At 38.5% G+C, this 72,089-nt stretch overlaps 2 protein-coding genes across 3 annotated transcripts; both read left to right on the top strand.

Annotated features, from left to right (window-relative positions):
• Positions 1-36,155: 36,155 nt before the first annotated feature.
• Positions 36,156-54,402, top strand: LOC141500185 (calmegin-like). The gene is given in 4 exon segments (XM_074203176.1): positions 36,156-36,357; positions 45,200-45,313; positions 46,965-48,733; positions 48,735-54,402. Coding segments are annotated over 2 exon segments (1,812 nt in total). The 5' UTR covers positions 36,156-36,357; positions 45,200-45,313; positions 46,965-47,932; the 3' UTR covers positions 49,746-54,402.
• A 6,146-nt stretch (positions 54,403-60,548) lies between these two features.
• CCDC166 (coiled-coil domain containing 166) lies at positions 60,549-62,596 on the top strand. 2 transcript variants are annotated; one of them, XM_074199530.1, is made up of 3 exons: positions 60,549-60,679; positions 61,005-61,428; positions 61,697-62,596. In XM_074199530.1, exons 2-3 carry the CDS (start codon positions 61,015-61,017, stop codon positions 62,507-62,509), a joined length of 1,227 nt encoding a protein of 408 aa, XP_074055631.1. In that variant the 5' UTR covers positions 60,549-60,679; positions 61,005-61,014; the 3' UTR covers positions 62,510-62,596. The 2 variants fall into 2 exon arrangements, with proteins under 2 accessions (XP_074055631.1, XP_074055630.1); XM_074199529.1 differs by having other exon boundaries at positions 61,005-61,452.
• Positions 62,597-72,089: the final 9,493 nt, after the last annotated feature.

Below are 72,089 nucleotides of genomic sequence, written 5' to 3'. Positions count from 1 at the left end.
CTTTGGTACTTGCCCATCAAAGAGTTTCCTGATGTGCTCCAAGTCATTTCCACTAAGGCAGAAGGAAAGATCATTATCAATAATTTCATTAATTCAGGAAAGCAACCCTCCTCACTGGAGACCTCACTCCAGAATTTATCAGTTATGCTAAAAGACTTTCATAAAGCATAAGGCTCCCCTTTTAAGTCAGAGGTTCTATCTTGATGAAAGCTAGGAAGATAAGAAAGCCGACCTTTCTTAAATTGACATTTTTACATTTAAATTTATAACTTTTTAATAAGTTTTACCTTTTACAATTGCTAATTTGATATGATTAGAAGACTTTTTGATGTCTGCATGTATATATATATATATAGAAAGAGAGAGAGATAATATATGTGCAAATAAATATATACATGCATGCATATATACATGTATGTGTGTATGTATATAAGTGCCAAAAGCTGGAGTCAGGAGGACCTGAGTTCAAATGTGGCCTCTAGATACTGGACACTTACTAGTTGTGTGACTGTGGGCAAGTCATTTAACTCTGATTGCCTCTTATCCAGTGCCATCTCCAGTTGTCCTGATCCATATCTGGTCATTGGATCAGATAGCTCTGGAGGAGAAAGTGAGACTAGTGTTTTTGTTCAGTCCCCTCCCCCTCAAATCTAAATCATGTGCATGTCATGGCATCATCTTTCTGATGTCTTCATTTTCTTTGAGAATGAAAGACAAACAACAATGCCAACAATATATGCATATATATAAATATATACCTATAGATATATATTAAAGATATAGATATCTTAAAGGGCAAGACTCATTGTTCATAATACCTTTTCTGATTCCTGTTTTGCTATCAACTTGAATAAATGAGATTCGGCTATTTGCTATGTGTATTCATTGTACAACTGACATTTGGTGGGAAGAGGAATCAGATCTTGCCCCCTTAAGAAACAGTGGCCAGGGGCAGCTAGGTAGTGCAATAGATAGAGTACCAGCCCTGGAGTCAGGATGACCTGAGTTCAATTCTGACCTCAGACAATTAATAATTACCTAGTTGTGTGACCCTGGGCAAGTCACTGCCTTGTCACTTAACTGCCTTGCAAAAAAAACCCTAAAAAACAAACTAAAACAAAAAGAGAAATCATGACCAAGAGTTGTAACTGGGACTTAAAAATTACATCCCCTAGAATAATGATAATTAAAGAGGCAGACAGATATTTTTCTAGCCCAGGTACCCTCCTTCTCTTTCTGAGAAGACAGAGTACCCATTATTTAGCCCTAATCTCTTGCTTCATCTCCAGGCAGGAATCAGTCTCCCTAGGAGAAGGGGGTCGGGGCGGGAAGGGGAAGAGACACAATAAATGTCATTATTGCCTCAATACAAATCACATGCACACATTCACACAGATGACAAACCCAAGTGAACATAAACATAATACACATGGGCCAGACATTACAGACCCACACGTTATATAAAGAAAAAGTTTTGAATGGTTTTAGAACTCTGATCATTGCAACGACAAGGCACAAATCCAGTTGATAGACACTGAAGAACATTATCTCCTGACAATGAGGTCTAGACTGAAAATTCAGTGTGAAACATATTGTTAGATTCAGACCTAAATTTCAACTCTTGTTCAGTTGAGCCTGATTGAGTATTGTCTCTTGAGAAAACAAATCCTAGCCTCCTTAGAAACTTCAAACAACTCTCACTCTCCAGGGAGACCTTCAGATAAATCACATCCTCCATGGAAATCCCAATCGACTCTCAATCCCCATGGAAATCATCACACCCTGCTTCCTATAGCCCATACCCTCTAAAAATGTAGTCCCCAACTACCCATTGCTGATGTCTGTTCTGACCCAGCTTGTTCCTTCCTTCAATAAACAACTTTACATTGCTTTTGCCTCCATTGTTATCCTCCTAAAACTGACTCCACCTTTTGATCCTTCATTTGGTGCCAAAACCTGGGAGATGAGGAGCAAAGGAATCCTGAAGGTTCCCAACCAGGGAAGCAGCAAGTTGTAGCAGCACACTCAGACTAACTCCCTGATGTTGCCAGAAGTTAAATTGGTGCAAACCTCTCCTGGACCTACCAAGCCCTTAGTATTTAAGGACAAATAATTCCTCCTGGCCATTTCAGAAGACAGGACTAATTTGAGAGGTTAGACTCCTTCCCAGGCACTCTCCCTTCCTCCTTGCTAGGTCACCCAGGGTGTTCCTTTCCAAAATCCTAGCTAGATGGAGAACTGCCTCAAAACAGAAACGGAACTAGGACACCTCTTTCTTTCTCTATTTAAACAGAGACTAAACCATACATTGAGTGGGGATACCCCACCCCCTGGGGGAATCTTAGTCATAACCACTGGGCTACTCTGTGTAACCTCACTTCTCATAATACCCCTCTTCATGGGAACCTTTTTCCAAAAATTCCCTGACAACCCCATTGACCAGAACAATTTGTGTCAGAAGCAAGACAAGTGGAACAAAATCCCATATGTCCAGCTATTTTTTTAACTGAGGTGGTAACCTCCTTGTGACTCCTATCTGATTCTCAAATCCTCCTAATCCATCAACCTGACCCTCTCAAAACTAATCAAAATTCCTAAACTACATCAGCTCTCCCCCCACCATCTCTCTCCCACTGGTCTGACAACTCCTGACCTCCCAATATCTGAATTGTGCCCTTGCTCTAGCTCACTTTTTGCTCAACCTCACAGAATTGGGAATAATTTGCAGGACAGGATTTGAGGAAGAAATGTATGGTCCTCTTTTTATACTGCCTGGCCCCAATTCAATTTCAGGAGAAATTAATCTTGAATAGGTCAATAAATCAAAAATGCCATTCTTCAATTAAGCAAAACTTTCTCCCTCAGAAAAATCTCCCTCTGAGAATCCCCCTGCTCTTAGCTTTCTTCTTGCTGCCTCCTTTCTATTGCTCTACAATTAGGGGACAGGAGAATCACTCAGCCTTGACCAAAGTTACTTGGTGCCAGCGATAATATTTACCTGGAAATTGCCACCTTGAAAGGAAATAGTCTATCTTCCTATTCTATGCTCTAGTTTAGATCCATTCTGAGAATTTTTCTCTATTCAATCCTTTCTCTTTTCTTCTTAAGGTTTTTCTCAGAGAAAAAAAGCTATCAAGTATAGTTCAAATTGTATAATCTAAGACCCACTACATTCTGGGAATTATACCGACAGAAACCTCTCAAGTAGTAAAGTCATGTATTAATAAAATGGTCCCTGTCTAGTTAAACAATAAAATTAGATATGTAAGGTTTAAAATAAAGCTTTTAACAGTTATGAATACAAATAAAGGCAGTCTTTCATAGACTGGATCATTAGGAAATTAGAATTGCACCGTTAAACACAAGATGACTTTTGAAATTCATGAGATTGGGGGCAGCTAGGTGGCGCAGTGGATAAAGCACCCGCCCTGGAGTCAGGAGTACCTGGGTTCAAATCCGGTCTCAAAAGAAAGAAAAAAAGAAAGAAATTCATGAGATTGTAAACTGAGTTACAAAGAAAACCTTGGAAGGAGAAAGGGATTTTAGAAAGATTTAGTCATAGCTCTTCATCAAAAGTTATCAATCTGAATATCTAATTTGATGTTATTTCTAGTGATAAAGACAAATGAATTTGAAATTTGATAATTTAACTGTTATTATTTAAATACACTAAAGAAAAATCAATGAAGAAATGTTTTTAAATCAATAATGCTATTTATCAGCCTTTGTTTTGTAACTGTCTGGATTTTTTCTACCTTTGCATAAAGTTAAGAAGAAGTTATATCTACAACTGTTTGTTATCATTTAGGACAAATAAATTGTTTTATCTCATATAAAATGTTGAAACCTAAAGGTTAAAGGCTTTGACCCACAGCAAGATAGGAAGACAGGCAGGGACAACAAACCCAGCTCCTTTTGCTGAAGTCCCTGTTGATTCAGTATGGGCAAGGACCATGGGAAATAAGTCAACTTCAGTCATGCAATTTCTAAACAATGGACTTGTTTTGTTGCAGACCTACAAGTTCTTGTCTAATACAGAAATGGTTTTTAATGATTTTTGTCTTTACAGGACAAATTAAATCAGAACAAATAAAATCAGGACAAATTTAAACAGAAGAAAACAAAAGAAAGTGATGAATTTTAAGTGAAATTTCTTATGTATGTTTGAGCTGATGATTTTATAGCATATAGCAACCCATGAGAGAAAACAACAGTATTTAGCCTTAAGCTAAAACTGATGAAGTTTACTATTTAGGATAAAAGACTTTGTGACTATGATAAATTTATTCTAAAGTCTAAACTTCAGTGTCTAATGGATCATTAAGTCAGTAATCTACCATTTGGAAGAACAACTATAGACTAAGGTAACAAACTACTCAGGAAATGTGAATCTAAACTGTTCTTACAGTCTAAAAGAACAATCTTTGGTCTCAGGTCAAGACAATTTCCTTCTGACTCAGTTTCCTCATTATGCTCCTTAAAAAGGAGTATTTCCCATCTGGGTATTCCTGAGCCATGACTGCATGGTTGACTGTTAACTGTGTTACCTGCCTAAAGTCAAACAGAGCTAAGGATGTTTGATCCTGCTGTTATGTGCTGAGTTATTAAGGACTGCTTTGATTTTGTTTTTATTATGTCCCAGTTTTGTCTCTAGCAGATTTTTACAATCAGAGCAAGTAGCCAATGAAAGACATGGGTACCTGCACAATATGCACTTGTACCACACAGTGTTCTCCTACCTACTGAAAAGACAAATATTGCCTAAATTGGGTAATTACCACATAATATATATATATATATATATATATATATATATATATATATATATATATATATGCTAGATACTTTGTGTCAGCCACCAAAGTCAAGTAATACTATTTTGATATTCATACTTCTCTGTACTTTTATTGTCGTGGGGTTTTTTTTGCTATTGCTACATACATATAATCAACTCCCTGTAGGTTGGATTCTGGATTGAATTTATCATGGAAAAGACCACAAGTTGAAGACCTTCACTTTGTCTTCAAAAAGAAAATGCCTGTCTTTGATGACTTTCACTAAATGCCTCCTGGTACTTCTGTTTTTGCTTGTCTTCTTGTTTGTCATTTACTTCTCTGGTCATGGTCTTAGTTTTCTTTATTACCAAAAGGTTCTTTAGGTCCTTTCATGCAATATTATTGTGAAATGACTGTCTCAAATCAAAATTTAACTTCTATTCTACATCCTATTTCACTAGATCAAGCTGTTGCCTCCTTCCAATCCACAAGCCACTGACCTTCCTGCATGCTCTATATTGCCCCCTTTCAGGAGGAAGTAGCCTCCAAAGGCTGGGCCATAACCAATTCGCATGAAGCATCTTCCTATCCTTTAGGAGGCCCCCCTTCATTTGGATACTTTCAATCTTTGTTAAAGTAAATGAATTTTTCCCATAGACTTCAGGGCAGGCATAGAAACTATTTGATGTCTTCTTATCAGCCATAATTCCTGGATTTGTATTTTGTGTTGAAAGAAAGTCATTTGGTTACTGAGCTGGAAAAGTTGAAGACATAGGATGCTATAATGGGTATAAGAATAGATAATTTGCATCTATTTGGTCTCTTGGATGCAGAAAAGGAAAAGAAGAAATAGTATTTCTGCACACTGGCATAATGGAAGTGTCACAGGATCCTAAAAGTCCCCATCCCCACATGGAGCATGGTTTTCACTGGAGGTCTTTGACTGCCTTGCCTCTCATTTTGTGTTTCTTTTCCTCTAACATTGGCATTGAAAGTAAACAGGTCCATTTGCCTTGCAAAAAAAAACCTTAAAAAAAAAAAGAAAGTAAACAGGTCTAGTAGGCCTGTGAATGCTGATGGCAAGGATAAGGTCTATCAGTGAAGCTAAAAGTCTTCAGGGGTTTGAACAAACAGGAATGAATTCACTTATAAGATAGACTCTTGACCCAAAGGAATTTAGGGACAAAAAAAATTATTATGTATTATCATGGTTAGTAGATGCTAAGATATAATAAATAAAGGCAGTTGCTAAGCCAAGCTAAGAAATTCAGCTGATCCCTTGAGGGACAAGCAGAAGTTAAGGAAATTTAGTAAAGTAAAAAGAGAAAGTTAAGAAAGTTGTAAAAGTGTTGCAACTGGGCTGATCCTAGGGGATAAGGAGCCAATAAGGGTAAAGGGCAGCACTGCTGGGAAAATGACTGGGAAAGAATTAAGGAATGGGTAACACATAAGTTGCATAAGTCCTGAGGAGTCAACTTAGAGTTTAGGGTCTAGTTAGCCCCTTGTCTCAGTGAATTTTGGTGTAAATACAGGATGGAAATATGGGTAGGGTTCAAGTAGTTTCTGTAAGATAACTTTGAACCAATGGGATGGGAGTATGGGAGGGCTTCAAGTAGTTTCTGTAAGACAGCTTTGAAAAATGGGATGGGTCTGGGGCAACTAGGTGGTACAGTGGATAGAACACCAGCCCTGGAGTCAGGAGGACCTGAGTTCAAATCTGGACCCAGACACTTAATAATTACCTAGCTGTGTGGCCTTGGGCAAGTCACTTAACCCTATTTTCCTTGCAAAAACCTTAAAAAAAAAAGAAAAAGAACACTGTCTCCATTCTGATTCCTTTCACTTTTCTTCTCTCCCATTCCATTTTTCTTTTTGTTTTTTGCAAGGCAATGGCTTTAAATTTATTTAAGGCAATGGGTTAAGTGACTTATCCAAAGTCATACAGCTAGACAATTATTAAGTGTCTGAGGCTAGATTTGAACCCAGGTCCTCCTGACTCCAGGGCCGGTGCTGTGTCACCTAGCTGCCTCAGTCATTGTCAATGTAAGGTCAGCACAGAAAGAAATATGGTTGGTATAGAACATTTATGAAAGAAATAAGTTAACTATTTAACATGGTCAGCACAGAACACTTTTCTCCATCTCAGATTTCTTCTGCTTCATCAGCATGGTTGCAGATATGGCAATAATAGCTTTGTAGCCTTATAGCAAGGAAAACAGTGAGGGTTTTAGAAAGACTATGTCATTTAATAATTGGCCTGTGCTCAATGGAATTGAAATATGAACTAGATAATTAACAGACTCATTTTTGCATGTGAATAAATAATCATTTTTGTTTGTTTATTTTTAAACTTATTTAAGGGGCAATGGGGTTAAGTGATTTGCCCAAGGTCATACAGATATGCAATTATTAAGTGTCTGAGATCACATTGGAACTCAGGTTCTCCTGACTCCAGGGCCAGTGCTTTATCCACTGTGCCACCTAGCTGCCTCCTTAAATAATCTTTTTTATATGTGTTGACTTTTTTTACATGTTGAGGAAACCAAAGACTTTGAGACATAACCATTTTTATAATTAGCAATTCTATAATTAGAGAGTCTATTTCCCTTATTGAGAAACAAGCAGGCCCAGAGCAAAGAGCCCAGGGCACACTGTTAACACATAAAGAAAGGAGATTGACTTAGATCTCCAGAATCTATGTTCTCCTCCAACAGAACCTAGTCATTATACTAAATTTATTACTTTCCCTCAAGCTGGCAAATGTGATAAATGTGCCTAACCTTTGCATTGTTGATTGATGTGGATCATTGTTCAAATACAGAGGAGAAAATCAACCAGGTAATGTCCAGGGGGAGGAAGGGAGGAAAGAAAGGAAGGGATATACAGGAAGAAAGGGGGAGAGAGGTGTGTGATATGTAGAGAGAAAGAGGTAGATTTAAAACTATGTTTTTGGAGGGAGGCAGAGCCAAGATGACTACAGGAGAATAGCTTCTCCTAGTTGTTCTCTCCATAATATTTAAAAATCTTAAAATTATGACTCTAACTAAATTTTTGAGAGACAGGACCCACAGTAATATCCAGCAAGGCAATTCTACAGACCAAGGTAACCTGGTAAATAGTGGAAAGGCTCCGCTCCACAGGGTTAGAGAGGCAGCCTGTCAGAATGAAGAAACTTCAGACTCGAGGAGGAAGCCCCAGGGCACATGGGAGCCGCAGCTCATGGCAGCAGGGGAAGTTTCCTGACCTACACCCCAGGGAGCACCAAGCACAAACTGGAGGATCAGCAGAGGGGCCCTCTTCCAGAGCATGCACGTGAAGCCCAGGCCTTTAGGGCATTCAGCAAGTGGTTCCAGCCCAGATCCAGGACATGGAAACAGACGTGGAACTGGCAAGCAGGAACCCCCAGCCAACTGAGCCTTGAGTGCTCAGTCCACTGGAAGGTAGGGGAATGGAGAGAGACTTCAGAGGTCTGTCCTCTGTACCTGGAACAGGACTCTGGGGCTCTAACTATATTTAGGCCCCCCATAGAACAGGGCTCCCCCCACCTCAGCCCTGTGGCAGAGGGGTGCACTTGTGATCACTCACAGACCAGGAGGGAGGACAGAGCTTTCACACACTGAGATCCTTGTGGGTGGGGGGTATCCCAATAATACTCAAAAGCTCAGGAAGCACCCCAAAACCACACACAGGCTGGAGAAATGAGTAAACAGAGATAAAAGAGGAATATCATTGAGAAATACATTGTCTATGATCCCAAAAAGAATCAAAATACTCAATCTGAAGATGAGGAAATACAAGCTCCTGCATCTAAAGACTCCAAGAAAAATGGAAATTAGGCTCAGGCTATGACAGAGCTCAAAAAAGATTTTGAAAATCAAGTAAGGGAGATAGAAAAAAAAATTGGGAAAAGAAATGAGAACCTTCCTTGTTAGTATAGTGGTCAGTATCCCTGCCTGTCATGTGGGAGGCTGAGGTTCAATTCCCCAACGGGGAGGTTTCATTACTTTGGGGTCGGCTAGGTGGTGCAGTAGATAGAGCACCAGCCCTGGAGTCAGGAGTACCTGAGTTCAAATCCAGCCTCAGACACTTAATAATTACCTAGCTGTGTGGCCTTGGGCAAACCAGTTAACCCCATTGCCTTGCAAAAAAAAAAAACTATTAAAAAAAAAAAAGAAATGAGAGAGATTCAGGAAAAACATGAAATAGAAGTCAGCAACTTAGTTAAGGAGATCCAAAAAATACTGAAGAAAATAACATGTTAAAAACCAGCATAGGTCAAATGGATAAAACAGTTCAAAAAGTTATTGAGGAGAAGAATGTTCCAAACTGCTTCATCATCTGATAAACTTCAAATATTAGCCTCCTGGTCTATTGTACCAGTAATAGTAGATTCTGCTTTAATCATTCCATTAATACAAATTATGGTTTTTCTATACTTGCATTCCTTTTCGTGAGAAGGAATAAATTGCTTGTCCTGTTGCCAATTCTTATCATTCTTTTGTTACTTTTCCTTTTTAGGAAACACAAAACTTTAATAATCTCACTTTTTATCATCCTCGGGTGAGGGTTTATTAGAAGGCCAATTCATATGGAAAAAACAGGAAACCTCCACTCACTAGAGGCAAACCTGCACAAGACTGACCCCAGTTCCAAAATCTGATCAGGTACAGGGCCTGCACCTGTCCCTTGAGCCAATGCACCTTTCTGTGCTATCAGAGATAGAAAACCAACCATAGTCACCTGGGGAAGAACATTCTCACAAATGTCATGACCATTGGCTCCTTGGTGAGCTATCAGTTTTCAAATATGACTGCGGTAACTTGGGGTGATGAGGAAGAATTCAATAGAGTTTGGTGTGCCTCACTTAAGAATCATTGCTACCTCCTCTCCCACAGTCCTTCTTACTCCTTTGGTGACTCTAAGGTTAGTATTCCCAGCTACACTGTGGCAGCCCTTATATTCTTCTCTTGTTGCTTCCTCATGTTCCTTCCCATTTGTGCTTTATTTTAGACCTCATTCCTTTCTTTGAAAGACAAAATTGAAATATAATCAGTCTACTATGACATTTGTTCAACAATTTGAATTTGTTTCCATGCAATGAATATTTCAAAAGAACATTTTGAGCATAAAAAGAATTTTGAGTTTTCTTACAAGAGAATTCTTCCATGAGAAACAACTAGAATTCAGGAAACTATTTTTGTTGTTGTTCTTCAGTTGCTTCAGATATATCCAATTCTTTGTAATACTATTTGGGGTTTTCTTAGCAAAGATACTAGAGGAATTTGCCATTTCCTCCTCCAATTTATTTTACAGGTGGGGGGACTGAGGCAAACAGGGTGAAGTGAATTGCCCAGGGTTACCCAGCTAGTAAGTGTCTGACACAGGATTTGAACTCATAAGGATGAGTCTTCTTGATTCCAAATCTGTTTGAACTCAGGTCTTCCTGACTCCAGGCCCAGCACTTTATCCATTACACCAACTAGCTGCCCCCCAGAAAACAGTGACCCTTCATGATAACTCACAAGTTGAAACTCTTTTGACAAGCACTCTTAATAGAGACTTTTGGTCTTTGCCAAAATGCACTATTTATTGTACATCTTTTGGCAGAATAGGAGGATTCTGTGACAGAGCAAGATTGGTCCACTCTCTTTCCATTCCACTTTTAGCCATGACCTCTAGCTCCAGGCACTTTCTACCCATTTTGTTCAGGTTTTTAACAATCTGTCATTTGGGGTTTAGTAGAATAAGAGTACCCTAAAGTCTTAGATGCTGTCACTATTTATTGTAGTATTTATGTATTCCTTAACCACTTAACATATATAAAACTGTTCTATGATTTGAATTAGGTTCTTCTCTGATGAAATTTAGTCACTTTTCCTCTTAAATACTGATTTTTCTTCTAGGATTTTGCATAGTGAAGAGCTTTTGGAAATTCATATGTTGAATCATAGTAGAATTGACTATAACAGAAAATCTAAGAGATAAGGGGATAAAGTGGCTAGGAGACCTGCCTTGAAGTCAGGAAGACCTCTATAACAGTGCTGTCTCAGACACACACCCTCTATGACAATGGGCAAGGCATTCAACCTCTCAGGACACAAGATCACTCTCAAAGTTCATTAAATTAGAAGAGGGAATTTCTATGCCAAACATTTCCTAAGCCAATGAAATCACAGTTCTAAACAAAAATAAAGGAAAGCTTCCTCACTTTATATATTAATAATAATAATATATATATATATATATTACTTTTGGGGATGAAATCTGCTCTAAATTTGAGAGGCACTATGTTGTGGAAAGAGTTTAGTCATTTCTTTTTTTTATTTGGTTTTTTTTTTTAGGTTTTTGCAAGGCAAATTGGGTTAAGTGGCTTGCCCAAGGCCACACAGCTAGGTAATTATTAAGTGTCTGAGACCAGATTTGAATCCAGGTGCTCCTGACTCCAGGGCCAGTGCTTTATCCACTGCACCACCTAGCCTCCCCAAAAGTTAGAAAGCATTTTTTTTGTTTTGTTTTTCTTTTAGATTTTTCAAGGCAATGGGGTTAAGTGGCTTGCCCAAGGCCACATGGCTAGGTAACTATTAAATGTCTGAGGTTGCAGTTGAACCCAGGTACTCCAGACTCCAAGGCCTGTGCTCTATCCACTGCACCACCTAGCTGCCCTGAGTTTAGTCATTTCAATCTAATTCTTTATGACCACACTTTTGAGTTTCCTGTTAAAGATACTGCAGTGGTTTACTATTTCCTTCTCCAGCACATTTTACAAATAAAGAATTGAGGCAAACAGGATTAAATGATTTGCCCAGGGTCACACAGCTAGTAAGTATCAGAAGCTGGATTTGAACTCAAAGAAAAGTCTTCTTAATTCCAAGCCCATGTTTTATCACTATCTAGCTGTCATATACAAAAATAGCTGCCACCAATTTGGGCTTACATTCTTCTCATATCTATCAAGGGTTTAAAAAATAAAGTAATTTCTGTGTCATACTTCATCTATTTGATCCCAAATTGATTCATTTGCACCCCTATGCACCCAGAGTTTAAGCTCAAGGAAAATCTTCAAGGAGAATCTGTTCCATTTTGCATTATGACTTTTATTTCCTTCATAATTTATAATGACCAAAATGGAAAACATTCACTTTATAGGTTAAAATACATTTACTGTATAAAATTGAAATCACAAAGACAAGAGTATTCAACTTCAAATCACTCTATAACACTGGGAAAGATCCGAACAACCTTCCCTTTCTGCTAAATATATCTTTGGAACCTAAGCAACATCTCTGTCTTTTCCCAAGGACAGCCATTTCCCATTATCAGCCCTGCCCTCAGAATCTGTGATTAGCCCCCCACCCAGGTTGTATTCATCTTCTCCTACTGGGCTTCATCAGGCCTCACTGGTGTCTACAGAAAGACTAACTCTACAACCATCTTGCTGTCTCTCCATCATGCATCTCTAGCTTGGTGGTCCATTTAGGCCTTTTAATGTGTCCCCTTTCTGGGAAGTTGCCTCATAGAAAGTCAAGGATTCACATTTCAATACCTAAATTAACTCCTTTCTGGTCTGGCCCTACAAAGCAGTTGAATCATTCTACCCAGCTGGGTCCCAATTAGTACAAATAATGCCTCCTCTGAAGTTGTCCTGAATTTGTGCTATTTGATGTTACAGTTCTATAACAGTCATTGATTCCAACACAATTGAAATATGAAGTATAGATCTGAATCATTCTTCCATTTCAGAGGATTCATTATTGACACTAATTGGGAGTCAGCCAAACATGACTCTCATTTTCATTTTTGTGTTGACTAATCAGGAAGCAGAAAGAAACAACTGTGGTCTGGCACAAACCCCCTTGATTTCAAAATGACAATCAAAGACAAGAGAAATGCCAATGGGTGGTGATGACCTAAATTCAATGGTAACTGAGATTTTACAGCAACTGCCAGTGTTCAGTCCACCTTTGTCTCTCACTCTGGACTCTGATCCATATTATCATTCTAATTAATGTCTTTGTCCCATCTCCATCCCAGGGTCTCTGCCTCAAACCCTGCCACTCCCTAAAATCTATCCCAGCTATCTTAGTTATCCAGGAGTTCAGTGAAAGGGAATGAAATGGCATTCAGTCTTCTCAATGGAGCAAGTCATGAAAAATTTCATTCTGTCTTCCAAATTCTCAATCTCTGTCTGAAATTTATACTTAGACAATCTTGCTTCTAGTGTCCTACTGACATGGTTTCCCCTATGGCAGAGCCTAGCTTTCACAGAAATAAAATGCTGCAGAAGCAGAGAGAAAGTTAACCAAATTTTAGATCTGCCAGAATGGGGGGGGGGGGGGAAATGGGGAGAAACTAGTCCTATCTTTTACCCTGATCAGACCATAAATTCCTTTTCCTGACAGTTTAGCATTTCCCATAAAAATTCTAAAGATACTATCTCAACTTCTATTCTCACTGTTGGGTCTCAAGTCCTGAAATAAGACTACATCTCCCACTTAGGACTCTAGGGATACCACTAAGGAGTTGGTGGAGACTCTCTAATGCCATTGACTTGAACCCCTACTGATGTGCTCCCACCTCAAGATAATCAGGTCAAAATAAGTGAAGTCAATCAGACTTAAGTAGGTTTTAGAAATGAGTGTTTCCTTAGGTGGTATAACCAATTAGTATAAAACATCCCTCCCAAAAGTCAGTGATATAGTATACAGAGTCCAGGGGAAAGTGGGTTCAAGTTTTGAAAGTAAAGAGGACAAAGATATAATTCACAGGTGCAAGATTCTGTACATCCTTTTCTCCCATTTGTGGGATACTCAAGAAGAACCTGTCTAGCTTGCTGAATCTGTTTCTTATTTATTATTGACTCTTTAATATGGTCACTGATGCCCCAAGAAGAAGATTCTAAGGCACTGATAACAAAATGAGAAGCTCTAAATCCTCCAAATTTCATTTCCCCTCTCTGTCTTCCTTCACCAGTCCCCACCCATGCATCCTCTATCTTTCTCAGAGTCCCAATCCCTCATTGGACTGAGCAATCTAGATTCAAAATAGACTTCCCTCTCTCCCTGGTTTTTAATTTCAAGGAGGGGTGCAAAGGGTTAAAGACCATAATGCCCCTTTTCTTGGTCACTATTTCCTGCTGTGCTCTGCAGCCCATCCACCTCTTCTACCTGCCTGTGCCTAAATTTCAGTTAGAGATTAGCTAAAATAGTTTTTTTTTCCTCAACCAAGTTCATGGTGCCCTCTGAAAACCCTCCACGAACTCTCCACAGGCAGTTCATAAACCCCAGTTGAAGAAGCAATGATTCAGTAGCTAGTGGGATTAACCTGGCCTCAGGGTCCACCTAGTGGGGTTCCCCTTCCAGGTGGACAGACAGTGGTGCCAGGACAAACAAATTGTGATTGTATGGTTGTGATGAAATACTATTGTGCTTTAAGAAATGATGCACAAGATACTTTCAAAAAAATCAGAAAGATGTATATGAACTGATACAAAGTGAAGTAAAAAAAATCATGAGAATGTTGCACACAGTTACATCAATATTGCAATGAGGATCAATTGTGAAAAAACTTAATCCAACCAACAGAAAAATACAAAGGTTTGGGATTAAAAAATGCTGTTTGCACCTGCAGAGAAAACCTTGGCACTCTGGGTATAAATTAAACCATACTCTTTTCACCTTTTTTTGCCTTTTCAGGGGAACAAAGCTAGTATGGAAAATGTTTTGCATATGTTAACATATATAATTAAAATCATATTGGTTGGTTGGTTGTTGTCCATTCTCAAAAAAGGACTAAAATGATATCACTATGTTGGAGTTAATATACAGAGTGTCTGACTGTGGCTAATCAGACCTAAATGAGCATAGAACACTCTTCAGGAACAAATAGTCCATATGAACATTTGGAGAGAGATGACTAAATTTGTATCTCATGCTTCTTTTGAGTTACTGCAAGAAGGACAGCACGTTCTTTGATGTAGGCACTTCAAGCTAGTAGTTCCTTTGCTAGCATCTCTCATATCCCTTCAATTGATTCCAAAATTCTTCACAGAAACTTTGAAAGCGTCCTTATACCACTTCTTCTGGAGCTCTTGTGGAAATTCTCCTTGAAATAGTCTTTATAAATTTGCATTTGGACAATGTGGTCAGTCTATTGAAATTGCACCCTCTACAGTAGGGTATGTGTACTTAGTAGTTTAGCTCCACAAAAGACCTCAATGTTCAGTACCAAACGATCTTCAGAATTTTTAAAAGACAAATCAAATGGAAGTGATTCAGTTTCCTGGCATGGTCCTGATAGGTTTCACAGGCATACCACAGTGATGTTAAGACAATGACTCTCTAGATCTTCAGTTTGGTAGGCAATCTAATACCTCTCCTCTCCCTCACTTACCTTCAGTGCCTCCCAAACACTGCAATAGTTTGGTAATGTGTGCATCAAACTCATCAATGTGTATACCTGAAAGTATACTGCAAAATTAAGTGAACTTTCTCTATTTGTAGTAACCAATGATTCCAGGTATGGAAGCTGACTGGTAGAGAACCTATGTTTTCTTGGTATTAATGTTAAATCAAAATTAGCACAAGCAACAGATAATTGATCCATATTTTGCTGCATCTCAGCTTCAGAGCTTACACTGAGTATCTGCAAACAAAAGATTCATGTGTCAACTTCTCCCTTCACTTTAGTCTCATGGAGTCTTTTAAAATTAAAAAATTTACCATCAGTACAGATGCTGTGCTCATCCTCACTGAAGCATCTGATAACATGGCTGAAAACATTATGCTAAAAAGCCTAAGAGCAGGGACACAGTCTAGTTTCACTCCATTGGAGACTGGGAAAGTGCAAATGCATCACACATTAGCCAGAACTCATACTAGTATGCCATCATGAAACGGATACACAATACTTATGAACTACTCCAGGTAACCAAATTTTGACATAAATTTCCATAAGCCCTCACAATTGACAGTAGCAAAGCCTTTGATCAGATTGAGAAAACTTTGCTCTGTTCCTGAAATTTCTCCTGAAGTGTTAGGCAGTTAACACCTTATTGATGATTCTTTGACCCCTCCTAAAAAGTCAGACCAGCTCTCAGATAGATGACTATCTTCCAGACAAAAGATCAATCCATTAAGGAGAACTCTAGCAAGAATATTGCCGGCAATAATTAAAAGAGAGACCCCACCATGATAGTCACAAGACAATCTTTCCATATAGAGATGGACAATGGAGGCATCCTTGAACACCTGGGGGATAACTTCCTCTTGGCATATAAACTAGGAAATTTCAGTCAGCTTATGAATAAGCAATGGAACCCCCACTTTATAAATATCAACTGATAGAATTATCACCAGGTACTTTTCCACATGAGAGGAGCTGAACAGCATTCTAACCTCTTTCTGTGTTGGAAATTTGGATAGAGAGGGATTAACTTCAAATTGAAGTATACAGTCAATGACTTCAGGAATGACTGATGACTGTTGAAAAGACTATGTCATTACCTCTAGCCAATATGGCTCCATCTGCACTGAGTAGCTGAGATGCAGCGTAAGTCTTTGGCTCATAAATAGCCTTTGCAGCATCTTAAAAGCACTTTGGATTGTTACAATAAAAGGGAATTTCTTCTGGCTTTTAAATGAATCAAGAATCCTTCAGCTCTCTAAACTTTGCCTTTACTTTTGATGGAATTAAATGATGTCGTCTTACAGACAGGTAAGCTATCATACTGATAAACCCTGAGGAGTTCTATGGCTTCTCAATTTCCCTATTATTTTTATCAAACCAGTTTTGATGTTTAGAGTGTTCTGATCCAGCTAAGTAAATCCAGTGCTGTACACCAAATCTCTGAAAGCTCCCCACTCATTTTCTGCTACACTTTTGCCAATCATATGTTGGCTCATCTTTTCCAATTTCTCAATGAACTGCTTTCCCACTCATTGACAATAAGTCTTCTGGTAGTTAGATTGCCTTAGGGCTGCTATTTTTATTGAATTTGAATCCTTTGCTTAGTGGGGATAAATCTATGATCAGTGCACATGTCTTTTGATTCACACATAAATTGAACTTAAGTGAGGCAAGATTGCTAAAGTCATGACCTCAATCTCTCCTTCCAGAGTCAGCAAAGTCTAGTAGTAAAACTGATAATGGCTTATGATACAATGGATGACCTTGGCATCTTCAAAGTCTAACCAAGTTCTAAGGGCTCCTCAGTGCCTATTTCTACCACCTTAATGGCCAGTGTTCTCATTTACTTATTCCACTGAGGGAAGTCTTGCTTGTTTGCTCTCTGAAGGGTTTGATATCCCTTGGTAACCCTCAACCTGATTTAACCCATCTTTTGAAACGGTTTGTCCAGGGTGTGTTCACTGAGCTTGCTACAGTTTCTTGAAACCACAAGTGGGAGTTGGGTGGATCAGGTAAACACAAAAAGATGGAAAGCAACCTTGAAAATGGCTTGGCAACCCTCACACCAAGGGTACTAGTCTTCCTGAACACGTGGTACACCCCTATAATCATATAACTTGCCTTCTCAATAGATGGGGAAGGAACTGAAAGGAAGGAGAGAATTTACAACTGAAAATATTTTTGAATTGTTAAAATAAAGTATATTTTTTAAATTTTAAAAATGAATGCTAAAATAAAGTATCTTAAACATTCAAAATAATATCCTAGGGGCAGCTAGGTGGTACAGTGGATAGAGCACCAGCCCTGGAGTCAGGAGGACCTGAGTTCAAATCCAGCTTCAGACACTTAATAATTACCTAGCTGTGTGGCCTTGGGCAAGTCACTTAACCCATTGTCTTTCAAAAAAAACTAAACTAAAAAAAATAATATTGATCCTATTGTGGGAGAAGAGATAGAGGCCCCCACTTGGTAGCACCCCACCATTGTTTCCCAAGCTCATTAGCTTAGGAGTCAGGCCTAGAAGGATGACTCCAACTAGTAATATTGGAAGCAGTGACCTCCTAAGGGAATTTCAATTACAGGAGAATAGCTTATCATACATGACATAGAGATAGAGGCTCAGCCCTCAATTGATATATTTCCCCATCTTATACAAAGGATCCTGAAAACAATATAGAAGGAGACATGGGACTTGGAAGAAATTACCTTCTCCAACAGTCCCTGGGGATTTTCCTGCAATATTTCTCCCCAAGAGGAAGAAGTGAGGATCATAGATTTAATGGCCATAGAGACCATCTAGTCAAGTTCCCTCATTTTCCAGGTTAAAAAGCTGAGGTGTTAAGTGACTTGTTTAAGATCATATGGGTAGGCAAGATTCAATACCACTGTACAGCATTGGCTCTCTGCCCAATTATATCAGAATTATACCAGGCGAAAAAAAAAATCTCTTGGAGACTCTAGACTCTGTTCAAAGCTGAGAGTGGGAGGGACACATATAATGTAGTTGAAAATATTTATTTCCCTAGCCTTACCCAGAAAAGTGGGTACCACCCACTTGTCTGGGAAGTACCCTTTGTAAAGGGATTTCAATCATCTACCTTGAAGTAGCAGCAGCTGGTCTTCAAACACCAATTATGGAGCAAATATGTAGGCTCCTCTCAGAGGAAAGGAGTGGAGGTAAGAGAAAGTGGAAGGTGCAAACTAGTAAATAAAAGGGGTTAGGGCCTACCTACTCAAATGACTGAATAGGTGTGAAGAGCTTTGCAAGACTATGCAAATATCCAAACCTACTCTTGTTGGAGGTTTAGAACTTTTTTGTCTTTTGTAAACTTTTATGTATATAAGGTTAATTTTCTTAATTTTTTTTTTGCAAGGCAATTCGGTTAAGTGGCTTGCCCAAGGCCACACAGCTAGGTAATTATTAAGTGTCTGAGGCTGGATTTGAACCCAGGTACTCCTGACTCTAGGGCCAGTACTCTATCCACTGCACCACCTAGCCAGCCCAATTTTCTTAATTTTTAAGAAAAGCCACGGGTGTATTTTAAATTCTACGAGTTCTTTGATTATGAAATTAGCATTCATCAGCAAATAAAAATTTCAACAAAGAATGACAGAGAATTGTTTCTAAAAGATGCACATGTTTTGAGGACTGGGCCCTCATTGGCCAGTCTTGTTATCATATTTGATTAATAGATCTTTATCAGAATAATTTATTGTACCTATTTTCTCTGATTAGCTCATTCTTTTCCAATTGCTTATCAATCAACCAACAAATAATTTTAAACACCAAGTTGCATGCTGTATTTACATTTAAATTTTTCAGTTTTATGTAATCAAAATTATTCACTTTATCTTTTATGATCATTTCTATCCCTGTTTGGTTAAAGTCATTGAGATGAATATTACCTCCTCTTCTCCTCCTCCTCCTACATTTTAAATATATAATCTTTTTAGTTTTTCTTTTTGAAGTTTTCGTGCTATGTGTTGATAGCCTAAACTGAATTTTTCCTAGCATTCTGTTTTCTGTTTCATAATGAGACCTTACATGAGATCAGAATGGAAGGGAAATGTTTTGGTTTCTCACTAGTTGGAAAGATACCAGGGGAAATCCAAGGAGAACAAGCTTTGGAATGTTTTTCCTTGGTGTTCCCCAAACATTGGAGAAAAAGGGAATTGTGAGGGGTTGCCAAGGCACATAGGGCTGGTCCCATAATGAAGATGTAATACCTGAAGCTTTTTAACAGAATGCTGAGGCTTATGGACTTTCAGAAGGAAATTTTCCTTTCTATTAGCCCACCATCCCCATGACTTGTGGTCCTCAGACAGCTGACAAAGGAAAAAAGTTATTATTGAATAATTTGATTTATTTTTCATTTGAATATTGGATTAGGCTCCTTTCTTTAGGAAAAACTAGCCCTAATAGCTAAGCCAGACTAATATAGGTCATCTCTTATGTTCAGTTATCAATAGATAGATTGAGAAGACTTTATCATTTGGTGGCAAATAACTTATAAGAATAAAGTAATCATAAGATTATGAAGTTTTCCTTAAGGATATGATCTTTCTTTTATCACATTCAACTTAGATCAATGTATACCATGGAAGCAAGACTAACAGACTACCTTCCATAGGGGATGGGGGGAGGGAAGTGAGATTAGGGGGAAAAAATGTAAAATTCAAAATAAATAAATAATGTTTTTAGAAAAAGATTACAAAGTTTTTCTAAAAGCTAAATTTTCCTAAATTTCATCATTAATTTTCTGGAAGAAAGCATAGTTGATAAGAGTCTAAATTCCCCTTTCTGGCACTTGGAGGAAGATTAGTCAGAAGATAAATCACTTTTTTTTTCTTGAGCTAAACTCTTAGTTGAGTAATATTAAAGAAGATGGGAGGAGGGGAACTGGAGTTGTTGACTGAAAACCTACTAATAACTTTGAGTTTTCTTTCTTAATCTGCTTTCTGATCACAAACAATATTACCTGGAGGAAAGGATGATGGCATAGGATTAAGAAAATCTAAAAAGGTATGCCTAACCCAAGATTCTCAAAACTCATTCATGAGGCATTATTACATTTTATTATAATTATTATAGACATTGGTAAAATGGGTTACATCGTAATCATGAATAACATTAAATTCTATATGCAGCTTTTGACAAGTTTCTGTTGGGTGATATGGCCCAGAAGAATTTATAGGGTAGACATCCATGAGCTAGGAGAAGCAAATCATCCTTATCCAGCTGAATTATATTCAAATCAGGTTTCTATATTTTTTCCAATTCCTCTTTTTTGTTTTAAAAACCATCTCTGTAAAATTATTCTTTGTTACTAACTTCTGAGGAGTCAAGTGACCTGGTTTAATATGCAAATACTAGCTCTACAAAATAAATCCTAGATGGCTTAGTAACTGCCCTCAGTTTCCTTTTAATTTCAGATAATCAGTTTAATCACAGACATTTCTTTATAAGGCATGATCCCCCAGTCTCCCACTTCTAGCCCCAAGCTAGAACGTCATAGGACCACAAAGGTCTCATGAATCCTTGGATAGGTCCCACTGAACTTCCCTAGCTTCAGTTTGCTCAGCTGTAAAATGAGAGACTTGGACTAGTTTGCTTCTGAGATTTTCTTCCATCTCTTACCAATATTAGAGGAGAAGGAATGAGATAACTTTTACAATGATTCCTTCACAAGTTTTTCAACTATTCCTTACCTTTCATGATCACAGTCCTCTTACCTGGTCCTTCTCTTCTGTTCATGCTCCAGGTTGTCACTACTTGCCTAAAATGGGGAACCTTAAAGTGAGCTTAATTTTGTGCACATGTGCTCTGACCAAGGCATAATATGGCAGGATCAACACATCTCATGTTCAGGACACTTGCCTCTCTAAATTTACACTAGGAGTTTGCTAGCATTTTGGGATGCAGTTTCATATTGTTGACCCATATTAAACTTGCAGGCCACCAAAACCCTCAGATGTTAGTGTTGGGTTTTTTTAATTTGAACTATCACTCATGAATCCTTCAGCTTTGCTTCTGCACTTGTCTAAAAAAGTCTATGTGTGGGACAGCTAGGTGGTAAAGTGGATAGAGTACCAACCCTGGAATCAGGAGGACCTGAGTTCAAATAATTTCCTAGCTGTGTGACCTTGGGCAAGTCATTTAACCCCATTGCCTTGCCAAAAAAAAAGTCTATGTGTTCTCTAAAAAGCTCTCAGACCTTAGACAACAGTCACAAGCCTTTTCAAGGAAAATTACAATTCTATGATTGTAGACTTAGTCAAAAGGGATCTCAAAGTTCAGTTCAACACCCTCATTTAACATAAGGAAAGTAAACCCAGAGTAGAAAAAGTGATTTGCTCAAAGCTACACATGTTGAAGAAAGGGATTTAAAACAAAGTTCTCTGAATCCAGATTCACAAAGGAGGAAGCTTCTGTACTGTCTATAAGAATCTAGCATTTCCAGAAGACACTGTGGAAGCCCTATATCTGGGCAAGCAACTACTCTCCCTTTGCATATTTTCCATTAATAATTGGGGAAGAATGAGTACCTCCTGAAACTTCTAAAGGTATCATACCTGAGACATTCAACTGTTTGGCAGCTGAAGGAAGATTTTTGGGAGGGTTTCAAAGTTCTCTTCTATTTTGATGATATTCACCAAAGTGAATGGGACTCTGGCAATGGAGGCACATCAGGAGCTGTCAGACCACAACTTAGAAATGAAAGTGGGCAGAGAAGCAGTAATTTGGATGGATGTGGCTTGTGGTTCATGTCAACTGACAATACTGTCCTACTCAGGAAGAATAAAAGAGGACTTCAAGCCATGGCACCTGCTTAAATTAACTGGCACAACTGACAATCCTCCTATGATGAGTTGAATATGAGTGTAACCTCACCTTCAATAACCTCTTCCCAGAGATACTATGGACTATATAACTATTTCTTTAGAAGGAAATAGAATTTTATGCATATAAGTTTTGTTGGTTGTTTTTTTGTTTTTTGAAGTAAATTCTCTCTCTCTCTCTCTCTCTCTCTCTTTCTCTCTCTCCCCCTCCCTCCCTCCTTCTTTCTCCTTTCTCTCCTTCCTTTCCCCTTTCTCACTTCTCTTTTCACTCTTTCAGTCTCTCTCCCTCTCTGTCTCTCTTTCCCTATTTCCTCCCCTTCCTTTCTCTTAATTAATGCTTTTTGATTGATTATTTGTATGATCTTCAGCAATTCCTTGAAATTCAGGACATACTGGACCTCAGTTTCCTCATCTGTACAATAAGGGGTCTTAGACCCCTTGGGTAGTCTGAAACCCATTTTGAAATATATAAGGTCGGATTTGAACTCAGGTCCTCCTGACTCCAGGGTTGGTTGCAATACATAAAATACATAAGATTATACTAGAATACTCTTATTCTGAAATACAGTTATTAATTTTTTTAAATACACAGATCCCAACTTAAGAACTTCAACATTGGATGAGCTCTAAGATTCCTTCCAGTTTTAAGTCCTGAGATTCTTAGCCTCATTGATAACCTCTCCAGTGCTCTTGGTAATTATTCTTCTGGTCAGTAAACTGGAAGATACAATTACTGGTCAGTAATTATGGAGAGGAACTATTAATTAGAAGGAAAACAGAAAGCTAGGAAACAATTTTCACAGCTAAAGGTTCTGAGAGAGGTCTAATTTCTAAAATATATAGAGAATTGAATTAAATTTATAAGATTACAAGTCATGCCCCAATTGATAAATTGTCAAAGGATATGAACAGGCAGTTTTTAAATGGAATAATTAAAGCTATATATATATATATAATCATATGGAAAAATGCTACTAATCATTATTGATTAGTAAAATGCAAATTAAAACAACCATGAGGTACCTCCTCACACCTATCAGATTGGTTAAGATGACAAAAAGGAAAAACAATGTTGGAGAGGTTGTGGGAGGATGGGGACATTAATACAATGTTGGTGGAGTTGTGAACTAATCCAACCATTTTTGGAGAGTAATATGGAACTATGCCCAAAGAGCAATAAAAAAGATCTTACCCTTTGACACAGCACCTCCAATTCTAGACCTATATCCAGAAGAAATCATTAAAAAGCAAAAGTCCCACATGTTTAAAAATATTCATAGCAGCTCTTTTTGTAGTGGCAAAGAATTGAGGGGATGTCCATCAACTGAGGAATAATTGAGCGAGTTGTGGTATATGAATGCTGTGGAGTACTATTGTTCTATACAAAACCATGAATAATTGAACTCTAGAGAAGAATGGAAAAAATTACACAAGCTGATGCTGAACAAAGGGAGTAGAACCAAGAGAACATTGTGTACTTTAACAACATTGTGAATTGATGGTATTTATCCTTCATTCTTGAAAAAGACCATGTCATCAAGGAGGTGATGTCATGACAAGCACATGGACTGGATTTAAGTGAGGGGTGCTGTGCTAAGTCACCAGCCTTACTTTTTCTTCCAGAGCCACCTTGGGTCCAATGGCCAAATATGAATCAAGATGGCTGCAGATGGCCCTGGATGTGAAGCAGCAATCAGAGTTAAGTGGCTTGCCTAAGGTCACTAAGGTAAGTAAGGGTCAAGTGTCTGAGGCTGCATTTGAACTCCCATCCTCCTGACTCCAAGGTCAGTGCTCTATCCACTGTGCCATTTGCTGCCCTCATTGTTGATCAGCTATGATGTATGCAACTCCACTCAGCAGTTCAGAGAGCTAAGACAACCCTGGGAGATCTGTTATGGACAACATCCACATCCAGAGTGGAAAAAAAAAAAAGCACAGAATCTGAATGAACACTATATTCATTTTTTTTTAGGTTTTTGCAAGGCAAATGGGGTTAAGTGGCTTGCCCAAGGCCACACAGCTACGTAAATACTAAGTGTCTGAGATCAGATTTGAACCCAGGTACTCCTGACTCCAGGCCCGGTGCTTTATCCACTACGCCACCTAGCCGCCCCTGTATTCACTTTTTAAAATGTTTTTCCTTCCTATCTGATGGTTTTCTTTTTTTTCTCTTTGTCCTTATTCCACGTTTACAAAATGATTAATATGTAAAAACGTTGAATACAAATGTACATGTACAACATTCATTAGACTGTCTGCTGCTCAGGAAGTTGGAAAGGGAAGGTAGAAGAAAATTGTGTAACTTATAAATCTGCAAGTGGATAAATGTTGAAAATTTTTCATAAAATGAAATTGGAAAAATAAAATAAAATATCATTCAAAAAATTATTCTAGAGAGGAGTGGAAAAATGTATCCTGGCCTATATGGATAATGAACTTAGGTCTGAGTTTGAGTTTTTGGTTTCTTTGTTTGTTTTGGTTTCTGTTAAAGTCACAGAAGTATTCCAGAATATTCACACAGCAGAATTAAAGGTCAAGGCTGCTTAGTTTCCATTTGAATTAAAATGAGAAAATCCCTTCTGCTCTCCTCATTCTATAGGATAAAGGAGGGGTCTTAGTGTGGAAAGTACTGAACTCATAAAATTCATTTTCTGTCCACTACCAAAGCATGGCACCTCCACTCTTCTTCATTCCCCTCCCACCAGATCCTCCATAATTCCATATTTTTGTTCACCTTTGGAATGCATGCTTCTTGAGAGCAGGGACTGTCTTGATCACTTTTATTTGTATCTCAGTGATTAGCTAAGTGCCTGGAATATTATAAATGCCTAATAAATACATTATCATTCATCAATTTGTAACCCCAAGAAGCAACTACAGGTTTTCCTGGAACTGATCTGGCCTTAAAAGATAGGCTCTAAGACTTCCTGAGGCTGAGTCCCAAAGAGTCTCTGAGGCCAATAGAAATTGATGAAATTGGATGATAAAAGAACTAACTTTGGGGGGGGGGGCGGTGAGAACCAGTGCTACAGAAAGAATATGAGATTGGGATCAAAAGTTTGGAGCTGCAAAACCAAAAATCTTAATCGTGTCTCTCAACTTCTCTCAGCTTCAGTTTCCTCCTTTGTAAAATGAGGATGTGGGACTGGATGTCTCTAGGTTTCCTAAGAATCACCTCTAACTTTATGACCTAAATAATAAAGTGCATAGCTGACAATTAAATGTGATGAGAGTGACACCTAATGGCATTTTGTTGCCAACAACCTGAGATCATTCTTAGTTCTCATTTCTGAAGTTGCCCTCTATAATTCTAGGTGAGACATTAGGACTGAGTATGGCAGAATTCAGGTGACAACCCCTTCTCATGAGTTTTTATAATTGTTTTTATGCTTGGCAGCTAGGTGGTACAGTGAATAGAGCACCAGCCCTGGAGTCAGGAAGACCTGAGTTCAAATGTGACCTCAGACACTTAATAATTGCCTAGCTCTGTAACCTTGGGCAAGTCACTTAACCCCATTGCCTTAAATAAAAAATAATAGTATTTTTTTTTATAAACTCTGGGTTTTTAAAATGCAGACAGAAACTTTTGCATTGTAGTAAGGAGCTAGGGAGCCAAAGTATCAGCTATCTGATGGACATTCATGAAACATAATCAACAAACAATTGTTTTGCATCTGTAAAAGTATAAAAGACTGTGATTGAAGCTCAACCATGTCCTCTAGTCTGTAAAGGGATCCTTGGGCAGAGAAGTACCACTTACCACCCAAAGGACCCCACTAGTCTCCAGTCTGACAGGTAAGGGGACTAAGATTCCAGTTCCACAATAGCTGACATTAATATAAATAGTGATTTACCTTTTTTCTTTCTTTGGTGCTTTACCTTTTGCAGAACACTTTTTATACATCATCTTATGTGAACCTTAAGAAAACCCTGTGAAGATAGTACTACTGATATTATTTCCATTTTTCAGAAGAAGAAACTGAGGCTGATCAAGGTTACAGAATCTGCCAAGACTCACACGCCTAGGTATCAGAGGTAAAATCTGAATCATCAAAAAGCATTTATTAAGCATTTGATATTCACTACAGTGAGAAGCACTAGGGAAATAAAGAAAAAAAAAAACAGTCCCTGCCCTCAAGTTACCCCAGTAGTCTCCTAAGAGAGATAACATGCAAACAGTTACCTAGCTATAAACATATAAATATGTAAATACAAATGAGATATTTCCAGCAGACATTGAATTTGAACTTGGGTCTTCTTGATTCCAAATCTAATGTTGTATAAATATTCTATTCATCAGTCATTTCAGTCATGTACAACTCTTTGTGCTCCTATTTGAGCTTTTCTTGGCAAAGATAATGAGGTAGTTTGCCATTTCTTTCTCCAGCTCATTTTACAGATGAAAAAGCTGAGACATCAGGGTGAAGTGATTTGCCAAAAGTCACACCGCTAGTAAGTGTCTGAGACCAAATTTGAACTCAGGTCTTTCCAATTCCAGGCCTGGTGCTCTATCCATTGCACCGTATAGCTACCCATATTACTAATATTATCTCATTTAATCCTCACAACCTGGAGAGAGGTGCTATCATTATCTACCTTTTACACATAAGGAAACTGAGGCAAACAGACATTAAGGGACTTGCCTAGGGTCACCAACAAGTGTCTGAAGATTAGCTTGGTCCTCAGGAAGACCAAAATGCCTCAGGATTCTAATCCCCTACTCAACTTTTGACTTTTGAATGATTATCTTGCCCTCAATGGATCATAGTTCCCCTCCTGGTAAAATAATAGGATAAATAGGATTGAACCTAAATGACTCAAAGCTCACTGCTGGATTTGATATTTTATGATTTTAAAAAGTCAGAGAAGTAGGCTGGGGTTAGACTGAGGAAGAAGAGTTTGGACATAAGAAAATATTGGGTATTTATTGAAGTAACACTGACCTCAGAAGAGATTGGTTCCCTATCAAGAGCTACCTTATTTCTGGGCTCTGCATCAGATCCCTGCCTCCGCTCCCTGAATTTGAATTTATCAGGTGGGCCCAGTCCCTAGGCAGAAAGATGTAAGAAAACAGACACCCGATAACTGTGGCAGCAGTCCTCCTCCCCAGGTCCACACTGAACTGCCATCATTAGCACTCACAGGGACTGTCCCACAAAGTGAGAATGGCCAGTGCGCAGACTGCTGAGTCAACAAATAAACCAGGTTTCCATTCGATCCCCCTTCACATCCACCTCTGACTTTCTTTTTCCATGTGTCTCTCTGTTCTTTTCTTGAGACCCTAACCCTGACAGAGCAAGGTCTTTCCTAGCTGGTTTTCTAGGTATGATTCTGAACTTTGCTCAGAAACCACTATTTTGTATATGCCTTCATAGGTATATATACTTGAGGACAGGGATTATTTCAAAACTTGTGTCTTTGTATGCCCAGTTCTTATAGAAGGTGTTTATTCTTAAGTCATTGCTAGAGGGCTAGGGACTGGGAAATCTAACCACCCAAAACACTGATGGGATTAAAGAAGTTAAGGGTACTAAGGAGACTAAAAGGATGGGGGAGGCTAAGATTCTTGGACATGGGGGTGGTGGTGACAGACATCTTGCATGTCAACTATCAAGTTAATCTATTGATTTATCTAGGCTATTACTGCAAATTCATCTTCTCTTTGTAACTACAGGAAAGTATAGCCCTTGGACAATGTGGAGAAGGGAGTGAGGGGAGCACTCTCTAGGAAATATGAGAAACCAAGTGGGTCAAAAGAAGTGGACCAAGACCTGAGGTTGAAGGGAAAGAGCATTGTGTTTGGGGTCCCTAGGACCAAAAATTATCTCCTGGGTTTTAACAGTTAATCAAATTCAGTTTCAAAAGAGAAAAAATAATATTTCAAAATTATGTAGGTATTAGTATATGAGCAGTTGAATTCCTCTTTGAATATTCTGGGGCTTCTTCAAAACCAAGCAACCTTACTGCTTCCTCTCTTATCTCTGGGAACTCCTCCACCCACTCTCCTTCCCTTTAGAGGAAACACAAGTGCACAAAGGTGATAGCAATAAGTCCCTAATAAAACAAACTGTCATGCAGAGGGAGTCAAGTATGTTTCTTTCTGTTTCACATGAAAAAGAGTATTCTCTAACATAACCTTTATTCTTTCCACTGTCCTTGACACCACACTCACCACCCTGGCTTGTCCTTGTCACAATCATTGACACCCCCATCCATGTCCCAAACCCAGATCATCTGTGTCCCTGACACATCTGTGTCTCTGTCTCCCCATCACAATTATTGATATTCCCTTCTCCTGTTCATGTTACCCTCTCAGATTTGGAGATCATCAGTCCCATAGGTTCCTGTCTCTTCTTTTTCCTAAGTCCCTTCTTCTACCTCTTCCCAAAGCCTATATTGGCCTTGGGTATGAATATTTTATTTTTTCTTCTAGCTCTCAGGAAGTCATGGGTACATCCAAAAAGCTGAAGAATAAGCCTATGGATTTTTTTTTTTACTTCTACCTCCCAGTGACCCATCTCTTTCTAGATTTCTCTCTCCTAGATTCTTTTTCTCTTTCTTTCATCTCTTTCCTAGATTTCTCCTCATTTCCCCTTCTCTCTTTTCTGGGTCCTTAATTTCTTCCTGGCTTCCAACAAGGCAATTAGTCATTTTTTATTAAGTTCCTACTATTTACCAAACCCTGTACTAAGTACTGGGGATAGAAAGAAAAACAAAAAGCAGTCCCTGTTCTCAAGGATCTCCTAGGCTAGTGGGGAAGACAGCATACAAACAACTATGGACAAACAGGATATATACAGGATAAATTTGGGGAGTCTCAAAGGAAAGGCATTAAGATTAAGGGGAGCAGAAGGTAGGACTTTAGCTAAGTCTTGAGGGAAGCCAGAAAAACAAATAGGGAGAGAGAACATTCCAGGCATGAGGCAGACAGTAAAATATCTAGAATTGGGAAGTGGTGTGTTAAGATTAAGAAACATCAAGGGAGCATCATTGGAAAATAGAGTAAATAGGGATGATAGGAGTATAAGGTGTAAGAGTACTGGAATGGATGAAGGTAGGCCGGGTTGTGGAGGACTTTAAAAATCAGAGCATTTTTTAATTTGATCCTGGAAGAAATAGGAAACTACTGGAGTTTATAATAATGTTTGTCCATTTTTGAAGAAGACCACAACATCAGGGAGGTGATGCCATGACAAGCATATGAGTTAGATTTCAATGAGGGGATGCTGTGCTAAGTCACCGAACTCACTTTCCCCTCCAGGGGCTAGCTATGAATCAGGACAACTGGTAATGGTCCTGTATGTGAGGCAATCAGGATTAAGTGACTTGCCCAAGGTCACACAGCTAGTAAGTGGCAAGTATCTGAGGTCAGATTCAAACTCCTGTCCTCCTGAATCCAAGGCCTCTATCCACTGGGCCAGCTAGCTGCCCCTATTGGAGTTTAATGAATTAGCTGATTCCTGCATTTACAAAGCTCAATTTGATAGATGAGTGGAAGATGGATTGGAGAGAGTTGAGATTTGGAGTAAGGAGACCATCCAGCAGAAGGTTGGAATAATCCAAGCATGAGGTCATGAGAACCAACAGGGAAAGTGTCAGAGGATAGAAGGGGGTATGGACAAGAGAAAGTAGAATCAATAGAAATTGTTTGATTATGGAGGATGTGAGGGTCAAGGATGACACCTAAATTGTGAACTTTGGTGACTGGAAAGATGGTGGTACAGTCCACAGATAGAGAAAATAGGAAGAGGAGAGGGTTTGGGAGCAAAGATCATGCATTCTGTTTTGGACCTGTTAAGTTTAAGATGTTATATTAAAATTGGTTCTTGTTCTGGTTCTGATATATGCTCTCCCCTTTCTATGTAAGTATAGTCTGAACAAATTTATAAGCACTCAGTATAAAGTAGCAAAGCAGGAAGTAAGATTGCAAAGGGGAACCTAAAAATCACTTACAAACATCCCAAGGATCAAAGGAGCATAATTAGCAAATTTTATCATTAAGGACTATTGACTGAGCATGTTGCCCTCTCCTGCAAAGCCTAGCTCACTCTGCCAATTATGAAGACTCCTAGGGCTGCCTTTTCTGAGAGAGTTTTGTATATGGGTGGACTCCTCACTCCTTGTCAACTTTAACTACAATGACTCAGCACTTCAATTCATTTGAACTTAGTTTTTTTTTACCATTGCTAGAAAATTAGCTTAGTGGGGAAGAAGAATAACACAGGCCTCAAAGAGTGCAACAAGGCTGGTACTCTTTACTGCAGGCTCTGAAAGGGGAAATTAGACCAGAATTATAGTTCTCTATCCACCTAAATATCTCAGTTCTAGGGTGCAACTTTGATTCAGGATGCAAGAAAGGAAAGAAGTCCTTAGTCAGTAGCCCTTAATGTATATTTTCCATTTATCTTCTCCCTATCAAAAGTTGATTACACAAAAGATCATGTATAGAAAATTACAAGGAAACTCAATTATCCAAACAAACAACAAAGAGAAATTGGAAACATTACACAGTTTAGAATATATCAGAACATACAAGGGAATGAACTCTTTTGTAAGTCAAATCATTAAGTCCGAATAAGAGCCAGGCACTGAGCTAAATTCTGGGAATAGAAATACAAACAAAAAGATAGCACTTTCCCTCAAGGAGCTTACATTATAATGGATGTAGTTAACACATAAAAGGGAAGTTTTAAAAGCTGAAGAAGGTGAGAAGATATTTATGTTGAGGGGTGGTAGAAAAATTACAGAGATTAAGAAGCAGATCCCAGAGAAAAATGAATAAGTGAATGGCCTGAGCACTTTTCCTTTTTAATGGAGATTTTGGAGAAAGTAATCAACCTATCAGAAAAAAGGGGTGGGAGCAAGATGAAATCTGAGCTCAACCAAAAGAGAGGCAAGATCTCCTCTAAGAGAAAGTCTCCAAAATCTCTGGGGAGGTCTGCAGCATCCTTTCGAAGGTTATATCACATTCGGCATTATCTCTACCAATCCAGAGATATCTCCTAGATGTATATTCCATATGATCCAGGTTTGGTTGAAAGTCAGGTTCCAGGGGCAGCTAGGTAGCACAGTACATAGAGCACTGGCCTTGGATTCAGGAGGACCTGAGTTCAAATTTGACCTCAGACACTTAATAATTACCTCGCTGTGTGACCATGGGTAAGTCACTTAACCCCACTGCCAAATTTAAAAAATAATTTTTTTTAAAGTCACATTCCACCTTTGATACTTAAGACCCTTCACTCTACCCTGGTTCCAATTTAGCCACAAAATTACTATGCCTGGTTCTACTTCCTTCCTTCTTTCCAGCAACTCTAGCCCTCCAATTTGGCTGCCAAGGTAATTTTTTTAAAAAGCATAAACCTGACTATATCACCACATTGCCTTTACTTCCAGGATCAACTACAAATTCATCTGCTTAGGACTGAAGGATCATAACCAGGCTCCTTTATTATTTTTTCAAAACTTCTTATACTTTACTCTTATTCACTCTGATCCAGTAACACCAGCCTACTTCCACTTCACGAACATGACTCTCCATCTCTCATCGTTGCCTTGCGTAGGCTCTCCCCCAAGTTTGGAATACTCTATTCCAAGTTCAATGCTCTACCCACTGCATCATCTAGCTATGCTATCTGAAACATGGTAGTGACTTAATAAATGATTGCTGACTTGACTTGACTTACTATAAAGTCCCTTTGTGTGTCAGGAACTTTGCTAGGAGCTAGGGATACAAATACAAAACTCAAAACAATTCCAACCTTCAAGAATCTTACTGTCCCTCTGGTACAACAGGACTTATATCAGACCCAGTAATTTGCACCAACCCCTAGATCTGGGTCAGGGTGGCTTGTTTGCTTCGGAGGATACTAGAAGATGCTATAGCTGTGTGTTTCAGGCAAGGAGATAGAGGTTTAGAAGGCTCTGGTGTCTGGTGTCCCTCACTAGGATCACCACCATAAACTGCCAGGTACATTGTAGGTACTTAATAAAGGAAGGAAAGAAAAAGAAAAAAGGAGAGGAGAGGAGAGGAGAGGAGAGGAGATGAGAGGAGAGGAGAGGAGAGGAGAGGAGAGGAGAGGAGAGGAGAGGAGATGAGAGGAGAGGAGAGGAGAGGAGAGGAGAGAGGAGAATATGGGAAAAAGAAAGAAAGAAAGAAAGAAAGAGAGAGAGAGAGAGAGAGAGAGAGAGAGAGAGAGAGAGAGAGAGAGAGAGGAAGGAAGGAAGGAGGGAGGGAAGAGAGGAGAAAGAAAATCATATGGCATGTTTTAACCAAAAGATCAAACTCATAGTGATTCTTCTTATATTAGATCATGTAGGGTAGAAGTGCGGTATTAAATTATATAATTCAGGTTGGGACAAAATGAGATATTTATAGACCTAATCAAAAGGAAATTTATTCAGCCATAGTGTGGAACAGATATTTAACAAGGATACAGTTTTAATTCAGTTGAGTATAGCATCCCTATCTCTGTATTGGCCATGCCAGTTAAGTCTTGGGAGGAACTGTTGCCTTCTCATGACCTGACTTTTATATTTGGGCCACCCTGAAACTACATCAATGGTTCGATCCATAGCTCATTTTGCCAATTAATTTTTTAATAAAAACTAGCCTAACATGCATGAGGTAAGATCTCAGAAGTTAACCCAACATATTGCTGTTCCAACAGCATTTTGGTCTCCAGTTAACCATTTTTTCCCCACTTAAATCTAGTCAGTTTTCCATATCTCTAATCAATCAAGTTATACCTCTCATGATTTGAGGCAGCTTCCTGACTACCTCCCACCCCACCCCACTTCTAGGCTCTTTAGTTATAATTTTGCATGAGCCAATTCTTTATTGTCAGGAGAGCTGTCTTTAGAGTCAGAAGACCTAAAAATCACTTAATCTTTCTGAGTCTCAGCTTCCTCATCTGAAAGGATTAGATTAGATGACTTTTAAGATCCCTTCGAGCTTTAAACCAATGAGACTATGAGCTTCCCTGGTTGAATAACCTCAGTTTGGAAACAGATAATTTCCTTTCCTTTAATTGCCCCCTGAAAGTACCGAAACAAAAATTTGTATTGAGCTTCTATATCCTGTAGGACACTTTTCTTGCTCCAGAAAGTAAAAATGTACCATACAGCTACGGACTGGAGAACAATTGTTTTTCCTTTAGAATCTGAGTATTTGGACTTAATATTACAATTGTTGCCTATTTGACCCATTAAACCATCCCAAAAGTATTTCAGTTCCAAGTTTCCATCCCCCCATCTGTGCCCAATTTTTAATAAAATTACTACCCTAATGGTCTGAACTAAAAGCCATAAACAGGATCTGTTCCTGGAAAACCTAGGACCTGTACACCTACTCTGGTCTGGCCTGGTCTAATACTGGTTATACTAAGATATTAATCCCAAAACTCAGGTTCCTTTTATCAAAGCCTCCCTCTATTACCTCCTGAACAGGATTGGGATCACAGTATAAAACAAAGACAAGGATCTCAAGTTGTGCTTCTCATGAAGCTTTATGGACCTACATCAGCTGAAGGAAGGGGAAGAAAACACCAAGCAGTCTACTTCCTAGAAAAGAAATCTGGCAAGATAATTTGTAATCTCTTTATCTTTACCACATGCCACAGTGGTTCCAAATCCTCTCCTCAAAACCCCTCTCTTATTCCCTAATAACCTCATAAACAGCACAAAAGCTACTTTTAACTTTTGTTCCTTTTCCAATGCTTGTGAATCATCTCATAATATTTTCAAGGGAAATTCCTTGTATCCAATCCTGGAATTTGACTGAAGCAATCTATCATGATTGAGACTCTGTCAACAGCCCATCTTTCTAGGTGTTTCCCATTACTATTTCTCATACATTTGACATTCCAACCAAAGTTGTCCTTAGTTATTCCTTTGCATATGATATTCCATCTCTGAATTTTTGCATAGGTTTGACCACCTCTTTAAGGAAGCTTTTCCTGATGTTCCCCCATCTCCAGTTAACACTCTATTACTTGGTGATATCATATCTAAGAGGTGAAGGAAAGCACAAAGTCAGAGTACAGTGGTCTCATTAGTAGAAAAAAAAATGTTACTATGTGTATTGGATTAATTTTGACTTTCAATGATTGGTACCGTCTGAACTATAAATCTCTTCCAATTTGGATGACAGATCCTGAGTGTTATCTATCAATCAATGGGATTATCCATCATTGTGTTAGATGGGTAATATATTAATATTTATAGCTAAAGGAAATGATAAAAATTCCACTTAAAGGTTAGTAAAAATAAAGATGTCATTTTTCCATACAAATTTATGAATACCCTAAATTCTATCCCGAATTTAGCTTATTTGTACATAGCTTATTCACATTGTCTCTTCCATTAGTCTATGAGCTTCTTAAGAGCAGAGATTGTCTTTACCTTTTCTTTATATCCTCAGCACTTAACATAGTGGTTGTACATAGTAGGTATTTAATAAATGGTTATTGGCTATCAACAGACCCCTGGGGATCCAGAGATCCATAAAACCTCAGGACTCTGTCTTTAGTACTGAATTGTTTGGCAACTTTATTAGAAATTTGACCAAAAGGATAATCAGAATACTTTTCAAATTTAATGACACAAAAATAGATGAGATATAATCAGTCCTAAAGCACCTAAAAGATTGGAATGATGGGTCACATCTAGTAAGATAAAATTTCATGTAGAAGTTTGTAAATTTCTGTATTTGGGTTGAAAAGATCAACTGCATTTTTTTTTGTTATTGAGTTCTGAGCTGTCTCTTTCCTCATCCCAATCCCTATTAGGGAAGACCAACATTTCACACACACACACACACACACACACACACACACACACACACACACACACTGGTATAGTCATAAGCCCTTCATAGTTGATTTGAATGATCATATTAATCAGTCATTTATATCCTTCAAACAATACTATAGACAATGCTCCCTCGGTTCTTCTCATTTCAGTCTGTATTATTTTATGCCATTCTTTTGTATTTTTCTCAAACCAGCCTGCTTGTCATTTCTTATAGCACAATAATATTCCAAAGATCAACTGTCCTAACACGGAAAGATGGAAACATGAGAAGACAGCCATTTGGATTTAAAAAAAAGAGAGAGAGAGAGATTCTACTTAGGAGGAAGTATCATACATAGTAAAGATTCAGAGATTCATATGTAATCATTTTCTGTTCTTGTACAAAGAAATGTTCATGTTTGTTGATGTTTGGCAAGTTGATTAGAACAAAAATGAAATGTTTTAAAAGAAAAAGAGGAAATATCTGAGGGTACTAGTGACTGTAGACTCAAACTCATCAGGGACTAACAATGTGATAAGACAACCAAAACAGCTAACATAGAAACCCAGGGTCTAGAGAAATTGTATTTTCTCTGATCACTTCTGGACTATAAGGTTATTTGCTGACCTTTTTAAGAAGAATATTTGCTTGACAAGAATTACCAGGAATTAGTGATCAGGTTATTGAGGGTTCTCAAGAGTAAACTATACAAAGATTAGTTGAAATAACTAGGAAATCTTTAGCTCAGAGAAAGAAGATTTATGGGTATATGTGATAGAGTGTCATATGGAAGAGGAATCCAGCTTTTTCTACTTGTAACCAGAGAGCAGGACTAGAAACAATGGATTTTGGTTTGATATTAGGAAGAATTTCTTCATATTTGAGCTTTCTCAAAAATGGAATATTTACCATTACTGGAGATAGTGGCTATATGACCACTTGTCACTAATGTGGCTGAAGAATTCCTCTTTGGGTCTGGATGGGTTGAAGAGTTCTGGGGTGGCTTTCAGCTTGGGAATGCTCTGATGCTCTCACTCCATCTTTTGTCCATCTACTTTCTCATGTGCCTTACATTTATTTTTGTCCATTCCCAACACTGTCTTCTTGGCACCTCCTAGTTCCCAAGTCCCTTACTTCATACCTCCCATAAGCTATTCCTTTATCCTGCTCCAGTGGATTCAGTCCTGAACCCCAATTCTTGGTCTAACTGACAGCATAGATAGGGGCTTTCCTCAAGAGAGGTTAATTTAATATTAAAATAATTCTTGCTACTGTGTCCAGATTATGACTCTTCTCATGTCATCAGGCTAATGTTATCAGAAGAACACAGTCCCAAGATGAGGGGTGGGGTTTGAAGGCTGGGGATACAAGCTCCAAAGGAGAGCAAAAAACATAACTGTGTCCATAGAACCAACTTCTCCAGGGTCACCCAGGGGCCCAGGACATAAGTGGATTTCCTGAAGTGTGAGGACAGTGTATAACTCTGTGCAGGACAAGTTACAAAGATAGAGCAGTTACACAGCACAAGTCAGTGGGGCTTATAAGGTAAGTCTATCTTCTGTTATTAGTTCTCCTGCCACTCCTTATTTTGCCTGAGTCCAACCAGGTTCTCCCTCTTGGGAGATATCAATCTCCCCTAAGTCCCAGAGATCTAAGCCTCCCTCCTCACCATGCAAGAAATCCCTATGCTATATTTATCCTTAGTTGAGAGATTCTCAAGGGCTAAGGCAATCAGAACAGGTTTCATAAAGGGAAGGCTTGAAGAAAAGGAAAGAGCCAAAAGATGAAAGTGGTAAATTCAGGGCATTTTAGGCTGAGGAAAGAATATAAGCAAAAGTATAGAAGTGAATGGAAATGAACCTGGAAAAAGAGCAGAGGAGGACTAACTTGGGTGGAATGGAAGGTAGATGATTGAGGGATTCACTTTCTAAGCCTTCACATTATTATGAGCCTGCCTTGGTAAGGTGTTATGGTACTCTGATGCACTGACATGTTCTTTCCCTGCCATAAATACCATATTTTTCCCCTCAGGTTTAATGAAGTTTGTCAATCCTTCAAACTTCTTTCTCTCCAGCTTTCTCATCTTCCTGTTCTTTGAGGAATTGACCTCAGGTAGGAATATTTACTTCTTTCTGGTTCCCAGAATTTATTAGATAGGCTCTGAAGGACAAGCCTAGAGAGATTTTTGCCTTCCCATTTTTTACCCCCATTACTTTCCAAGTAACCAGATTCCTCCCAGTTTCTCTTCTCTCCTTCCTGAAACCTTCTAAAAATCCTTATCATTCTGATCCTTCTTCCTTGATTCCCTTCATGGACTCTGTCCCTTTATCCATCCAAATGCCTTCCTCTCTCCCATTATAGATAGGTTCTCCACTCCCAGTTTCTGCATTTTCCCTCTCTGAGCCCCTCTGTTTTCTTTCTTTCTTCTCCAATAGAGCAATTTTCAGTGATTGGACCTACAAAACCTATCCAGGCCCAAGTAGGTGGAGAAGCAGCTCTATCATGTCACCTTTCTCCCCAGGAGAATGCACAGCACATGAAAGTGATTTGGTTACAATCACAACAAATCGTGCATCACTATGAAGATGGGGAAGACAAGTTTAGAGACCAAAATCCAAATTACCAAGGGAGAACAGATCTGGTGAAAGATGCCATCACTAGGGGAAATGTCACCCTCAGGATTCAGAAAATTAAAGTCTCAGACCAAGGATGGTACAAATGTCATTTTAACAATGATTCTCATCAAGAAGAAGCTATTGTGGAGTTATATGTCTCAGGTGAGGAACTTGGAATATAGTTCTAGAAATCTGGTGCTCCTATATGAAGAGTTTTTTCCCTATCTACATCATGACAATTTGGGGCTAGTGAGCAGAGAAGGCAGTGGAGTCCCTACTTGGGAGTCTGAAACACAGTAAGAAATTGAAAACAACTTTGCAATATTAGTTGCCAGAGATAAATAAAAAGGAAAGAGGAAATGAAGAAAGAGAATAAGAGAGGGGACATTTGTAGTAAAAGAGAAAAATGGAAAATATCATAATATTGGTATGAGATACTTGATTTCCATCTTTACTGAAATCTGGTAAACTCCATCAACAGCAAGTTCCTCTTCTAATAGTTTAGCAATTCTATCAAAAAAATAAAAGGAAATGAAGTTAGTCTGGCATTACTTATTCTCAGTGAAGCCATGCTGGAACTCTCTATAATCCTTTCCTCCTTTTCTAAAAATTTACCAACCACCTCTTTTAGTTTTTTTTTCAATTTTCTCAGCAAGATAAAGTTCATTAGACTATTATTTTAGACTTCCCTTTCAGAAAATCAGGCTTCACCAATCTTATGGTACACACTCCCCTTCCTGTGATCTTTCAAATATTACAGAATATTAGTATTTAGATATTACACTGGTCAGTGCTTTCAGGTTCATCTGGGTCAATTGACTTGAATTCATTAGGTACTATCTCACTATCACCTTAGACACTTTGACCTTCAGTTTTTTGCCCAAGACAGTCGTTGGCCATTCTTTTTGGTTCCTTCTGATTGGGTTATTGGTTTCCAAGTCACAAGAAATGAACAGTTTACAAACATTTTGATAAAATGAGGGAAAATTTCTCTTAGATGTATGGGAGGAGGTTTGTGTGTATGTGTTCTTTTCAGGAACCTCCATTCAACCTCCAGCTGAGCAGTCATTGTATAAATGTTCTCTTCCTTCCCTTTCTCCTCTATTTTATTTCCTCCCATTCCTTATTATCCTGATAGGAATTAAGTCTCCCCTCCATTCCAGATCACTTTTTCCCCTTCAACAGATTTTTATATGATATATCCATTAAGCCCCTCACCATAGAAGTTGCTGATACCTTGGAGTCAGAAAATTTTGAATTCAAATCTGACTGACTAATGCTACCCTGAGCAAGTCATTAAGCTCTACTTGGCTAAGGTTCCTCAGCTGTAAAGCTCAGTCATTTTCATTCATGTCCAATTCTTCATGACCTCATTCAGGGTTTTCTTGGCAAAGATACTGGAGTGCTTTGTCATTTCTTTCTCCAGCTCATTTTATAGTTGAGGGAACTAAGGCAAACAGGGTTGAGTGATTAGCCCATGGTCACCTGACTAATAAGAGTCTAAGGTTAGATTTGAACTCAGATTCTCCTGACTCCAAGTCAGATGTATCCTGGATACCCATGTAAATAATAAAAACCTATCAAAAACTTAGTAAATATGTTTTAAAGAATCTCCTGAGATTCAGAGTAGTTAAGTAAACTTTTCCATGATCAGGTTTAAAATCAGAGACGAGATTTGAGTCCTCTCTTTCTGGCCTCAAGTCTAGTATTCTATCCAATAAGGGATACTGCTTATTTTCATAGGAGTCTCTCTTCATACTATGATGCAGTACTGTATCCTCCCTTTTACCTAATCTATTCTTTTTGAACCTGTACTTTTTAATTCACTGTATTCCCATCATGGGTTATATCCTGTTGGATTTCAATAATACCTACTAGGCAGGTATGTTTATCTCCTTGGATTAAATGTTCGAGTTACTATACTATACTAGGAGTATCAAGATATCTGAACTTATGAACTTTATGAACTTATGAACTTTACTGCTGCTCTTCTATGCTCTTCACTATTATTTTTCCGACTTGTATAGTACTTGTTCATCCCTCTGGTGTTCACTGTGGCAGTTTGGTGGAGACAGTTTACTCTCTCTCTCTCCATTTTCAGTTTAATACCCTCTTAATAGAAACATATTTTCAGAAAGAAATATAATCTTAGGGGCAGCTATAAAATCTTCCTATCTTCCTAGTTCTTGCTATATTCCATTCCTGACCACAGGTCTATTATTCTTATATATTTTCTTGTTATTTAGAAATCCAGACCCCCCCCCCATTCACAGTTTTCTCAGGCAGACTTGAGACATTCAGAATTGATTTTCTCTTCTGAATCTCCCCATTTTAATTTATTTCATTCTTTTTTTTTTTTTTTTTGGTTTTTGCAAGGCAGTGGAGTTAAGTGAATTGCCCAAAGTCACATAGCTAGGTAATTATTAAGTGTCTGAGGTTGGATTTGAACTCAGGTCCTCCTGACCCCAGGGCCCATGCTCTATCCATAGCACTTCCTAACTGTCCCTCCCCATTTTAATTTAATGATGAATGAAAACATCACAAATGTCTAGAACTCTATCATTCTTAGAAATATAAGTGACTTCTAGTGGTATAATGTGTGCCCATATAAATTACATCATTATCGATGATGAACAGTAGTTATGAATTTGACTTTGTCTCAGGGCATCTAGGTGGCACAGTGGATAGAGCACTAGCCCTGGAGTCAGAAGGATCGGAGTTCAAATTTGGCCTTAGACACTTGTCACTGGCTAGTTGTGTGACCTTAAGCATGTCATTTATCCCTGACTGCCTTGCATCCAGGGTCATCTTCAATCATCCTGATTCAAATCTACCCACTGGCTCCAGGTGATTCTGGAGGAAAAAGTGAGGCTAGTGACTTAGCACAGTAGCCCCTCACTCAAATCCAATTTACTTGCTTGTCATGACATCATGATGGCGTGATCTTCTTTGAAAACAAAGGACAAACTTCACCTATTGTTCCTTCATCATATCATGGACGAACACTTCAAGAAGAAAATGAACCTCTCTATTAGTCATTTTAGATTGATACTCCTCAGCAAAGACTGTCCAACCACTACTATTTATTTCCACTTTCTCTGCTATGGACTAGAAGACTCTCATCTAGGAGAATCTGTGGATCCTCATCAACATTCCCTGGATCATGAAAAGTTGCTCCACATTTCATGGCAAGAATTTCATATCCATTATCTAGATTTGAATGCTTGATAAACTCTTTCCTTTACTATGGTGTTCTTTATATTCCAACTGCCTTTCATAGGCTATTGATACCCTTCTATCTCTTTGGAATTTTGTTTCCAATTTTTTTCTCCCATTAAAACATTTCCACTCTTTCAAGAGATTTTTCATGCTGCCTGAAAAACTAGAAGAGTAAAGAGGTTACTTTCAATAACTCTTGCTTCTATTCATGCAGTTAGTATTAGTTGACTTTTTGAGAAAATGCAGTCTTTTCCCTACAAATTACAGCAATTTTCCTCAACAGATGCTAAAACTAAAATCCTCAGTTCTTTATTACTCTTATTACTATCTCTCCTAAGTTTTCTCAAATATTCACTATACCCAGGGTTGCTAAGCAGATTTATTTCTTTCCTCCAATTATAGGCAATCAAAATGAGTTCGATCTTTAATTAGTATATTGCTGCCAAAACCCTAATGCAAACAGAAGCTGCCCTCAGCTTTTATCTCTGAGAAAATCTTAAGCAGAAATCCAACTAATGGTCACTTCTCACCTCATTCTTTCTCCTTTCTCCTATCTTCATCTTTTGGTTCTTTGCTCTACATTCTGGTCAAAACCCCAGAATATCATCTGTGAGGCATAGCAAGAATTTCATAGCCATTATCCTAGATTTGAATGCTTAATAACCTCTTTCTTTCCTTTTCTATGGTATTTTTTATATTCCAACTGCCTTTCATAAGATTTTCCTCTTTTTTATTTTCACTTATCTGATACGGTTTATCCAGATGCCCTTAGTTTCAATTAAATGTCCTAAAAGTCATTTAGTCTGGGTCTATACTAGGGCTGATAATTTGGGTCAGATCATCTTGGGATAGAGGGCAAATATGACACAAGTTGCATTTTGGCATCATGGAAACTCAGAGCTAAAAAAAACCTCAGAGGTCATCTAATACTTTGAATAAGGATCCATTCCACAGAATCACTGACAAGTGGTCAAATAATCTCTATTTAAAATCCGCCTTAGGAGAAAAGTAGAGGATATTTTCATTGATCCTCTGATTATATAGTTCCCAGTTTGGTTCCCAACCCTCCAAACCCTTGGTGCCAGTTTATCTTTTCAATGTTTATCTTTGTGACAAAGAGGGAGGAAAATTGGAAATAAATTAAAAGACCTATGTATCTCATTAGCAATCTTGTGTGACCATAAACAAAACATTTCTCTGAACCTTGGTAATAATTCATGTCCTACTGATCTCAAAGGGTTGTTGTGAAAAAAGTGTTTTGTAAATTATAAAATGCAATTAAGATGCATTTTATTATTATTAATGTCATTTCTAAAATCAAGCACCACATCCAAATATGGTACAACCAGAATAGAGGATAGTGAGATTATCCTTCATTCTGGAAAAATCTTTTTATTACTTAAATACTCATCTCTCTGTAATCCCCTCCATGATGAAAATTGCAACCCAGTATAATACTCTGTATTGTATCAAAATCCTGATACTTTCAACCAAAATAAATTTCTCTGTTTTATACCTTGCATCATTAAATAAGATTATGTCTATTTTTGTGCCTTCCAAGGAATCTTGTGTGATTTTGGTCTCTGATGGGGGTGAGACATTTTGTTAAAAAAGAAACTTAAAACCATGTTGTATTCTACCAGATTAAGTGCTTTTTCATAATCATAATCAACTATCAGTAAGTCCAGTAGCATTCCATATTTTCTACATATTTTGGTAATTTGAAAAGTCATAAAGATATGATCCATCATTGGTCCAAATCTTCCTGCTCCCTACTAACTCCCTCATCAAGGATGTCCTTGATTTGAGTGTACATGAAGTTCATAAATATTGTATATAGATGTGAAAGTCAGTTGAGAGATGGAAGAAAGCTATAGGATGATGATAATCAGGGATGGTAGTAGGGAGAAGGAGAGTTTTTTAAAGATTGGGGAGGTTTGGTTGGGTTTTGTAGGCAGAAGAGAAGAAGCAAGTAGAGAAGTAATTGGAAATTCTTTGACAAATCAAGCAGAGTTAGGTCTTTCTAGGTTATTTTGACCTATTTTTTAGCAATGGAATTGCTTCTGTATAAAATTATTATAATCTTTCTATTAATGTAGTCTAATGGGCTGCCATTTGTCAGAAAGTTATTGTTCCTAGGTAATGTTTAAACCATTTCCTCTTAGGTGAGGAAGCTAAGCAAACTATGCTACCTTGGTTGACCATCTTCACTGGGATCATTATTGCAGACTGGGTACTGTCATTTATCCTTTCTGTGGTTTTCATCCTACAAAACAGAGGTAACTATAAGGGGGAACTGAGGACAAGGGTTACTCTCCAGTATACTGGGAAGGTCTGAGCAGGAAGGGCAAGAAAAGTCAGTCACAGTTTCTCATCCATCCCTCAGTCACTGATTACTTGACAGTACACCTCCAACCATTCCTTCCAAAAAACTTCCCAGAGATCACTCCCTCTGGACCCCCACTATAAAGTTACTCCACCCAGCACACCTTTCCTCTCGAGGTCATTATTTTACCCTATTCCCAACTTCCCTGGTTCCACATATACACAGTACTTTATTAGAAGAGGAAGCCTGAGAGGTTTATGAATTCTCATCCACCACTAGTTGTTCATCCTACGGTCACAGAATCACAGAATTTCAGCATTGAAATGGACCTCACTAGCAAGCTAGTGCAATCCAAATGCAAAATGAAGTACCACTTTAACATACCCAACAAATGATCCATCATCAAGAACTCAAAGGAGGAGCAACTCACCTCTTCTCAAGGTGACCCATTCCATATACTTGGGTAGCTTTCATTATTAAAACAAACTTAAATTTGTTCCTTTGCAATCCTTTATTTTGAGGAATCAAATAGAATAAGTCTAATCTCTCTTCTATGGAATAACCCTTCAAAAACTTGAAGACAATTCACATGTGCCCCTGAATCTTTTCTCCTTCAAATTAAATCTGCCCAGTTCCTTTATGTGATCCTTACATGGCAAGGACTCAAGACCTTTCACTAGCCTTTCTCTAGACATTCAAGAGATTATCAATGTCCTTCTTAGAACACAGTGCCTAGAAGTGAGCATTATTCCACTCGAAGGTTAGTAAAGGACAGCGTACAGGAGCATGATTTTCTCTGTGGTCCTGAAAGCAGTCTCAATGTAGTCCAAAATCTAACTGGTTTCTTCAACTTTCACATCATACTCATATTAAATATTCTGTCCACTAAAAACCTGAGGTCTTTTTCAGATAAACTGCTGTCTAACTGAATCCTGTTCTAGCCTAGATTTTTTTTATCATTATTCCCCTTCATGCATGTTATAAATGAATGAAAGAAAAACCTGCTAGAGTGAGAGAAAATTGTACATTTTATTCATGAATCTTGCAGGATACAGGTACCTCATCTAGCATGAGGCACAAAGTAGCATTCGAACATCAGGTAATTTATAGTCTTCAGAAACTCCCCTCCCTCTTGGATTTTCATAGGCTCTCAGAGTTTGAGTTACAATCTAAGAGGTCCACCCATTCCATGACATGTCCCTAATATGATCCCTCCCCACATCATACGATGCATGATATGCTAATGAACCCCAATTGTCACCAGGGGGTGTGTGGGATAATAGTCAATTACCTAATTTCCCAAACTCAGTTGCATTAGGTCAAGATCTCTAATTCATTCTTGACCCTCAGAGGACAAGTTTCTTCTAATCTTGGGCTTGTGATCTCTGGAATGGGATTAGGAAAACTCTCCCAGTTTTGTGATTGGTTGGGGCCATTCCCCCTTTGTAATGGATTCCTGAGGGGCCCCCTCCACCCCCTGTGAAGACCAACACCCTACATTCCTCACAATGCATTATATATTCCAGTCACACAGAAATGTTCTCTAAACTTACCATACTATTTCCTACCACCAAGTCTTTATACCAGCATTTTCTGGATATAGCATTCATTCCTTATTCACTGTTTCATTATCAAATCCTTAATTTCCTTCAGAACTCAATCACTTTTATTCAGCCAATATGGATGAATGTGGATGAAGCTCCATATTCTATGCAAAGTTTATGCTATGTCCTAGTGTAGGGTTATAGATTTCTTCAACCTCAATCTGCAGAAGAGAGGGCTTTACAGACATGGGGGACAGACTGGACAAAAGCATAAAGATGGGAGGTGTAAGAAACAGTATGCCTAAGTGATAGAGTAATATGTTTAAAGGACAAAAAGGTAGGATAGGGCAAAGCTGAGAAGAGCTTCAACTGCTAGATATAGAAATTTGCTGAATAGAGAAGTAACATAGACCTTGACTTTAAGAAAAATCACCTTGACAATTCTATAGAGGATAGATTAGAGAGTAGTATGATTTGATAAAGGGAGAACAATTAGGCAACTATTCAATTATATTCAAAATATGTAAAAAAATACAATGTAATTTTAAAAGGATAGGCACAGCAAATTTTATTGGGGGGAGGACTTAAAGAGAAGTTTTTTCCCTTAATTGACAGTTAGGAGAAGTATGGAGAATAAGGAAGATAAGAGCTGTTACTATCACACCCCTTGTGGTTTCTTTCAGAACATGTTCTCCAGCTCTTTTGGCCATGGGAATTAAATGGAATCCTGGCTGTGACTTCAGCATTTGAAATTGGCCTTGCCATTTGTTATCTGTGGGTCTTGCACAGATGTGAAGGTAAAGGACTAGGGGAAGATGGAAAGGAGTTACAGGGAGGGGAACAAGATGAAAATAGTGCCCAAGGCTCCCCAGTTCCTATGCTTCCCCTAATCATCCCAGTCCCTGACTTAGAGTGCTTTGTGTAACACTGCCTTAGATAAGTGCATATCAAGGAGTCTGAAGACTGCCAGATCTGTCGAGGAAACAGAAATCCTTGACCCAGACATTCCCAGGACAGAGTTCCAGCTGATTGACCTTGGGGTTTGGTCCCCCCAGGATTTCTTTACAGAGAGAAGTGGAACTGGATGGACTTAATCATTTGGATAATCTTCCTGACCTATGTTGTCCTCTCTGCTGTTGAACTTGGAATTGAAATCCTATTTGTCTTCTGCCTATTTCTATTATATATAACCTCTCCCTTCTGCTCCTGCACCAATGAAAAGGTAATATGAACCTGAGAGGATATGTTGTTCTCTCCCTCCTTTTCATCCATCTCTCCTCTTTTTTTTCCTCTATCACTTGCTCTCCCTCTAATTCTCCTCCCTGACTTCATCTTTGTCTTTCTCTATAGAATTCTTCTCTTTTGTTTGTTTCTCTGTCTCTATCTCTGTGCCTCTCTCTGTAGGTCTGTCTCTTTGTTTCTCTCCAACTGTTTCTCTTTTTTCTTTCTCTGTCTTTCCTTCTTTCTGACTGTCCTATCACACTCATTCTCACTGTCTCTCTCTTTCCGTGTTTCTCTCCCCCCTCCCTTTTCCCCCTTTCCCCCACCTCCCCAATCCCCATAGCATAAGTATCCTTTCCAACTTGATCTCCAGTGAAAACCAGGATAGATTTGATATTCTGCCCCCTGAAAAGCTTCTGCTATAGGGGGAGATGATGGGACCATTGTCTCTGAATCCTGGCACTAATATTCATTGATTATGTGACTTCAAGCAAGTTTCTCTTATATATCAATAAGCTTTTATTAAGCACCTATTCTGTACCAAGCTCTGTATTAAGTCAAAGTATAACTAGGGATAATAATAGCAAAGATAATCATTGGAGGGGGTGATCCTTTGTGGTTAAAAGAAGTATTGGCTATGGATTCTAGAAAATTACAAAAGACCATGGGAAACTTTATGAGGCATACATAAAAAAAGAAAGGACAAAATGTGCACATTTGGGGGATGTACACATAGAGGATTCTCTAGTATGTCTCACTACATCATGCTCTCAGCCTGAACTAACCCTTCCCTTAAGATGTTGTATTTATAGGAGAGTGTGCCCCAGGTTTAATGTGAAAAATACTTTATGTGAAATATTCCAATAATATCTTCTTGGTAAATGGGATATCACTTTTTTGATCCAGTGGCCAAGCCCCTAGAGTCTTGTGAAGTTACTAGAGGAATTAACCTCTCATTGTCAGGAAAAATTCCTTAATACTTATTTTAACATTGTGATTATGTTTTGGGGGTCATTGATTGATTAGTTGATGGATTTTGTGACTATATCACCTGAGATGAGGAGGACAGCTCCTTATCTTGCCTAGTAACCTATAAGATAGCATTAGGAAGAGAAATTCTAGGAATTAAACAAAACATCTCTCCATGCTTTTTATCAAAAACAGGTGCTGAAGATGAGGGACTGAGAGGCTTATTGAATGCATTTCTGGTCTTGTGTCTTTCTCTAGATGGATGAGGCATATCATGAAGAAACATAAGCATGCTGACTTTACCACTAAAGTATGACTGAAGTAAGAGCTCGAACTACTTTCTACTGATTTCCCTCCTCCGTTGGATCACAAGAGGATTCCTTGAATTTCAAAAGAAATTCTTTATCACCTTATCTCCTATGGAGAGTAAGCCCTGCAGAATGTGTCTCCCTGCCTTAAATCTCTCTCCACTCAAATCTATCCTCCATACCATTATCAAGATACTTTTCCTAAAATTCAATGGCCAGTGACATTAGCTTTCTGGTGGTTTGTCACAAAAAATAGCTATCTCCCAACTTTCTCCCATGCATGGCATGATCTGGTTCCTCACCTCCATCTCCTAATTTCCCTGACTTTCTTCCAGTGCATCCCAAAGGCCTTTCCTGGTCCTTCTATCCATCCCCCAACTGCTCTTATTTTCCTTCTGAGATTACTCTGTAAATGTCTTGTATCTACAATATTGTCTCCCCCCATAGAATGTGAGCTCCTTGAGGATGGGAACCTTATTTTTCCTTTTGTTTGTATTCCTACTGTGCATAGCTCAGTGTCTGGCACATAGTAGGTATATAATAAATACTTGTTGATTTGACTTGGCTTCTTCCTACATTTCCTGTCTTCTTAACATTGTACTCCTCCTACCCCATAATCTAGCTCTCCTGGACTGGTCTTCCAAATTCCAATCTCAGTACTCTCTCAGAAATAGCTCCTGGTGCGGTAGATAAGAATGCTGAGCCTGGAGTTTCCGGTCTCAGACACTTACTAGCTGTGTGGCCTTGGGCAAGTGATTTAACCATTTGTCTCAGTATCCTCATCTGTAAAAATGAGATGGAGAGGGCAGACGCTGTTGAGCGGCCGGCGGTGGCGACTTCGGTTCGGTGGTGGCCGCCGGCCGGACAGCCGGAGCGTGGCCGCCGAGGGGCCCTCCGCCCCGAGCGCAGATTATCAATATGCAATTCCAAGGGTTTTGGTTGTGTTTGAATCTTCTGACGTTCACCTTAGTAAAAGCAGAATTGCATGATGAAGATGTTGACATGGAAGATTTTGATGAAAACTCAGAACAACTTATGACCAATGAAGATAAACTTCCCCCAGAGGTTAAATACAAGACTCCTCAACCTATAAGAGAAGTATATTTCACAGAGACCTTTGATAATGGAATATTGACTGGGTGGGTATTATCCAAAGCAAGGAAAGAAGACACTGATGAGAACATTGCTAAATATGATGGAAAATGGGAAATAGAAGATTTGAAAGAAAATAGAGTGTCCAGTGACAGAGGATTAGTTTTGAAATCACAAGCAAAGCATCATGCAATATCAGCTCAATTATCAAAACCATTTATTTTTTCAGATAAACCTTTGATAGTTCAATATGAAGTAAATTTTCAAAATGGTATGGATTGTGGTGGAGCATACATTAAACTTCTAACAGACAATGATTATTTGAATCTGGAAAATTTCTATGATAAAACACCTTATACCATTATGTTTGGACCAGATAAGTGTGGAGAAGAACATAAACTTCATTTAATCTTTAGATATAAACATCCTAAAACTGAGGTTTTTGAAGAGAAGCATGCTAAAGTTCCAAATGTAGACCTGAAAAGGTTTTTTTCTGATAAGAAGACACATCTTTATACACTTGTGATGAGCTCAGATAATACATTTGAAGTGTATATTGACCAAGTGGTTGTAGAGGATGTGGACCCTCCGATCAACCCTCCTAAAGAAATTGAAGATCCCCATGACAAAAAAAACTGATGATTGGGATGACAGACTGGAAATCCCTGATAACACTTCCATTAAACTAGAAGACTGGGATGAAAGTCAGCCTGCCCAAATAGCAAACCCTGATGCATTTAAACCTGAGGGCTGGCTTGATGATGTACCAGAATATATTGAAGATCCTTATGCTGAAATACCTCCAGACTGGAATGAAGATATGGATGGTAAATGGAAAGCCCCTCATATTCCTAATCCATTATGTAAGACTGGGTGTGGACAATGGCAACATCTCATGATCGATAATCCAAAATACAGGGGGAAATGGGAACCTCCAATGATTGATAACCCCAACTATCAGGGAGAATGGACCCCGTGAAAAATTCCAAATCCACATTATTATGAGGATAGAAATCCATTTCTTCTAAGTTCTTTCACTGCTCTTGGCTTAGAACTATGGTCAATGACATCTGATATCTACTTTGATAATTTTATCATCTGTTCAGATAAGGAAATAGCAGATCGTTGGGCTGAAGGTAGTTGGATGGTGAAAAAATTGGTAGCAAGGGCTAATGAGCCTGGTGTATTCACTCAGTTGCTGACTGCTGCTGAAGAGCGGTGGTGGCTTTGGATCACTTATGCCTTGACAGCAGGGCTGCCTTTGGTCTTGATTGCTTTATTTTGCTGGCCAAGAAAGAAAAAAAAAAATGAAGATGCAGGGTACAAAAAAACTGACATACATAAGCCCCAGACAAAAGGAGCCCTAGAACAAGAAGTGAAAGAGGAAAAGGCAGCCCTAGAGAACACTACAGACCTGGAAGAGGAAAAAGAAAATCAAGATGATGGTGAAATTGAAAAAGAAGATGACAAAACTGAAGAAAAGAGTGAAGAAGAAAATGAAACTATGGAAGGTCCAGAAGAAGGTAATAAATCCAACAAATCTGGATCAGAAGATGAGATGAAAGAAGCTGATGAAAGTACAGGTTCTGGAGATGGACCAGTAAAATCAGTACGTAAAAGAAGAATAAGAAAAGACTGAAATACTTCCAAAATTTTTTTTAATTCCTGAAAGAGAAATTTGGCATGCCATCATAAATATGCCAATCATTGGACTTGACTCTTTCTCCACCTCCTGCTCCCAATAGCCAGTCTCTTTATTCTTAAATATTTCTTTAATCTTCCTTTTGAGGAGAAACGCTTTCTGAAGTTGTCTGGTGTTTTAATTTAAAATAAAAGAAAAATGGCAAGTTGAATAGCAGATTTAAGAGCATAATATCATTAAATTTTATTTAGTCATTTGGAGGTAACTTTTAGTTCTTTAAAACATGTAACAAATGAATATCTTCTCCACTGCAATTGGACAGATTAGTTTGTGTTTTGCATTCAATGAAAATGGGAAAACTGAGCATAATTCAATTAGTCATATATTGCCTACTCAAAAGTGGGATGGGGTTTTTGATTGTACAGAACTAAATGTAATAAAGATTATTTTGCAGTTGTATTTGGTTCTCAACAATTTAAAGTATTTGTTCATGGCCTACATTTACCTAGTTTGTGTCAAGTTTATAGTTATGGTCAGTTGTTAACAAGTAAATTTGTTAAATTACTATAAATTATTATAAATAACAAGTAGTAATTTAAGAGGTGCTTTGTTGACAGACAAGTTGACTTTATGCATATTATCTTTCCTTTTCACTGTGCCATCTAGGTCATTAACCTAAACAATCACAAGAACATTAGCATTGCCCTTTGTCCCCATCACCTTTCAGAGGAAAGTTAGCCCTTACCCAAGTTCATCACTTACCTGTACTTTGGAAACAATACACCAAATATTTATTAAGTGCCTACTATATAATCCTCCTATATTTAGTCCAACTCATACCGAAACAGAATCTCATTCTACATCAATATTGAAAAATAACCACCAAAACTCCAATTTGAAGATACTTAAGTTTATTTTTTGCTTCATAAGGCAACTCAACCCACTTTCAGAGAGCTTTCAAGGCAAGGAAGATTCCTTGTGGAGGGCAGCTTCAAGCCAGGAAGGTTGAAGGCCAGTCACTTTTGAATTCAGATCATTCATTTGACAGATGCTGAGGATGTGGGTGCCTAAGCAAAACTATAGTGCTTCAGACAAGCCCCTTTACAGGCTTGCTAGAATATGCCCCCCCCCAAAATAGTTTGAAGAACATTGATAAGATGGTGAATGTCCATAAGAAGGAAATCAAAATGATGAGCAGCCTTGAATGCATGATTTAAGAGGATAGGTTGAGGGGCAGCTAGGTGGCACAGTGGATAGAACTCCAGCCCCGAAGTCAGGAGGACCTGAATTCAAATCCAGTCACTTAATAATAACCTAGTTGTGTGACCTTGGGCAAGTCACTTAACCCCATTTCCTTAAATAATAAATAAAAAAAGATAAAAGATTGAAAAATTAGACATGTTTAGCCTAGAACAAAGAAGATTCAAGGGGGACAGGATTAAGGGTTGCCAATGAAGGAGGGATTAGCAAGCTCTGTTTGATATGGCAGGGGTGGCAAGAGGGAGGCAGAACCAGGAGAAATGAGATCAGTTTAGACTTAATATAAGAAAAAAACTTTCTAACAATGAAAACTGTCACAAAGTGAGATGAATTAATTCAAAAGGTAGTAAGGGTTCCCTTCCATGGTGCTGTTCAAGCAGAAACTGGACAACCACTTGTCAGGTATGTTATAGTGGGAATTCTTTCATATATAGACTGAACTAGATTAGGAATTATTCATCTTTTTGTGCCATGGAACCCTTTGGCATTTGGGTGGAACCTATAGAACCCCCTTCAGAAGAATGTTATTGGAAGCATAATTAGGGTTCAATGACTTGCCAAAAACTCACATGATTAGTATCTGAGGCTAAATTTGGACTTAGGTCTTCCTGACTTCAGGGATGGTGCTCTCATTTGGGGTTATCTTCAGTAGTCCTGATTCATATCTGGATCCAGATGACTCTGAAGGAAAAAGTGAGGCTAGTAGCCTAGCCAATCATTATTGAGAAGACCAAAATGACATCACTATATTTGAGATAAATTATAGTGTGTTCAACTGTGGCTGATCAGATCAAGATGAGCTCAGAATACTCTACCACAGGTCAGGTACAAATAGTCCGTGTGAATATTTGGGTGGGTACCCCAAACTTATGTCACGTTTCCACTGATCTGTTTCAATTCTGCCTTCCTCATAGAGCGCAGCACACTCACTGATGAGGGCACGCCACACTGGGCGGTCCTGAGGCAGTGTCTCCCATGCTGTATAATCAATTCTAAAGTTCTTCAATGAGACCTTCAGGGTGTTCCAGTATCACTTCTTCTGACTCCCTTGTGAGTACTTGCCCTGAATGAGTTCTCCATAAAAATAGCTTTGTTTTGTTTTCAAGCATGTTGGCAAGCATATGTCTAACATTCTAACATCATGTCTAGTCCACCATAGTTACACTCTCTGTAGTAATGTTGGGATGCTAGGCAGTTTAGCTCGAGAAAGGACATCAGCATCTGGTATCTTCTCCTGCCAGGTGATCATCAGAATCTTCCTAAGACACTTTAAATGGAAGCTATTCAATTTCCTGACATGGTGCTGGTAGACTGTTCAAGTTTCACAGTCATATAGCAATGAGGTCAGCACAACGGCTCTGTAGACCTTCAGTTTGGTGACCAGTCTAATACCTCTTCTCTCCCACACTTTCTTTTGGAGCCTCCCAAATACTGAGCTAGCTCTGGCAATGTGAGTGTCAACCTCAGTGTCAATATGTACCTCCCTGGAAAGAACACTGCCAAGGTAAATGAACTTGTCCACAGTACTCAAAACTTCTCCATTTGCTGAAATCAATGATTCTACATATGGATGGTGTGGCTGACGGAGCACCTGGGTTTTCTTGGTATTAATTAAAATGAGCAAAAGCAGCAGAGAATCAGTCCATACTTTGTTGCATCTCAGTTTCAGAGGCTGCATTGGGTCTACAATCATCTGCAAACAGAAGATCATGCCCCCAACACTACTGGGTGACTGAATAGCCCTTTTAAGTATCACTGCTAATTTCCTGATAAGGAAGGAGCTAGAAAAGGTGCCCTAAATATTGTCTGCTTAAGCAACCCTAGCCTGATTACCGCAGCAGGTGGGGATCCCTCAGTGTGATGGAGACACAAAAAAATGTACAAAAACTTCTTCAAATAGGGAACAATAGGGGCAGCTAGGTGGCGCAGTGGATAGAGCACCGGCCCTGGAGTCAGGAGTACCTGAGTTCAAAGCTGGCCTCACACATTTAATAATTACCTAGTTGTGTAGCCTTGGGCAAGCCACTTAACCCCATTTGCCTTGCAAAAACCTAAAAAAAAATAGGGAACAATAGAGATACAGGGAAAGTCAAGAAAAGCAACTGCTCCCCAACCATGGTTATAATGCTTCTGTAGGTATGCCCTTCTATTTGTGTGCCTTGACCATTCATCTATGCTCCCTAATGCATGATACCTAAGAACATCTACTCTTCTCATGATGATGTGCATCTGTTGAAGAGCATGTCCAAGGTTTACTGAAATAAAGTTCTAATGCTTTTTTATTACTATGTCATTTAATTAAAATATGCTACTTTGAACTGTGTGCTGGCAAATAAAAGTAAAAACATCTGGAAAAAACAAACTTTTGTAGTCAAACCACCCCAGATGATTTAAATACATAATAGTCAGATTAGTTTTTACAAAGAAACATTTACTTCAAAGAAATAGCAAGAACAAATAGAAACAACCCCACTCCCACCCCTAAAGTCTGAGACACATTGGAATGAAGCAATTCAATGACTTGTACAGGGTAATATAGCCAATACGCATTGAAGGCTAGACTCAAAGTCTTGAGTATCAGGACACTTATCCTCTGTGTCCCACTACCTCCCTCTCAAACATTAATTTACTTATCTGTGAAATGGCAAGGTTGGACTAGTAATTATCAAAAGCTCTCAAACTTTATGGTTTTCTAGGGAAGCAGTAGAAGCATGTATAAAAAGAGCATGAGGGGGGCAGCTAGGTGGTGCAGTGGATAAAGCACCAACCCTCCAGTCAGGAAGACTTATCTTTGTATAGAGTGTAAATTGTTGGTCTATACCTATTGTTTTTGTTCCAGCTTTTCATTCATGTCTGATTCTGGATTTTCTTGGCAAAAAATAGTGGAGTAATTTACCATTTACTTCTCTAGCTCATTTTATAGATGAAGATCTGAAGTAAACAGGATTGAGTGCTTTGGCAGCAACCCATAAATTTTGTATGCTGGTGTCATTATTACCATTATCTTCAATGAAATTATTATTTCTAAGATTTATTTTTTGATCCATTCATTCTCTTTTTTAGATTTTTGCAAGGCAATGGGGTTAAGTGATTTGATCAAGGTCACACAGTTAGGTAATATTAAGATTCTTCTGACTCCAGGGTCAGTGCTCTATCCACAGCACCACCTAGCTGCACACACACACACACACACACACACACACACACACACACACACACACACACAGCGCAATTCATTCTTTAGGATGAAATTTTTAAATTTCCAATTAATTTTTAATCTATGCTGACATAGTTCTTTATTTTGTTTAATTTACATTGCATTGCAGTCTGAATGGTATGCATTTAATATTTCTGCATTTCTGCATTTGATTGTGAGGTCTTTATGCCCTAAAATGTCGTCAGTTTTTGTTAAAGTGCCATGTACAACTGAGAAAAAATATATATGCTTTTTATCTTGATTAAATTTTTCTCCAAAAGAATTTTTCTAAAATTACATTCATCTCCTTAATGTCTCATTTTTATGGTTAAATTTGTCTAGTTCTAAGAGGGAAAGTTGAGATTCCCCTCCAGTATACTTTTACTGTTTCCTCTTGTAATTCATTTGACATTCCCTTGAGGAATTTGGATACCAAACTATTTGGTGCATAAATATATTGATATTACTTCCTCATATTTGGCACCTTTTAACAAAATACTGTTTCCCTACTTATCTATTTAAATTGGATTTATTTTTGTTTTGCTTTGTCTGAGATCATGGTTGTTATCCATATTTTTTATTTGTTTACCTGTTTGCATACCTGGTAAATAGATTCTGCTCTAAACCCTTGTCAACAACATATAGTTGAATTCTGGTTTTTAATTTATTCTGCTATTCAGTTCTAATTTATGAGTAAATTCATCCCATTCACATTCACAGTTAAAATGTGTATTTATCTCCATCCTATTTCTCTCACTCTCTCTGTCTGTCTGTCTCTTCCTCGCTTTTTTTTATCTCATTCTCTCTTAGTCCCTCCTCATTCTCTCTCTATCTCATCCATTCTCAATTCACCCTCTCTTCTTAACCTTACCCTCTTCTGTTCTCCCCTTCCACTCCTACTTTCCTGAAGGGTAAAAGAGAGATTTTTAATCTTCTTAGTGTGAATGTTTCTCCTTCTATGAATCAATTCCAATGAAAGTAAGATTAAAGCAAGACCCCCACCCTTTCCCTTCTACTATAGAAGCTCTTTCTTTCATGTGTCTGATATATAAATTTTCCCTATTATTCTCCTCCTTTCCTTTTCTCTCATTGAATTACTGGGGAAAAACTGGAAGAAGTGCATCATAATAAACTCATATATATATATATATATATATACCTAACTGGCCTAATAATAATAAAGTCCTTAGGAGTTATAATATTATCTCGCCAGAAAGGCATGTAACCAGTTTAGCCTTATTGAATCCCTTATAATTTCTTTCCTGTTTATCTTTTTTATGCTTCTTTTGAATTTTGTATTTGAAAATCAATTTTTTTCAATTCAGCTCTGGTCTTTTCATCATGAATGTTTGAAAGTTCTCTATTTCATTAAATATATTCATTTTATTCCCCTTAAGCATTATGCTCAGTTTTATTGGATTGTGATTCTTGGTTGTAATCCTAACTCCTTTGCCTTGAAAAGGCACATTCCAAACCCTCATACCCTTTAATGTGAAAGCTGCTAAATCTTGTGTGATACTGACTGGAACTTCACAACATTTGAATTATTTATTTCTGGTTGCTTGCAATATTTTCTCCTTAACCTGAGTGCTCTGGAATTTGACTATAATATTCCTGGGATTTTTCATTTTGAATATTTTTCAAAAGATGATCAGTATTTTACTCTCAGATTCTAGGATAGCAGGACCAGTTTTCCTTGAAATTTTTTTAAAGATGAAGTAAGCTTTTTTTTTATCATGACTTTCAAATACAGTAATTATGAAATTATCTCTCCCCAATCTGTTTTCTATGCCAATTTTCGATTTTTCTTCTATTTGTCATTCTTTTGACTCTATTTTATTATTTCTTAAAGTTACATGGAATCATTACCTTTATTTGCATTTTCTTAAGTGAGTTTTTATATCCCCTTTTCCATTTAACAATGCTGATTTTTAGGCTGTTTTCTTCAGGGAATTTTGGTGACTTTTTTACCATTTGATCAATTCTGTTGTTTTTTTTTTAGGTTGTCATTTTCTTCAGTATTTTTGGTACCTTTTTTTACCAAGCTATTGATTCTATTTCCTAATTTTCTTTCATCACTCACTTCTTCCAGTTTTTCCCCAATCTCTCTTATTTGATTTTTTAAATCACTTTTGAGCTCTTCTAGTAATCCTTATTGTCTATCTAAATCAGATTTTTCTTTAAGCTTCTGCTGTATTGCTGTTTTGACATCTTTGTCTTCTGAATTTATGTCTTGATCTTCCCTATCACTCTAGTAACTTTTTATAAGCTGTTCATTGTTCATTTATCCAACTGATTTCTTGACTTTTAGCTTTATGTTAACATTGGATTCTGCTTCTAGGGAAGAGGGTATGTCCTAAGCATTTAGTTTTTCATACTGCTATTTTCAGAGCTAGTTCTGGAGGACTGTTAAGTTTTTAATGCTTTCAAAGTGGTACAATCTAAAGAGAAGTGTGATCACTATTCTTCTGGACTGTGCTCTGCTCTTTACTTAGAAATGATCTTTTCCCCCTATGGACACAAATACTAGTACTCCATTTGACCCTGGAATTGTGACCAGGTTTCCTGTTCTTCTGTAGTCACAAGCAACAGCATTTCTTTCTCCTTTGAAACTGAGACCAAGGCCCCTACTCCCTTGTAAAGGATCACTAGCACTTTTCTCCACCCTATAACTATGACCAGTGCTTTTGCTCCCCTGAAACCATATGTGCTAATGCTCCTCTTTGACCTAGAACTGTAATTCAGAATTGCATATGGGAAATGCAACAGAGTCCTGAACCCAGTGCCAACCAAAGGTTTCCTGTAATCTCTTTCTGACCAGGTATCCACATACCCTCTTACCACTGTGTACTGAAAGATTTCAAAGCTCCTTTTGCCACTGTGGTACCCTTAAGGCATTGCCATGCTTCAAGGCTGACCACAACTTTAGCGTGAACAACCTTTTCTTCCAACCTCCTAAACTATCTGGTGTTGCTTCACCTCAAGCTTTTATTGGTTCTGCAGCTCCAGAATTTGATTTGAACTGTTGTTATAAATTTGTTAGGAGAGTTCTGATGAATTCCAGCCTTTTCTCTACCATGTTGGCTCCAACCCTACTTTCTGTTCTTCTGAGGAGAAGGAATGAGTAGTTGCTATTCTTATAATTGCAGAATTTCAGAATTGAAAGAGACCTCAAAGACAATCTAATCAGTTGATAAACATTTATTAAGCAATTACTGTGTGTTATTTGGTTAACAATTTCTGGGAAAAATCAAAGGCAGTCTGGCAGAAGCAAGGTCTAGACCACCATCTTTCAGGAAAATAATGTCAAAATGGATCCTTAACTGAGACATAAAGGGAAATGTCATAAGTAAATTAGAAGAGCATAATATTATCAATATTATCAGATTTATTATTAAGAGATTACACTTAGTTTTGCTAAGTAATATTCCTTGGAGTTTCTATTTTGGGATCTCTTTCAATAGGTAATCAATGTATTCTTTCAATTTCTAGTTTACCCGCTGGTTCTAAGATAGCAGTGCAATTTTTATTATTTCTTGAAAGAAATAATCATGACTTTCAGTTAATGCAATAATTCTTAAATAACTCTTCTCAATTTGTTTTCCAAAACAAAAAGGGGAAAAGACCTGTATAAAAATATTTCTAGCTGCTCTTTCTGTGGTGGAAAAGAATTGGGAATTGAGGTGATGTCTATCAATTAGAGAATGGGTGAAAAAATTGTGATTAGTATAAGAAATGACAAACGAGATGCTCTCAGAAAACTTACCATTGGGACATAGAATGTGGGCATGCTTATTATGGACAACCTGAAATCCAGTAGACCTGAAATATGAACAGCTCTTGTTTCAAGATAACTCAGCAGATATCATATCCAAACAACAGCACTAGGAAGGCTAGCAAATGAAAACCAGTTTATCAAAGTAGGAGCTGGATACACATTTTTCTGAAATGATTATTATCATGAGGAACACTGAGAAGCTGGCATAAGTTCCTCAACTAAATTAATTTAATAAACAAGTTTGTATGCCTCCCAAAAGGAAGGAATGACAGGCTCATTATAATGTGATTGTCACCTGCAGAAAACTATCATGCCACCATCATAAGTGAATATGTTCTTACCATGATGAACACTGATGAGATCAAAGGAAAATTTTAGAAGATATTTCACATTTTCTTCTACTTTTTAATTCCTTTAAATTTGTCTTATTGTTTCTTGAAGTCTCATGGATTCATTAGCTTCCATTTGCCCAATTCTAATTTTTAAGGAATTCTTTTCTTCAGTAAAATTTTGCACACCTTTTTTCCCATGTGATCAATCATGCTTAATGGGGGGTTCCCTTCAGTGAAATTTTGTCTACTTTTTCCATTTAACCAGATCTGCTTTTTAAGGAGTTCTTCAATTCAATGAATTTGACCCATTATATTTTTAAAGTATTTTCTTCAGGAATTTTGTGCCTTCTTTATCAAAGTTGGCTCTTTTCAAGATTTTCTTGTATCATTCTCATTTATTTTTCTCAATTTTTTACTTCTCTTATTTGATTTGCAAAATCCTTTCTGAACTTTTTCAGGAATTCTTATTGGGCTAAAACAACTCCTATTTTTCTTTGAGTGTTTGGATTTTGTTTTGACTTCATTGTCATTTTCAGAATTTATGTTTTGTTCTTGCCTGCCATAGTAACTTTATAGGATCAAGTTCTTTTTTAGTTCTTAATGTTTACTCATTTTTCTAAGCTATTTTTTAACTTTTACCTTTATTCTAAAGTTGAACTCTGCTCCCAGAGTGGAGGGAGCACTATTTCATGCTTCAGGTTTCTTGGTACTGCTATTTTCAGAACTAGTCTATAGAGGTTCTATAAATTACCAATTCTTCTAAGGTGGTACTTTCTAAAGAGATGTGTTTTTACTACTCTCTTGGCCTATGATCTAGTCTGTGAGCTGTCTTTTCCACTGTGGAACTGTGACCAGGTACTCACCCCCCCTACAACTATAAGCTTTCTGTTCTAGTGGCCCTCCTTGCTCTGGGACTGTGACCCAAATCCCTTTGTTAGCAATACAACAGAGTCCTGCATCTAACCATTAAAATGATCCCTATAAACTGTCCAACTTTATTTATCATCTGCAGATTGAATGCTCCAGAAGCCAGTACCAGTTGTCCCCAAAGCCTGTTTGCCAGTTTGTCAGGAATCATCTGAGCTGTACTGTGCTCTACTCTTATCCCAGTGTAACCAACCCTTCTTGCCAACTTTCTAAGTTATCTTGGTCTGGAAAACTGTTTTGCCTTGTCCTTTTGTGAGTTTTGTCACTCCAGAATTCATTTTGAGGTGCCACTTTACAGATGTTTAGAGGGGAATTTAGGAGGGCTCAGGTGAGTCAGTGTCTTTTTTCTGACATCCTGGCACCATTCCTTTCTACCCACTACCTGAAACCCTCTGAGATCTATATTCATGCATTAATGATTGGGACCTGAAGAAACTTGAACTCCAAAGACATATGGCAGATGCTTGTTCTTCAAACTATCTGATTCTCTAATATCTGTTCTCCAGAACTTGGGTGGGAAGTAATCATTTAAAAACTTAAGTTTGTCTCAAGTCTATAATTTTCCCCCAAGAAAAGGGATGTAGAAAGGTATTCAATACTCAATGTATATTTGATCCTGGAGAAAATAAGGAGTCACTGGAGTTTATTGAGTAGGCACATGATATGGTAAGAAAATCACTTGGGCTATGTGAAGGATGGGATTGGGAGACACTTGAACCAGAAAGATCATGTAGGAAACAATTAAAAAAGATTAGATGAGAGGCAATGAGAGTCTTCACTGGGATGTGGCCTATGTTAACACAGAATCCTGACCACCACTGTCCTGATCTTTTCTTCCCCCTCTACCAATAGAAAGCTTCCAAAGACATTTAACAACCAAGTGGTCTTTTATGGGACCCATAATTCTTCTATTTCAATACTTCCAGTACTAGGGAAACATACCCACAAACCTCACTGAGAGTCTCTTCTTGGTGATATATACATAATGTAACAAGACCCCACAGGCATCCACATGAAAAAGTACACTGAGGGGCAGCTAGGTGGCGCAGTGGATAGAGCACCAACCCTGGAGTCAGGAGTACCTGAGTTCAAATCCCGTCTCAGACACTTAATAATGACCCAGCTGTGTGGCCTTGGGCAAGCCACTTAACCCATTTGCCTTGCAAAAACCTAAAAAAAAAGTACACTGATCACTGTATTACCAGGGATTTGTGGGGATAGTGAATAGAGCCAGAGTCTAAGCTGATGCAATAGTAATAATGATGTTCAGAGAGTCTTGGAGTTCCTTTTCCCTTCTCTATAGCAACAGAACTCCAAACCCTTCTAAAAGGACTGACCGTCAACATTCAGAGGAAAGGATCTTTCAGGTAGTGAATAGCTGGAAAAATGAGGTGACCCATAAACTCAACCAGGCTCCAGCCAGACCAGGATAAAACAGGTCAGCAGTTCCAGACCCTTGGATATCTGTCTACTTCTTCCTCCTTTTGAGACCTTACCCACTTTCTCTCAGGCACACGGGAGTGAAAGGGTTGATCCTGGAGAACTTGAGTGGGGATAGAGGATGAGATGGGATGGCAGGGAGACGGAAGAATGACCATAGATTGACAGGAAGCTAAATGGTGTGACTTTGGAGGGTAAGGGAGAGTGGGGTAAACAACCTCAGGGGGATAATGCCAAAAACTCAGAGTGATGGGTGAAATGATCCTAGAAGGATGGAAATGATAACCTGGGCAGTATCCCTGAGGTTTCACATGTCCCCGCAGGTCCCACTCCATGGCCTCAAAGAAGAAAAGCCGCCGTGGTATGGGAGGCACAGGGGCCCCAGAAGGCATGGATATGTCATTGATGTCAGACCGTGCCCAGTTTCTGCAGAAGGAATTTAAAGCATTATCTGAACAGTTAGATAGCTATGAGAAGTGTGTGCAGAATATGTTATGGGAGAACAATTTCCTGGACCAAGAGGCTGTCAGGCTACGTGAAGAAAATAGGCAATATGCAGCTTATGTTACCTTGCGGGCACAGCGCTGCGCCAACGTAATCATCACACTAGACGCACAGAACCAAGCAGACTTGGCCCTGGTGCGCTTCCAACAAGAAGAACTCACTGCTCTCTATGAGGGTCGTGAGGGCGCAGTTCGATCCCAACTCACAGAGATGGAGGCCCGCTCGGCCAATATGGCATACCAGGTGGAACTGCTACAGCCCTTCAAGGTCAATGCCCCATGGGTGACTGGGTGGGGCCCACCTGGGGGCTGGGGAAAAGGGAGAAGAGGCAGATGAAAGTGCAGATGATGAGCCTTCATGGCTCAATGGGCCTCATTGTTCTTGTCTCCATATACTTATGGGGATGCTGGCTCAAAGGTCTGGACAGGAGACAACCCGTATAAACTAGCTACATAAAGGGGCTATCCCTGTCAATACCCTGGGGTTGACTATGGCCCCCTGACCCCACCAGGAGCTACAGCTGGAGCAGCTGGCCAGGATCAAGGCCCTAGAACGAGAGTTGCTGCACATGAAGGTCGAGCACACCCAACTGTTGCACCGAGTGAAAGGACGCTTCCTGGAGGACAAGGCTGCTTGTGAGCGGGAGGCCAGGCAGCAGCTGCAGTTGTTGGTTCGCAAGACAGAGCAGGAAGCCTCTCGTTGCCTCCTCAAGCACATTCAATCCATCAAGGCTGAGAACAAACATCTCCGGCAGGAGCTCCTGGAGCTGCTGCTCCGGACCAAGCTGCTCCATGATACTAAGCAGGAGCTGCTAGAGCAACGGAGATGGTTACAGCAAGAGCATGAGGACACCAGGGGCCTGGCCAAAATCCATAGCTGGCTTCACCGTGGTCCAAATGGGCCCCGACTTTGGAAGCCACCACCTGGTAGAACCAGCTCCACTTCCCCCTCCCCATTGCTCACATCTTCCTCCCCTATGCCCACCTCTCCAACCTTGCCCACCACCTCATCCACATCCAAAGACTTACCCATGCTCCAAACCTCACTCATTTCCTTGGGCTCACCTTTGCCCGCAATCTCACTCCCATCCCAAGTTTCTCCAAAAAACACTGCAAAGTCCTCTATACTGTCTAGTAATCCAGATGCCCCTGTTCCTGTCCCCACAACCCATTTTACTGAGTCTCCAACTCCAGGGGGACCTCATGAAGTTAGGTCTCCTCGGTCCCCTTTACCGAACCATGACACTCCCCGTGATGAGTCTAGGGAACATGAAACCAAAGGCAGGCCCTTGGGGGCCACAGAGGGTGGGGGAGGGGGGAGATGAGGAAGCAAGTAAGAGTTTCTACTAAAGGTCTATGTCATGTCCCATGTCCTGCCATTTATTATCTATGTATAAGCTTCTGCAATTTGCTACCCTTCTCTGAGTCTCATTTCTTCATCAGTAACAAAAGGGAAGTGGGTCAAATGATCTTTAAGGTCCCTTCCAGTTCTAACATTTGATGATTCTAGGCTTATTCTTTGTTCATTTATTCACTGATTTATTCATTTTTTGTTTGTTTTTTTGCAAGACAATGGGGTTAAGTGACTTGCTCAAGATCACAGTTAAGAAAGTATTAAGTGCCCAAGGTCAAAGCAGAACTCAGGTCCTCCCCCCTTCCAGGGTCAGCATTCTATCTACTAAACCACCTAGTTACCCCTTACTGATTTATTCATAATATGGATTTGGTAGATAGCTGGACCAGTAGATAAAGCACTCTGGAGTCAGGAAGGCCTGGATTCAAATGTGGCCTCACACACTTACTTACTAGCTGTGTGACCATGGTCAAGTCAATCCATCTCTATTTGCCTCAGTTTCCTCATCTGTAAAATGGGAGTAATACCTAGCTTGCAGAGTTGTTGTAATGATCAAATGAGATATTTATTTAGAAAAGGTACCTGGCAAATAGTACACACTATATAAAAGTTTATTCCCTTTGCCTTTCTCATTGAGCCAAAAAATTGAATGGGTTCAATGCACCCCGATGCTGCATCTGTCATAAAATATTTCTGCTCTTTGTAAACTATAGAAAAGCAGACTGTCAATTAACTGGTTGGTGATGATGATGATGATGATGTTTGTCCTTCATCCTCAAAGAACAACATGACATCAGGGAGGTAATGCCATGACAAGCACATGAACTGAATTTGGGGTGGGGGGGACTGTGCTAAGTCACCAGTCTCACTTTCTCCTCCAGAACCATCTGGATCCAGTGGCCAGATATGAATCAGGATGACTGAAGGTGGACCTGGATGGGGAGCAACAGAGATAATTGGTTCACGGACTACGAAGGGAGTAGAGTATATGACTTGGCCACCAGGTGTCACTAGACTCTAACCACAACCCCAAGATGTTAACCATGTATTCAAAGCAGATATGCAGGTTTTCCTAAAGGCCTCAATATTCCTACTGGTCATGAAAAGATTCTCAGTCTATTAACTCTTAGACTTTTTCTTCTTCCAGTGATGCAGCCCCAATTAAATGTTGGTCTATGAGTATGGAATAAGAAAATGGAAAATTGTCCTGAAATGTTAAAATTGTAGAAAAGTCAATGGCTCTGTCCCCAACCCACTTTTAGGACATCTGTTCTCATTGACTTCATATGACTCAAATTTTGACATTTTAATAGTCACATGATTTATTCAAAACAAGGTAAATTTTTTTAAAGTAAAATAATAGGCACGACCTTTTCCCAAAAAGTTCTATCTACTCCTGTTACTGGAGATAAGAAAAGGAGTTGCACACCTGGGATACCAGCATTTAACTTGAAAGATAAAAGAATATAAGAGATGCCTCCCTCACCTACAAGCAACTGCTCCTCTCAACTCTAATAGCAATCCATCCCCAGAACTCTTGAACATGCCCCAACAGCAATGCTCCCCACAAATTTTGGCCCACAGTTTCTATCTCCAAACCAGATGCTGACCTTAGTTCTGACTGGTCTCAAGCCCAGTAGTTAAACATCTCAGAAATAGCAGCAGTAATGGAACGTAACTTGGATGCCACCAGCTGTTTTCCGACTTCCTCCCCTCCCTTTCTCCTTTCCTTGGATATCTCCATCTCTGCCTCCACTCTCTCCCCATCTCTTTGTCCCTTTGTGTCTGCATTTGTCTGTCTATCTCCTCTCTCTCCTCTCTCATTGTCTCTGTCTGTCTCTCCTCTCCCTTAACTATCTTTTCTCTTCTTGCTTTCTGTCTTTGTCTCTACTGTCTCTGTATCTGTCTTTCCTCTTCCCTCTCTTTTACTGTCTCTGTCTCCTCTCTCCCTGTCTCTCTTCTCTCTCCTGTTGTCTGTCTTTGTTTCTGTCTCCTCTTCTCTCTCCTCTTACTGTCTGTCTCTTTTTCTCTCTGCCTCTCTGTCTTTATCTCTCCCCTTTCCCTTCCCCATCCTCTCTCTCCCTCTCTCCCCTAAACTACACCCAAATGGGAAAGTAGGGACAGCCTTATGGAGAGACTTAGTTGGAAGTGAAGAACAACATCCTCTCCCCAAAGCAAAAATCCCATGAATAGCCTAGGAGTAAGAACTGAGTTGCAAGTTTGCATGAATAATCTCACCCTTTCCCAACTTCTTAGCTTTACCATAGTATCAAACATGTTGACTAGGCAATCCTGCTTCGATGACTTAGACTCAGTTTCTTCTGTGTCTGTCCTCATAACCCCTCAGACTCCCATAGAGATTTAACACTCTGTAAACCCTGATCCAGTCATGGATTAAAAACATGGCTCTGCACCTAATTATGAAATCTTAGGCTGCTTTGTACTCGACTTCACATTTCTCATCCATAAAAATTGGGTGTGCTATAATGTCCCTTTCATCTCTAGATAGTATAATTTTTTTTATTTTTTATTAATGTCCAAATGCATTAAATTGACAAGACCATAAATAGTTCTAAGTTCCAAATTTTTTTACTTCCTCTTCCCTGCTCCCTCCCCAAGACAGCAAATAATATGATATAGATTATAGTATAATTAGTAAATTACACAGTGGCCCACATGATGCAAGGATGCCCACTCTCCTATTTCATATAGTTTGGGAAATGCTAGCAATAGCAATAAGACTACAGAAAGAAATCAAAGGTATGATAGGTAAAGAGGCGATAAAACTATCCTTATGCAATGATGATATGATTTATTTGGAGACTATTAAGAAATCAGCAAAGATGTTTACTCTCACAACAAGATTATTGTAATATAAGATAAATAAACCCCCCAAAAAGTAAAAAAATAAAAGAAATCGACAGAGATACTAATTGAGAGAATAGCTTTAGTAAAGTTGCAGCTTACTAAATAAAACCGCAAAAATCAACTGCATTCCTCTTCCTTGAGAAGCCCAAGAAGTAATAGGGAAGTTCTAATTTAAATAAACACCAAATGCATAAAATATCTGGGGGATCAACTTATCAAAGTATAAAAAAAGACTTGCAAAAACGCAGTCCCGCAGTGCTCCTTTTTAAAATTTAATTTTCAATTCATCAAACAAGCAATTCCTTAACATAGTACAATAAAAAAAGGATTGTACGTGAAGATATAAATCAAGAACAGCTCGCTGTTTCTTCCAAATATACAATGTTATCTTCCCCCCAGATTACTGCCATTAGATACAAATATGATTTTCTTCATTTGTTCTTTATTTTTGTATTTATGTATTTATAATGGTAAAAATTTCTTAGTCACTCAAATTCGTTCTTAAAACTATTACTTTTACTGTTATATGATGGTTTCTTGGTTCTTCTCACTTCATTTTATGCAAGTTTTTCCATACCTTTCTAAGATCATTGAGTTCTTATAACACAGTAGTATATCACAACCATACATGACAACTTGTTCAGTCATTCCCCAGTTCCTGAGAATCCCTGCAATTTCTAGTTCTTTGCCAACATAGAGAACTTCTATAAACATCCCATTCACATTCAAAGTTATTTATGAATTTCCCTCTATTTTTACTATTTTCTTTCTCAGACTTTTTACGCTATCCCTTATTTTCTCTCCCACCTCCCCATTTCCCACTTTATTTTCCCCTCCAAAAGTATCCCCATTCTCTCAAATCCCAATCTACACACCCTCAAAAAGTCCCTCCTCCATCCTATCCCCCAGTTTTTTTCATCTCTACAAGTTCAAGACTTCTGTCCTTCCAAATATACTTTTCCTCTTTAACCTATAGGACATGTAAAGTTCCAACATTACTCCATCTGCACCTGCTTCCTCTGTATTAGTTCTTCCTTTCATGCCCTATTTTCATAATTGCTCACTTTTACCTTTTCATAAACAATTTTTTGTAATCACTCCATCATACACAGTTGAGTCCCAACCTTTCTTTCAAACTATTTTAGTAATGATAGTTTCAAGAATACTGATATTTTCAAATATATAATAAGTAAGAGCTTGACCTAAATGAGTGTTTTCCTTATATTTCTTCTGGGTCTTTTATATTGAATTTTCCATTAAGTTCTGGTCTTTTTGTTACAAATACCTGAACAATCAGTTCATCAAATGTCCTTTTTATTTTCTTTCAAGACTATACTCAACATTTCTGAGTGAGTTATTTTTGGACACTACCCCAGCTCTTTTGCTCTTCAAAAATATGATGTTCCAAGACCTATAATCTTTTAGAGTAGAATCTGCTAAGTCTTGTGAAATACTAACTGAATTTCTGCAGTATTTGAGCTTTTTTCCTTAGTGCTGGCAATATTTTCTCCTTGGAGTTTTGAAACTTGACTATAACATTCCTTTAAGTTTTCCTCCTGAGATCTCTTTCAGGTAGGGAAGAGTAGATATTTCTTTTTCCTACTTTACCCTCATTCTAGAACATCAGGGCAATTTTCATGACTTTCAGGTAGTCCAACAATTCTTGTCTCTCCTCAATCTATTCTCCAAACCCAGTTTTTTTCTGATAAAAATGGTTCATATTTTCTCCATTTTCTAGTTTTATTATTTCTGACTCCTTTCTAGGGGCTCAACTTCAAGGACTGTTCTCCTCCCTGTACTCAACAAGAGTGTTTGCTCAGTCCTCCTTGCCTAAAGTCACAGCCCAAGATCACTTTTGGTTAATAAAACTAGACCTGGTTTTTGAAACAAAAAGGGGAAGAGGGAGGGATTCTTCAGTCTTCCTGTCTGCTGTTCTTTATGAGGTAAAAGTGCCTGAGGTTGTAAAGTGAATGGTTTTGAGGTGAAATTTCTTGAGATCTAGACCGTTTCTGAATGGAATTGCCTTGGAGCAACTGCCTCAACTAGTGGAGTTGCCAAGTCAATGACTCAGGTTAGACCTCAGCCCCTGGAGATTCTGTCTTTTCTGAGGTCCTCTCAAGTTATCATAGGAGTTTGACTACTTTATTTTTGCTGCTCTATATTCATTTTGTGGTGATTTTCTGTCTATTTGTGGAAGAAATCTGGAGAGCCTGGAAATTGCTGAACTCTATCTTTCCAGGTGCCTTTATCCAAAATATTCATGGCATAGGTTATGCCAATATAATATGGCAGTGCTACCAAAGCTAATTTACATTTTTAATACTTTACTAATTAAATTATCAAGGAGATACTTTATTGAAGTTAATTTTTAAAAAAGATATCCTTATGTGAATGATAGCAGTTCATACCCAGCACTCTGGAACATGCTCTGGCAGTTCATACCCAGCACTCTGGAACATGCTCTGGCAGCTCCAAACCCCCTATTAGTCTCTGACCAAGCTTATACTTTGCAGGGAGTTTCTGCCTATGACTGCAGGGACACCAAAAGTATAAAAATTATAGATTCAGGGGTGGCTGTAAAATCACAAGATACCAAAAAAAATTATTTTAGCTCACACCTCGTAACATCCCCTTATACCTCAATCAATTAGCCAAGGATTGGTCTAAGTGCTGGGGATTCAAATAAAGGCAAAAAAAAACCCAACCATATACAAAAGATATATATACAGGATAAACTGAAGATAACTTCAGAGGAAAGACACTAAGAAAGAATAAGAAGGAAAGGAAAAGGCATCTTACAGAAGGACTTTAGAGGAGAGTTGAAGGAAGTCAAGTAGCCAGGAGGCAGAGATGAAGGGGGAGAGAGCATGGAGGACATTGAAAGAAAATGCTTAGAGTCAATATATTCAAGAAATATCAAGGACACCAATGTCATTAGAATCATAGAGTGCACGTAGGGAAATGTGGTATAAGAAAACTGAAAAGGTAGGAAGAAGCCACATTAAGAACTTTTAAAGCCAGAGAACTGTTTATTAAACAGATGAATTGTTCTTTCCTTGATCAGTCACTAGCTCCAAATCTCAGATTCCAGCTTCCTGGTCCTATATAGACCCCACAGTACCTTACCAATCTAATATCAATCCAAACAGATTTCCTGTGGCATCTAAGAAGGTATCCAGGACTTATTCATGATCTAGATGTGTTCTCATCTGATAATTGGAGTGAGGTAATTTCCTTGTTCACACCTATTTAAATCATATATGCTCTCATATATGTCACCATAAATGTCTCCAGGTGTATAATTTTATCACTTATTTTAAATAGGGTGGGACAGTTTTCTAGGCTGTCCCCCCCCAATTCTTACATTAAAAAAATTTTAATAGATAAAAGGAGGGTGACTAATTAATGACTAGAACTTCTTGATAGGGTTGGGAGAGCCCTTTAGGAAGTGAGTATGAGAAGAAGAGACCAGGGCTTGGAGAATGGGGGAACAGGCAAGATCGTCTGTCAAACAGAACTTAGAGGAAAACAATAAATAACTACAGTGAGTCCCATCTAATGATCAAGTAGGAGCAGATTGAGTGAGGTGCAAGTATTTGCACCTCCACCCTCATTATACTTAGAGAACTATCAAAATGTCACTACCCCCATATTCATGTAGGTGTAATGGGGAAATTCCCATTATAGAAGAAAAGAGCAGAGAAATAAATAAAACAGAAACAAGTAGAAATGTCACTCTCAGCTTGCATCCCTGATGCAACTTTCATTTTTTAATTTTACTTAATTAGTAATCATTATTTATTAATTAAATTGCAGTAACCAAAGTTGAATTATTTGGCATGATAGTGGGGATGGGAGTCGAGAAATGAAGAGGAAAATTGAGAGGGATAGTTATTCCAAAGGAAATGAAGGCTCAATCAAGATAATTGAAGCGACTTGAAAATATTCAAAGTTGAATTCTGGTTGCTTTCTGCATAGAAAATCTCAGACTTTAAGCTCCCTCTAGTGACCAGAAGGGATATTCCAGTCTACCAAAAGGTTGAGAGCCGGGCAAATGTAGTCAGAAAGGCAATGGCTCAAGGAGTGTCACCATCTAGTGACTCATTTGAATATTGTACAGAGGCACCCCTGAACCGCCTCACTAGATTTTCTTACTTAACTGAAGGGAGATAGCACTGAACCAATTGCCATATTAATTATGCAGAAGCTAATTAGCAAAGTCAGGAATTGACAAAAGAGTAAGGAACAGAGGCCACTGCAGTTCCCCCACAATCTAATCCATGGTCCCCCTTTTTTAAGTACTTTCCACCTAAAGGAATAGATGGAATACATCAATGATTGCCTGGATTATTTTAAGTCTCACTCTGAAACAGCGATCATCAGTTATTAAAGATGGTGTGCTCTACTGTGCTTGGACAGAATATCATAAGGGACAATTATGTTCTAGTTATTTTAAAGGAAATTTTCAACATCTACCTCTACTGCTTATGCAAAGATTAGATAGCAGTGAACTTGACTTAGAAAGTGTACTTATATGTAACATTGACTACCTAGACTCTCCCCTGCCTGAAGCTCAGGTAGATTAGATCACACACACACACACACACAAACCCTCTACTCTAATACCCTCCCTTAAGGGAGTTGTCAGTGTCTAAGCTCTCTGCCATGGACTCTACACCTCACTGATGGTGCTCCTCAAAATGTAGGAGATGCTCCCCTACACCCCAGTTCCATTTAGCCACTAACAATCATATTAGCTTTTACACAGGGGCAGCTAGGTGGCGCAGTGGATAGAGCACTGGCCCTGGAGTCAGGAGTACCTGGGTTCAAATTTGACCTCAAACACTTAATAATTACCCCATTTGCCTTCAAAAAACTAAATATATATATATATATATATATATATATATATATATATATGCGCTTCAGAAAGTATAATCACAACTATACAAAATTACGCCCTTACATGTGGGAGGGCATGGTCCCTCATCCCCTTAACTCTTGGTCTCTGGTGAGGGGAAAGAAAAGTATTAGGTTCTCAGTTTAGCTCAGTTCCTACAGAACACAGTCCTGGTTCCAAGTCACTCAGTCCAGACATAGCAGCTTCTCACAGCTACTGTGCCGAACTGGTTGACTGCATTACCCTGCTTGTTCCAAAGGCTCAGGCACCTGAACCTGAGAACAAATGACACAGAACAGAAACAAACACCACCAGTCCCATTTCTTAGAGCCAGGATAAAAGAAGAGGAGAAAAACTTTTCTTCTCCTCCCAACATTTCAGTTCATGGTATCTACTGTGGGTGACAGTTGATAAGAGCTGCTGAAAAGGGAGCAGCAGAAAAGAATGCAGAAAAGAATGAAGCCAGACTAGCTCAGTTATAAAGCCAGTTATAAAGACAGATGTAGTCTATCAAAGAAGGCTCTCCCCACCCACATGGTAGGGGACTAGGAGACCTCCTTGTTAAGCAATCTAGACATGCTCCAAAGGTTCCTTAAAGGTGCCTCTAAGTTTCATATATATAGTTATATTATTATTATTAATATATGGGTTATATTATTATTAATATATGGGTTATATTAAAGTGAATTCAAAACCAGGAATAAAAACCCATAGTCTCAAATATCTGTTTGCAAATGCCCTAACTTTAAACAACAAACAGAATGAACTAGAGGTCTTAACACAAAGAGGCAAATTTGATATTGTTGAGATTTAATGGGATGAAGCCATCATCATAATAAAACTCTAATCAGGTACAACTTCTTCATAAGAAACAAGGCAAGGTAAAGGTAAAGAAAGGTAAACAAGGTAAAGAAAATCTACTCATATCAGAAAATGAAAGAGCCAGAGTGGATAAGAATGTTGGAGGGCATTGGAGTAAAGCTGAATGGATAAATTACAGAAGGAATTTCATCAGCTTAGTATATATGACAGAGCAAAAGAGGATAGATATGGAGTTTGAGAAATAAATCACAAGTCCAGTAGAGAGGCATGAAATGGTAGTGGTGGCAGATTTAAATTATCCAGGCAACTGCTGGAGCTGTCTCTGTCAAAAGTAACTGATAACTTTTTAAAACTTTAATTATTTCCCTCTAGTTTTATGTCTTTTCCTCTTCTACCCATGAAGGTTTTCTTTGTAACAAAATTATTTTTTGATTTGTTTTGTTTTAAAAAATGGATATTCTAGAAAAACCAATCATGTCAGCCACAATTCTTTACAATTTTTAATTGATGTTTTCTGTTTCTTATGCACCAGAGCATTCCATGTATTCCTCCTCCCTCCAGATCTAATCAATCACAATCAGAGGTCTCTATGTCTTTGCATGAAAAGAGAACAACAAAGTAATAGTTTTTTGACATGCTTTAATAATAATCTCATCCTTCAGAGGATGAAGGAACCAACAAGAGAGAGTTCTGTTCTGGATCTAACAGGAAAAAAACTGATAACCGAAAAGGAAATAAAGGAAATACAAGAAGTAAAGTTGGTGGTAGAGAAGAAGAGAAAACTCAGGTATGGCTAGATATGACCCCTAATTTTTAGGAAAATTTATCTCAAAGAGTTCAAATAAATGGATCAGATCCCTTAGACTAAAGTTATTCACTGAAAAATCCATTGAGCATGGATGAAAAACTCTCAAAAATGAAATCCTGGAGTCCCAAAATGAAACAATTTTGATAAAGAGAA

Source organism: Macrotis lagotis, chromosome X (assembly GCF_037893015.1).
Source record: "Macrotis lagotis isolate mMagLag1 chromosome X, bilby.v1.9.chrom.fasta, whole genome shotgun sequence".
Classification (NCBI taxonomy): domain Eukaryota; kingdom Metazoa; phylum Chordata; class Mammalia; order Peramelemorphia; family Peramelidae; genus Macrotis; species Macrotis lagotis.
Note: the sequence above shows the minus strand (reverse complement) of the source record. Positions and strands in the feature narration are given on the sequence as shown.

Coding starts and splice junctions, on each gene's coding strand:
- CCDC166 (XM_074199529.1), top strand. CDS start 61,015: ATGGCCTCAAAGAAGAAAAGCCGCCGTGGTATGGGAGGCACAGGGGCC. Junction 61,453..61,696: donor AACTGCTACAGCCCTTCAAG/GTCAATGCCCCA, acceptor TGACCCCACCAG/GAGCTACAGCTGGAGCAGCT.